The 70,799-nt window shown below is 39.8% G+C and overlaps 6 protein-coding genes across 14 annotated transcripts in view; 4 read left to right on the top strand and 2 right to left on the bottom strand.

The window, feature by feature from the left end:
* Positions 1-99, top strand: part of dnase1 (deoxyribonuclease I) — a 5,641-nt gene extending 5,542 nt beyond the window's left edge. The window contains exon 9 of the mRNA XM_058654674.1: positions 10-99. Within this exon, the coding sequence (XP_058510657.1) occupies positions 10-57 (48 nt within the window). The 3' untranslated portion in view covers positions 58-99. The remainder of the gene's footprint in view (positions 1-9) is intronic.
* A 43-nt stretch (positions 100-142) lies between these two features.
* On the bottom strand, positions 143-4,091 carry eci1 (enoyl-CoA delta isomerase 1). The gene is made up of 7 exons (XM_058654673.1): positions 3,970-4,091; positions 2,991-3,116; positions 2,752-2,879; positions 2,509-2,655; positions 1,970-2,091; positions 1,712-1,890; positions 143-1,332 (listed from the first exon to the last, which is right to left on the bottom strand). The coding sequence occupies exons 1-7, from the start codon at positions 4,010-4,012 to the stop codon at positions 1,166-1,168; spliced, it is 912 nt and encodes a 303-aa protein (XP_058510656.1). The 5' UTR covers positions 4,013-4,091; the 3' UTR covers positions 143-1,165.
* Positions 4,092-5,136: 1,045 nt separating this feature from the next.
* Positions 5,137-10,665, top strand: LOC131475701 (uncharacterized). Its single transcript, XM_058653969.1, has 4 exons — positions 5,137-5,567; positions 7,037-7,212; positions 8,387-9,251; positions 9,889-10,665. Exons 1-4 carry the CDS (start codon positions 5,432-5,434, stop codon positions 10,647-10,649), a joined length of 1,938 nt encoding a protein of 645 aa, XP_058509952.1. The 5' UTR covers positions 5,137-5,431; the 3' UTR covers positions 10,650-10,665.
* Positions 10,666-13,453: 2,788 nt separating this feature from the next.
* Positions 13,454-19,247, top strand: LOC131474842 (NACHT, LRR and PYD domains-containing protein 3-like). Its single transcript, XM_058652534.1, has 8 exons — positions 13,454-13,847; positions 14,008-15,853; positions 15,939-16,109; positions 16,566-16,739; positions 16,845-17,018; positions 17,091-17,264; positions 17,942-17,985; positions 18,665-19,247. Exons 1-8 carry the CDS (start codon positions 13,547-13,549, stop codon positions 19,228-19,230), a joined length of 3,450 nt encoding a protein of 1,149 aa, XP_058508517.1. The 5' UTR covers positions 13,454-13,546; the 3' UTR covers positions 19,231-19,247.
* Positions 19,248-39,572: 20,325 nt separating this feature from the next.
* On the bottom strand, positions 39,573-57,206 carry LOC131475152 (histone acetyltransferase KAT7-like). Of its 9 annotated transcripts, none has more exons than XM_058653039.1 (15): positions 54,849-55,136; positions 54,577-54,721; positions 50,094-50,312; positions 47,930-48,211; positions 47,693-47,775; positions 47,093-47,179; positions 45,966-46,064; positions 45,623-45,886; positions 44,766-44,957; positions 43,901-43,990; positions 43,333-43,473; positions 42,817-42,910; positions 42,145-42,291; positions 40,178-40,284; positions 39,573-39,756 (listed from the first exon to the last, which is right to left on the bottom strand). In XM_058653039.1, exons 1-15 carry the CDS (start codon positions 54,873-54,875, stop codon positions 39,658-39,660), a joined length of 2,076 nt encoding a protein of 691 aa, XP_058509022.1. In that variant the 5' UTR covers positions 54,876-55,136; the 3' UTR covers positions 39,573-39,657. The 9 variants fall into 9 exon arrangements, with proteins under 9 accessions (XP_058509022.1, XP_058509025.1, XP_058509028.1 ...); XM_058653042.1 differs by having other exon boundaries at positions 45,776-45,886; positions 54,849-55,133; XM_058653045.1 differs by lacking the exon at positions 54,849-55,136 and adding an exon at positions 56,886-57,206 and having other exon boundaries at positions 39,574-39,756; positions 45,776-45,886.
* Positions 57,207-57,288: 82 nt separating this feature from the next.
* Positions 57,289-69,607, top strand: aldh16a1 (aldehyde dehydrogenase 16 family, member A1). The gene is made up of 17 exons (XM_058653035.1): positions 57,289-57,520; positions 60,044-60,143; positions 60,759-60,885; positions 60,999-61,156; positions 61,246-61,323; positions 62,102-62,289; positions 62,406-62,564; positions 62,647-62,805; positions 62,921-63,077; positions 64,500-64,575; positions 64,725-64,830; positions 65,289-65,419; positions 65,601-65,771; positions 67,479-67,683; positions 67,782-67,967; positions 68,997-69,122; positions 69,257-69,607. The coding sequence occupies exons 1-17, from the start codon at positions 57,431-57,433 to the stop codon at positions 69,422-69,424; spliced, it is 2,385 nt and encodes a 794-aa protein (XP_058509018.1). The 5' UTR covers positions 57,289-57,430; the 3' UTR covers positions 69,425-69,607.
* The last annotated feature ends 1,192 nt before the right edge of the window (positions 69,608-70,799 follow it).

Here is a 70,799-nt window from a genome sequence, read left to right as displayed (position 1 = left end):
CTCACTCAGGCACTGGCTGTCAGTGACCATTTCCCCGTGGAGGTGAGGCTGCTTTGACAGGACTGCTGCGGTCCGACTAACTACAAAACAAACAAATCTTGCTTTTTGGACAAAAAGTGTGATTAAAATAACGTGAAGGAAATGATCTGACAGAAGTTTTTAATCACAGCATTGAACCCATCAACCAGATTAATGTATTCACGACAAGCAGACGGGCTGAAAAAAGTGAACGTAGACAACAAGTGTAGAGATGCCAAAGGCTTTTTGACAAGGATTTTTAAAAAGGTACAGAAAAGTCAGGCACTTTAAACAGTGAAGACACACAAAGAATAATTGTTTAAAGACTCTCCCCAAACAATGACTATTAACGCACAGCTTAAATGTGACACTCTGGAGTCGGCTGGTACGAGCTGCTTACACAAATTCAGCATCTACGACACGAGAAGCAGCCACAGACTGAAGAAGATTGGATTTTCTTCACTTGAATTATTCTTAAGATATAGTTCAGATGTTAAGCTTTTTCTGACAGGAAACTGGACTTTGAGTCACTTCGTAAACCAAAGTCTATGAAGAAACCTGCATTTTTAGCTTGCAGGACACTTGCTGGTCTATTACTGCCTGCCTTGAATGTTAAATCTGTGTTACTTTATTCAAATGAAGGCTGTTTAACATATGCTTAAGAAGAACCTAGTACACTCCCACTCCAAAAAAACACCTTATTGTGTTGTAGTGCTGTAACTGTTGTGCTGCAGTGAAATACATACACAGAACAGTGAAAAGTTGAAAACCATTTACTGTCATTAAAGGTAAACACACAGTCTGACAGCACCAACGGTAAAGAGATAAAGATACATAACTGCTACACACTCAATTTACAAAATGATTTACCGTCTTCGTAGTTACTGGAGTATGAAATTAAACTGGGGGGATTTCTTAGGTTCATTTTTTAACATAGCTACTTCATTTAGACAGTAGAATACTATCATTAGCACTAATCTATTCTGTGAATGTCTTAACTTCACCAGGTAAGGTAAATGTGTGTGGGACACATGCTCCTTTGTTATGAAGATGAACTGATGAACTAAAGGCAGAGGTGGTTAAGTCTCCCTAGCGACAGTCTACCGTGTGCATGTGAGGCTGTACTGTATATGCTGCCCTCTCTCTTCTAGCCTTTTCTCTTCTTCAGCATCTCCAGATACATGGCCAGCGACTTCTGAATGGAGTCTTTGGTGATGAAGCTGACAAAGTGACGGATGTCAGTCTCTCTGCTGGACGTCAGCTTGTCGATAGTCGGTTTCCTCATCATGGTCTTGGTGAGTTGTCTGGCGTGGTCTGTGGAGTGAACACATCGGCTGTTAACTCACTCTGCGTTTCTCGAAATCAAGGAAAGATCCACGAGAGTCTGTGTGAGATGCTTCAAATTCTACAAAAGGACCAAGTCCTTCTCACGGGGAATTTACAGCAAAATCTGAGTTATGGCTCAATATGCATTCAAATCATACATTTTTATAGACACTGCAGGTACACATCGCATCAGACTTTTTCCATGTTGTTATGTAAAAACGCTGTAGTTAATAAGACATATGACCATTATAAGAGTGATGGCTGGACTGTCCTTTACAATGATGTAATGAGACCAATATTTAATGTGCTCTGGTATGTTATGACGTACACTTCCTGGTTTTGTAGTACTGTATAAAGTGTAACATACCTGGAATGGCTAACCACTTGGTCATAGTCTGTGTGGCTGTGGAGAGAACTTGGTCTTCAGGTACCAGCTGGTCCACCAGTCCTATCCTGAGGGCCTCTGAAGGGTTGTAAAGTAGTCCAATCTGCAGTGCCATCTCTGAGCACCGATGGCCCACTGTATTTACCATAGTGTCCTTAAACCTGCAGGCAGCAGCAGTCACGATCAACTCTTGACCAGCATCACTGCCACAATAATTGGACATGTCACGTGATTCCTTACCAAAAAGGAGCTACAATGCCGAGCTGAGTCTCATTAAGGCCAATGCTGAAACGAGGGTTGTCTGCCATAATTCTGTAGTCAGCTGTCATGGCGATGAGACAGCCTCCTGCTGGGCTGGAACCCTGTGAAGGGAGTGACAAAGAAAGCTATAAGCTGGGTTTTTGTTTAAAAATGCATACATACTGCAAAGTTTATTTTTGTTTTAATACTCCTGGGTTGCACCTTGCATCTTAATGGTCATGTGAAATACGTTTTTAAACGTATTAGTAAGGAGGGAGATGCAGATGACTGCTGAAAGCAGTGCTTTCAAATGAAAACATAATAGTATGGTGTATTGACAACGCGATGTTTTTAAGAAAATCCATTTGCCAGTTACACTAACGTGCATTAGGATATTGAGACGATGAAAAACTGACAAGATAGCAAAGATAATTAAAGTTGTGTTGGGGGATGTGGCATCGTGACGTCTGTCAGCCATCAGTCACCTGCCCAACACTACTGTATGTGACACAGGACGAGAGGTTTTGTTTTACACTTACATTGACTGCAGCTATAATGGCCATGTTGGAGCCATAGAGTTTCAGCCACATCTCCTGAACAGCTCTCCAGAACTCTCCACAGCGCTCTGGACTTTTCCCATACATCTCCATGATGTCCAGCCCAGCGGAGAACACCTTAGGCTGGCTCTGAAATAAGGCCACACATTCACACTTCAATTGGTATTTTCCCTACAACCCCTTGGAAGAGGCTCTGCTGCCACACTCAAGGTGATATCACTGTACCGAGGTGATGATGAGGCCTCGGCAACTCTTGTCCATCTCCAGCTTCTCCACGCCGATACAGAATTCAGTGAGGAAATCTAAACTCAGGCTGTTGACAGGAGGACTCTGCATGTGCATTATCGCCACACCTGTATTAGAAATTAGAAAGCAGGGAATGCTGTGACACAGTGTGTGATGCATGGTCCAGGATAGTGCGAATATCATTCAATATATACATGTGTGTGTAGGATTAGCTTTACCAGTGCTTTGGTTAAACTCCACTTTGATCCTGGGTGTGGTGGAGCTTTTCCTCTGCTGAGTGACGAGGACAGGAGAGCCACGCACTCTGACATGACTGCTGCAGGAGGACAACTGAGAGAATAGACCTGCACACACACACACACACACACACACACACACACAAACACACACACAGTCAGTGTCTGTGAAGAAATCTGCAAGCATCCACTTTAAAAAGAAATCTCTCTGATCATTCAGCATTCAGTGATAAATGCTGTCATAATCAGAAAACAATCCCTAAAATTAACTAAAACAATGATGAGGAAGTGTTCAGTATCTCCAGCGACATTTAACAAATTTTACTTACCAGAATAGATTGAAGCTGCAACAATGAATCCGTTAGTAATTGCTTATTTAATAATCAATGTATTATTTAATGGGCTACTTTAGGGATCAGCATCTTAAATGGGAATATTTTCTGGTTTCTAGGGTTAGTTAATTTAGAAATTGATGAATAATTGAGTAATTGTTTCAGCTCTTACTGGTTTCTATTAAAAATAAACCACAAAGACAGAAATTCTTTCTTTGTGGGCAAAACATTTTGAGGCTTAAACTTTTTTTTTAAAACTAAGTTATTTAACACATGCATAGAGATTAGCATTATACTTATGCAAACATTATGAAGTCTTCATAAAGTTTAAAAAAACCTAATAAAAACAATAACTAGTGCAAGACAATACAGCAAAATGTCTAAATATTAGGTGTTTACTCCACATATCATGTCAGCTATGACCGTACACGGTCACTTAAGGACCCTGCAGTGTTTTCCAGGCGACCTTTGGTCCAGTTAGTGCAGAGCTCAGCTAGCACCGTTAGCACTGCTAGCTCCGCAGCTGTGACGTCACACTGAGCTGGCACAGTCACTTCTCAAACACACAGAAAATCTGTGCGCACGACTTTATCTTCCTGTGCGGACGCTCCTACACGTACGAGACGTACCTGTCACCGCGTGTTTGTTTCTCAGCGCAGCTCTCAGGGACATCTTGAACAGCTGTTTAGCTTCCGACCGCGTCTGCGAGCTCTTCTTCGTGGGGCTTTCGGGCTGAGGCTGGACGCAATAACGGCGTATTACTGCCCCCTACTGTTGGTTAGTTTTCTTCTTAGTTTTCTGTTTTGAGTTTGTTTTGTGGCGGTTGGCAACAGTAGTACAGTACATATATACATGTACATATATACATATACACACACACACACACACATATATATATATATATATATATATATATATAAAATGTTTCAGCAAAAATCTGGCTTGGAGCAATTAATTCATATATATATAGCAACAAAATAATTAGATGACAAAAGATACACACAGTTTTTTGTAATATGCCTTTTTAATATCTAGCACCCAGTGAGAGAGGGAGAGGGAGAGCGAGTGTGTGTGTGTGTGTGTGTGTGAGAGAGAGAGAGAGAGAGAGACAGAGACAGCGAGAGAGAGAGAGAGACAGACAGACAGAGAGAGACAGAGAGAGAGACCCCTACATGCAGGTTTGTAAGTCAAAGCAAGTGTTTCTCTGAAACAGAGATCTTCATCCGTCCCCTGAATCAGTAAGTGTATGATTTTATCTTTAGTCTTGAAGAGCATGATTTTTCTTTCTCTCTGTGTGTACATGCATGTTTTGTATAATCTAATTATTTTGTTGTTTTAATTCTTAAAATGTTACGTTCACTTTTAAATTGCTACCTTTTTACATAGAAGTGATGGTGTCAGTGACATAAAAATGATATAAATGTTTAAAGGGTTGGTTTCATCCATTTTTTCCCCCACTTTATTCCCAAATGAAGAATAAACTTAAAATCACTGTGATGCTGCTGTGTTTTCAGATCTTTTACTCAGTAAGTAGGCGTGGGGCAGTGTAGGGCTTTTAGTTTCTTTGAAGGAAGTGACTTTGACGCCGACATTTTGTCAATTTTATTTATTTTTATAAAAATAAAAAAAATATCTGTTGTTGTGGGAATAAGACATGTATCTCAGATCTACTTACTGATGATGGAATAACACATTTATCTCTGGAAATTAGAAAATTAAAAATTGTGGCCCTTTAAATTAACTTAGCTGTGTTGACAGTGAATATGTCCTTTCTACTGACAGTAAGAAGAGCAGAGTGGTCAGATGTGATTTAACTCTCTCAAAGATCAGTCCCTCTGTGTGTTTATGTGTTTGGTTCAGCGTGTATTTCATGTTTTCTCCTGTTCTCAAGTGCTGTTTTCTTGTGTTCATGACTAGATAGCACCGGTCCACGCTGACCGTCCCCGTCAGTGTTAACTGTGATCGAGCTTCATAGGAAATCCATCCGTGTGCGTCACCTCTGCTCCCCGTAACCCAGGACACACACACACCTCTCCCCCGCCGCTTTCTACTGCCTCATGCTTTCCATGTCCAGCCCCACCCTGTGCCACCATGGATCTTGTGGAGTTGGCAGACATGGGCCGTGGCTGTGAAGATAAAAACTGTGGCCTCTCATCAGACTTCCCAGAACACTGCTCCAACCAGGACTGCCAGTGGGAGGAACCTATGTTTGGATTGATTGAGCTAGGTAGATAAAACCTCAAAGACTACAATACTAGTGCATGATGATTAAAAATTGTATGGAACCTAAAGGCGCTTTTTCTATTTGTGTGCTTGCCTTGGCACGGCACGGCACGGGTAAATTGCGTTTCCAGTAGCATAAAAAGAATCAAGCCGAACTGTAGATCAGTTAAAAAGACTTAACAATACGGAAAACTTGTGTTAATCTCCAACATTTAGCAAGGAAATGTCTAAAATCTCCATATTTAACAGAGCAGTCTGGTGTATTTAGTGACAGCCCTGCTGAAAGCCGGTGATCGTGAACCAAATCACAACCTGTTCAGTTGTATTTCAGTTCAGTGACTGTGTCATGAAGTGATTCTAATGATTCAGTTACACCGAGAACAACTGCTTTGCTCGTCACTGGTTTGTGTGTTTGTGTTGCGTATAAAACAACGTCACTGCAGTAGAAGCTACAACCGTATACTGGAAAAATGCCATATTGTAGCCTTCAGTTATCAGTGTTTAGTATTTAAAACATGGTGGCCTCCATAGAGACGGCCCACTCCTTGTGTACAGTATGGCAATGAAAACAACAATTCATATATTCAGATGCCAAATGCCAAAAATAATTACACACAAGACCTCTAATGTAACAAAAACAAACCAAAAAACTAGATTTATCTGAAAGAATAGACACAATTTAAAAACTCCCCTTTTATATTTAATATTAAACAGATAATTAAACAATAAGAAAATGAGAAGGATACTAACTTGTGCATGATTTGCTTTCCAAGATAGCATATACCATGATAAGCTACAGTAGCATGTACAGTATAACATGTATAACACAAGCCTGATGCTACAAAGGTAAAGGTACTAAAACGTGGCCTCTTAAAATGTCATTGATTATGTTTTAGGTAGTTTGTTAAGCACTTAATTGTCCAGTGTGTAGAATTTATAGATGATCTATTGAGAGAAATGAAATACAATAACCGAAATTATGTTTCCATTACAAAAACTGTGTTGCCATTATCTTAGTTGTTTTTATCTTAGTATTTCTTCTCTACATGCTCAGATATCTGGCTGCTAGCAGCTTCATATTTACTGTATTTGATCATTTGATCGCAAAAAACAACCCATCTTCTCAGAATTTTGAATTTTTAGTTTGATACATTAGATCAAACTCTCTAGTCCAGTGTTTCTCAACCCTGGTCCTGGAGACGCACTGCTCTGCTGCTTTACAAGTTTCCTTTCTCTAACACACCTGATTCAAATAAAGGGGTTGTTATCAGGTGTATGCAGAGCTTGATGATGAGCTGATCATTTTAATCAAGTGTGTTACAGAAAGGAAACTTGTAAATCAGCCTTATAATAAAAAGGAAACAATTTTACAAGCTACCTGTGCCATTAATCGTGAATGCATGCAATACTGTTAGTGAGATAACATCATCACTTTTCCATTGTAAATAAATCACTTTTCTTTTTCTTTTCTAGTGTGTGTGACTGTGATTTATATTCCACTGATGCTCTTTGGCCTCCTTGGAAATATACTCACAATTCTGGTGGTTTGGCTGCGTCCACACATGAGAAGCTCCACCTACCTGTACCTGAGCAGCATGGCGGTCAGTGATCTGTTAATACTCCTGCTGCTGCCTCTGGATCTATATAAGGTACACTCACATATAATGCATTCAAATATGAGTTGATTTTAAAAGGCCGACCTTTAAGGCTGACCTGGAGATTGAGATTGGTGACTGTTTAACTCTTGGGTACTTTACTATAGACTGTTCCAAAAATACAAAATGTGTTATACAATTACAGTTGGTTGGTTGGTCTGTTTGTTGATTGGTTTGTTAATTGGTTGGTGTGTTGGTTGGTTTGTTAGTTGGTGTGTTCATTGGTTGGTTGATTAGTTAGTTGTTGTGTTTGTTGGTTGGTTGCTGTGTTGGTTAGTAGTATGTTGATGTGTTGGATGGTTAGTTGATTGGTTGGTTGGTGTGTTGAATGATTAGTTTGTTAGTTGGTGTATTGGTAGGTGTGCTGATTGGTTGCTTTGTTGGTTGGTGTGCTGATTGGTTGATTTGTTAGTTGGTGTGTTGAATGATTGGTTTGTTAGTTGGTGTATTGGTTGGTGTGCTGATTGGTTGTTTTGTTGGTTGGTGTGCTGATTGGTTGATTTGTTGGTTGGTTGTTGTGCTGATTGGTTGGTTTGTTAGTTGGTGTGTTGGTTGGTTGTTTGATTGGATGGTGTGTTGAATGGTTGGTTTGGTAGTTGGTAGTTGGTGTATTGGTTGGGTGATGTGTTGGTTGGTTGGTTGGTTGGTTGGGTGATGTGTTGGTTGGTTGGTTTGGTAGTTGGTGTGTTGGTTGATTGGTTAGTTGATTAGTTGGTGTGTTGGTTGGTTGGATGGTTGGTTGGTTGGTTGGATGATTGATGGCATGTTGGTTGCTTAGGGGATTGGTTTGTGTGTTAGTTAGTGTGTTGGTTGGTCGCTGTGTTGGTTAGATAATATGTTGCTGTGTTGGTTAGTTAGTTGATTGGTTTGTTGGTTGGTTTATTGGTTTGTTAGTTGGTGTGTTGGTTGGTTGATTGGTTGGTTGCTGTGTTTGGTTGGGTGATGTGTTCATTGGTTGGATGGTATGTTGGTTAGTTTGTAGGTTGGGTGGATGGTGTGTTGGTTGGTTGATTCGTTAGTTCATTGGTTGGTGTGTTGATTGGTTAGTTGGTTGAGTGGTGTGTTGATTGGTTTGTTGGTTGGTTGATGTGTTGGTTGTTTGGTTGATTTATGTTTCCATGTGTCAGAATCAAGTACAAAAGTAAAATCATTGTTCCATCTCTCTCAGCTCTGGAGGCCCAGACCCTGGCTGTTGGGAGACATTGCCTGTAAACTGACCATGTTCCTCTCTGAGTGCTGCACCTTCTGTACCATTCTCCACATCACCTTCCTCTCCCTTGAAAGGTACGTGGCCGTCTGCTGGCCAATCGCAGCCAAGACTTTGGTGACGCGGCGCCGAACCAGGGCTCTCATTGGCTGCCTCTGGCTGGGTGCGGCTGTTAGTGCAGCACCAGTGTTGATCATGGTTGGAGTGGAGGAAGTTGGGGGAGAGGAAGTAGGGTTTGGAGGATCGAGGGAGGATGCAGGGTGGACAGGCAGGGAAGGAGAAAAGGGTGCATTTGTAATAGGTGGAGGGGAAAGAGGAAATGGACACTTGAGATTGATGGGTGGAGGACCGGAGGGTATACAGTGGGAAGAGAAAGAGACAATAGGATTGGGTGAGAGAGAGAAGTTGTTCAAAGAAGAAGGGGAGAGAAAGCTGGAAATTCTAGAAACAGATGAGAGGAAACAAGGAGATGGAGGAGAAAGGGAAGATGGGAACCAGGTAGATAAAAGAGGAGGTGAAGAAGAAGGGGGGAAGATGGAAGATGACAGAATGCAGCAAAATAAAATGAAAGAAGACGAGGGAGGAGGAAAGGAGGAGGAGGAGGATGTTGTTGCGGGAGGAGAGTGGGACATGAGAGAGTGTCGCTGCACGCACTATGCCGTCTCATCTGGCCTGTTGTCAGCCATGATGATTCTCTCCAACCTGTACTTCCTGGTACCGCTCTGCATCCTGGGACTGGTCTACAGCCTCATCGGACGAACACTGTGGCTCCGCCCACAAAGCAGCCGCAAAGACCAGAGTCACCGGCACACTGTTAAAATGCTTGGTGAGAGCACACACACACACACACTGCTGATGTTAAAGTGTATTCATTTCTGGTAGCTTTATCATATTGCTTGTTTTATATAGTTACATATTTGAGTGATTTTCATTTGTAATGTTTTCATATGCTTAGACAAGCTGAAAGAGACAACTTTGGGTCTTTAAATGTGTCATAATAATGTTAAAACAGTGTAATGGTGATACAAAAATGACACCATCTGCATATAAATTGGTTTCCCCAGTTATCTCTCACTTATTGTATAATTAATGGCACAAAGGACTGCCATCATTCCATATCTAAGCATGTGTTTTTATGCAGGGGTGCTACTGCCATGTCCTTACACCATTAACCAAACAGTTGTCTGTCTCTTCTTTAAATAAATCGCTAGCTTTCAGATCCCTGGTTGTAACCTCCTTCCTGAGTGATTTGATCATGTGCGGCGCATCCAGGATGCATTCTAATGTCAGATGTGAACAGACTTATTCAACTCAGTTTCCTGTGATGGGATCACTGAGGACAGATGTTAATACCAGGTCTGAATGGGGCCTTAGTTTAAGAGGGATTAAAAGGATTATAAAGTAGCTAATGTATTACTCCTTCTGCTTCCCATGTTCCTCTCGTGTCTCTTCACCTCCTTCAGGAGTGATTGTCTTGGCGTTTGTCCTGTGCTGGCTGCCCTTCCATGTTGGTCGGACCATATTCTCTCTTTCTCTGGGCACTGGCACCGAAAGACAGGAAACTTACATGGACACAAACTCACAATCAGACTTGAACACACTTCCTGATAGTCCTGCAAGCTCAGACACACACCCGCAGAGTCTCTCCCAGACTGGACAAATGACCACACACGCTCACGCAGAGAAAGGTCACGTATCGTGTGACAGGACCAGAGTCAAAGTCGACGCACACACCGACGTAGAAGTGGACACCAAAGCGCACACTGACACAGAAGCATATCCTGACAACATGAGCGCACGCGAACACTTACATTCACTTGTTATATCACACACCAGAGTGCACCACAAAAACGCAGCGAGTGCACATCCCTCAGACCCTGACATGGAAACACACACACATGCAAACTGTCAACTGCACAACGGCACAAACACTACGACACATGACACACAAAAAGGGTGCGTCAACTCACAGAACGACACCGACCCATACAATAACACACACGACGACACACAATTGTATTTTTTATACTATCTGTCTCAGTATTTCAATCTGGTGTCCTCAGTCCTCTACTACCTCAGCGCCGCCGTCAACCCTCTACTCTACAACCTGATGTCCGCCAGATATAGACACGCTGTGCACAGCCTCGTACACACACACTGTCACACGCAGTCCCACCGAATACGCAAAACACTCCACGCACAAAGCTCGACGACCGCTTTGTGAGGGTGAATGCGTAGATGTCGACACACAGCATGCAAAAGAAGAATTTGTAGAATTTTGTACTTGATACTGCAAAGACGATGACCACAGAATACCAACATGTTCAACCAGAACATGTGCATTTCCCAAGAAAATGCAGTGAAGACTACTGAGGACTGTTGTTTATTAGCCTTTTCTAATTACTAACTTCATTGTTCATTGACTGGTTCTGGTGATTAATAACACATGAGGAAAAGTTATGTGTTTAAATTAAAAAGCAACCACCGTACCAACAAGAATGTAGTCACTACTTGATATGATGTTACTGAACCAACATCAAATATCAGAGGTTTTCTCGTGGTTTGTTAGCGTGTGGTCCTGCGCTGTGTTTTCAAAGAAAGGTAACTTTCACTGTGCTTGCTTTCTAAGCTTTTGCTTCAAAAACTCCCAGGTGTCAAACCATGCAGTTGTATTTGGCCCACGAGATAACTATTTCCGATTAATCGGTTTGAGGCTTTTTTCATGATTAAAACAAGATTTCTGTTTTTTTTTCCAGCTTTTTAAATGTGACTATTTTCTGGTTTCCTTGCTCCACATCACAAAGAAATCATTAAAAGTGAATCATTTTGGTTTGTGGACAAAAACAAGACATTTGGGTACATCATCATTTCCAGGTTTGAAAGACACTGTTTTCTGACATATTATGGACCAAACCATTACTCGATTAATGGAGAAAATAATCGACAGATTATTGATAAAAATGGCAAGACAGATGGAAATGTACAATGGAAAATCATGTGTACTGAATATTTTGTTGCTTGACCTCATGTGGCCCTCGACTTGGACACAGTTTTTCATTTCGGCCCCCTCTGTAATTGAGTTTGACACCGCTGCTAACTGCTTTGTCCATTCAGGCTGCTGTAGAAACACGGCGGCGCTCATTGGTGTCCTCCCTAAAGCAAGACCCTTGCCTAAAGTTAATATGAAAAAGCCTATTCTTAGCCTAACAAAACACATGTACAAACAAACTTATGAATTGTTTATTCAACGCCTACCTCATAAATCTTACACACTGCACCTTTAACAGCAGTTAAAGGGGCCTTTAACGGAAGGTTAACTTTTATTTTTAACCTTTTAATTTTTCAAAATTCAGTTCAATTAAATGCAGATGAGAATATCAGAGAGATTGAGTTATGTAGCAGTTTATTAGGAAGTTTTTAATTACAGTGACTTACTTAAATCTCCGTGTTGTGGTCCGTAAAAAAGAGGAAGCTCAGCCATATGTACAAACATATTTATGTATGTGTATTTATAAACACACAGCTTTTATTTATAAACACACGTCTTTGTGCACACGCCCACCAGGCACAGGGATATCGCTTTGATTCATGGCGTTTCATACAGGCTGATGTGTTTGGACATAACAAATATTGCATTACAGGTTCTGCCATGTCAGATACTGATATAGATGCCTCTAGTTGAGGTTCACCTCTCTGAAGTGGAGGTTATATTTTCACCCATGTTCTGTCTGTCAACAGGAAACACTTGAGAGCAGATTTCCCCGAAGGTGACTGGCCTCGGGCTGTGACACAATTTGATTTGTTGTTGTTAATCCAAGCCATTTCTGAGCTGAGATCATTTCTGAGATCAGTCAAGATCAAGCGTTTTTCTTTTTTTTATGTTGGTGGCGTTGATTTTTTTTTATTCTGAAAAAGACTTGTAAATCATTGATGTCAAAGTGAATGTTTAAAATAAAAAAATATATCTATATCTGCTCTGTTTAGAGTGCTATCATAAATCTATCCTCCATTTACAGTGTCACATTTTGATTGACTGACAGTACGGCTCATATTGTAGTTATAGTTTACTGTGCACGATGCACATGTCATGTGTGTTCTATTTGTTCCATTTATTTATTTGGCTTCAGGCTTTTTTCACCACGTGTTTATATCAAATGTAGCAACGCTTTATGTTTAACACTGGACTATACTACGACTACATATTACTGTATGTTGGAGCATTACAGCATTTTATTCTTGCAGCACCTTTCAAAAAAATTACAAAACATTAATGAACGGGGGGAAAAAAGCAAATAAACAGCTAAAAACCTTCATTGGAGATAATCTTTAATGCCTGAATAATTCATGGACTTTTGGCTCTGTATAAAACCATAATCATACAAAAATGTGTGGCTATGATCCAAAAGATTTCAACCACAAAAGGTGATTAACAAGGTTTTCATTGCCTGTGTGTGAAATGTGATGTTACAAATGCACCAGAAACAAAACGGGGTTGGATGAAGGAGAAGAAAACAACACAATGAAGGTCTTTAACATCAGTCTCTCCTTCAAACTCAACAGTGAGTGAATGATTTCAAACCACTCATACAATCAAATGAGAGAAAAATAAAAGGTATTATTCAGTTGGTATTAGGGGTATTATTCACCCCTAGATGTCCCCAAATCTTCAACACGCGTTCTATAGGGAAGTGTCTGAAATGCTGTATGTTTGATCCAGTGGTGAGTTTTGTTCCTTATACCAAACCTCCGGTGTTGTGTTGTGAAATAACATTCTCCATTTGTAAGATCGAGAGTCCGTCAAGAGGGTAAGTGATGTTTCACTTTTACATATAAAAAAAATAATCTTAAAACATATAAAGACTAATACAGCATGTTGTGGTTAATATTAGGGTAACTCTTGCCAGCAGATCAGTGCAGGCAAACAGGAAGTAAAGGAACACCCGTCATTTTCATTTTACAGAGGAAATGTGGAAATGAGCATGATTTGACACACTACTGTCAGAGAAGCAGTCGTCGTCTGAGCAGGTCAGTGATTTTGCTGGCCAGAAACTGTTTGATTAATCTATAATCTTCAAAAAACACTTTCTTTTAGGTAAAACAATTGCCACTTTCTAAATCCCAATGACTGCACTTAAGGAGACGCTGTGGTTAACACTGGAGGATTTGAGGGACGATGAATTCAAGCAGTTCAAGTGGCTGATCCACCAGGTGGATATTGTGCACACAATCATCCCACACCATGATCCCTGCCCGGCCATTCCTGTGGCCAGGCTGGAGAAGGCCGACAGGCAGGACACCGTTGCTCAGATGGTGCAGTTCTATGACCTTCATGGAGCTCTGGAGGTCACCAGAGGGCTTTTGATCAAGATCAACAGAAATGATCTTGTGCAGCAACTATCAAGCATCACTTCAAAATCAAGAGGTCAGGACACTTTGAGTAAAATCTCTTCACTCCTGTAACATCCCTTTAATATATATATCACTATCTTGAACAGATGTGGTCGTTAGTACACATCTGTTTACATGCCTGTAAATGAATAACATTAGCCACTGTCTCCTCTGTCTCTTGTGTTTGACATCAGCACCAAAACCTCCACAGCTGATCACATCACACCAACAAACTCTCCAGTCTAATCTTCAGAACCGCTTCATGTGTGTTCAGGAGGGAATGTCAGGTACGCAGGACAAAAAGCTTCTCGTTGACATCTACACAGAACTCTACATCACAGATGGCGGCAACTTGCAAAACCACCGAGTACACGAGGTCAGGCAGATTGAGATGGCATCAAGAAAGACAGCCGCAACAGAGACATCAGTCAAACCCAAGGATATCTTCAAACACCCGTCTGGAAAACACATACCCATACGGACAGTGCTGACCACTGGGAATGCAGGGATTGGGAAAACATTTCTTGTCCAAAAGTTCATCCTTGACTGGGCTGAAGGACGAAGCAATCAGGATGTGCATCTCATATTCCCCTTCACCTTCCGCCAGCTGAATTTGCTGAAGGGAAAACGGTTGTGCCTCTCCAAATTCATCCACAAATGTATCTGGGAAACCAAAGATATCAAAGAGGACACACTGAATTACATTTTCGCCCAGTTACAGAGGTCAGGAAACACCAACTATGACAAGAGTAAATTCAAACTCCTCTTCGTGTTGGATGGACTCGATGAGAACCGTCTTCAGCTCGACTTCACCGCCAAAGAGAAAACAGTAATTGATGTGACAAAGTCAATAAAGATAGAAGGACTGCTGGTGAACCTCATCAGAGGGACTCTGCTCCCATCCTCTCGTCTTTGGATAACAACACGACCTGCCGCAGCCAACCAGATCTCCATGGAGTTTGTTGACATGGTGTCAGAGGTGAGAGGGTTCACCGACCAACAGAAGGAGGACTATTTCACCAAGAGATTCAGCCACGATGAGCATGCGAGAAGAGTGATCTCCCACATTAAGGCATCACAAAGTCTCCATATCATGTGCCACATTCCAGTCTTCTGCTGGATCACCGCTACGGTGCTGGAGGACGTGTTGAAAAGCAGTGGGGAAGTGGAGCTGCCCAAGACTTTGACCGGGATGTACACCGAATTCCTGGCTTTTCAAATGAGACAGACCAAAGAGAAGTACGGCACAAAGAAGAGCATTCTCTACATCCAGTCACTTGCAAAACTGGCTTTTAACCAGCTGGAGAAAGGAAATATAATCTTCTATGAGCAAGACCTAAATGAAAGTGGAATTGATCTCAGTGAAGCCTCTGTGTACTCTGGAGTGTTCACGCAGATCTTCAGAAGGGAGTGCTGGAAGAAGAAGGACAAGAGCAGAATGTTCAGCTTCATCCATCTGAGCATTCAGGAGTTTCTGGCAGCTTTTTATGTGTGGTTATCGCTCATTAACAACGGCAAGAATGTGATGGCTGAATCCCAGTCTACTTCCAAAAGTCCGTGGATGTTTTTCAACAAAACATCTCCAACAGAGGTCCAGAGAACTGCAATTGACAGGGCCTTGGAGAGTCCAGGGGGACACCTGGATTTGTTCCTCCGTTTCCTGTTGGGCCTCTCACTGCAGACAAATCAAGATCTTCTGACAGACCTGCTTCACCAGAAAAACACGAGTCCAAGCAGTAATCAAGAGACAATCCAGTACATCAAAAAGAAGATCAAGAATCCATCTGCAGACAGAAGCTTCAACCTGATTTACTGTCTGTATGAGCTCAATGATCATTCTCTCGTGGAGGAGATTCAAGAGTACTTGAACTCTGGAAACCTCGCAAAAAGATTTCTTTCTCCTGCTCAGTGGTCAGCTCTGGTCTTCATCCTTCTGTCTTCAGACAAAAAGCCGGCTGTGTTTGACCTGAAGAAATACTGTGCCTCAGAGCAGGGTCTTCTGAGGCTGCTGCCAGCCTTTCAAGAATCCACGACATACCTGTAGGTACATGTATAACATTAAGAGTATCAAATGTGTTTTTAGTTGTTTGAAATAGATCATTCTTCCTCCATTAATCTTCATCAGGCTGAGTGGCTGTAATCTGTCAGAGAGCTTCAAAGCTGTAGCTTCAGTTCTGACCTCTGAGGAGTCTAATCTGAGAGAGCTGGACCTGAGCAGCAACAATCCTCTTGACACCGGAGTTGCAGTGCTCTTTGCTGGACTGGAGAGCCCACACTGCAGAGTCCAGTCACTCAGGTCAGCTCTATTTCATCGTGATCGTGAAAAAAATATGCATGTGGCAGTACATTAAGGTTAAAGCCATCATTTGTTCTGTAATCATTTATTCTAGAACATGCTCATATCCAATGGTCATTTGGAGGAAAGCAAAACAAGCCTTCAAGCAGTTTTACTCATGACACACCTGACCTTCCATAATCCTTTATCGTACCCATTTGTTAGTCTATTTTAGCTGCTAAATTTACTGCCACCACATCTGCTGTCCTGTATTAGAGTTGCTGCCAGTTGATTCCGCCCCATCACAATCTCAGCAACACCTGCAGGCTCCAACAGGGAGTTGGAATATTTGTTCATCAATACTGAGTATCTCTATGTAATCATGGGGGGAGTGAGATGAGAGCCTTGACACCAAATCCAAACTAAAATATGCTGCAATAAACATTTCAATCTATTTGTTTTTGTCACATTTTTCAGGTTGAGTGACTGTAACCTCACAGAGACAAGCTGTAAAACTCTGGCCTCAGTTCTCAGCTCCAGATGCTCTACTCTGCGAGAGCTGGACCTGGGGAACAACAACTTGCAGGACGGAGGAGTGAAGCTGCTCTGCGCTGGACTAGAGAGTCTGCACTGTTCACTGGAGTCTCTCAGGTTAGAATCCAATGCTACGAGTACATGAAAAGACCTTTTTCATGTTCCACTGCACCTTCCAAAAATTTCAGATGCAGAGTTGAATGTGTTTTCATGTTCTTTAAGGCTGCATTTGTGTAAGCTGTCATGGGTGAGCTGTGAAGCTCTGGCCTCAGTTCTCAGCTCACAGTCATCTTGTCTGAAACTGCTGGACCCGAGTAACAACGACCTGCTGGATTCTGGAGTAAAAGCTCTCTCTGCCGGACTGGGATGTCCACAGTGTAGACTGGAAACTCTCAGGTTAGAAAGTCCTGAATGTTTTGTTTTTTTAAGTGGGCAGAAACAACAACCTGGTGTGGCCTCTGTGTGTAGGTTGTCAGGCTGTCTGGTGACACAGGAAGGCTGTGTCTCTCTGGCCTCAGCTCTGCGCTCTAACCCCTCCTCTCTGAGAGAACTGGACCTGAGCTACAATCATCTAGGAGATTCTGGAGTGATGAGCCTGTCTGCTGGAGTGGAGGACCCACAGTGGAGACTGGACACTCTGAAGTATGGAGAGACAGAATTCACACATTGTTCCTGGTTAAAGGGATAATTCAGGTTTTTGAAGTGTGTTCTTTCTCATGAACCAAAGTCAATAGAGAAAATCAGCAATTTTACATCACGACATTCGCAAGCTGTGTCTCATTCACTCATTCATCTTCTACCGCTTTATCCTCCACCCATCCAATCCCAGCTAACATAGGACGGGGTCACACCCTGAACAGGACACCAGTCCATCACATCACAAAGCTTTTTATACTATACTACATCTAGTCCAAACTCGGGGGGGATCAAACCTACAACCTTACGGTTTGCTGGACAACCTGCTCTACCATCAACGCACAGTTACCCCCTTTTTAACTTTGATGAATGTGATCCTTTTTTTTGGATTTTCCTACGCGACTCAGACGTCCCAGGTGAGGCAGTAGTGGACCAGCAGCTCCTGTGTCTCTGGACTCTGGTGCAGGAGAGGGAGCAGTTTGCAAATAACATAGAAGTGTGTCCTGCTGGCAGCTTTGTTTTTAATGACAATTAGAGTCAGTGTCCTAAGCTAATACAACCACACTTCAATTAAAATGCCTGAACTATCCCTTTAAAGACTCTTCTTTAAAGCTGTAAAATGATTTATGGGAAATCTCTCAAATCAAATGTTATAAATTGCTTAACTCCTCGTCTTTTCCAAGGGTCGACCCTAGAGTGCGCTGGTTGAAATCCGGTCTTAAGAAATGTAAGTATGTACTGACATGATCAGAATTCTTGGGAATAAATGGGAACGAAAATTTGGTTATATAAGAAAACGGGTTGAGAAGAAAAAACAGTATTTCTGAAAAATGTTGTTGTGTTGAAAACCAACCTGTTATCTACTGTTAACCATGAGAGTCGACGATGCATACTGACAGTGTTTGTTCTTATGGAACAGTGTAATACTAACCTGGCAGTTTGTCATTTCTTTAGTTGACCTTTAGATGCAGATGACCATACAGGTGCACAATAATCCAGGTGACATAAAATTAAAGATTTAGCCACCTGCCCCACGATGTATGCAGGGGCATAAGACATTTCCTCACCATGGAGATACCGCAACCCATTTTCTTCACTATAGCATCAATATGTTCTGCTCATGAGAGCTGACTATCTATTATTGTGCCCAGTAATTTTACCTTATTACCTGTTCTATAGGTTCCCCAACCAAGTTCAGACTAATCCGTGGTGCAGATGACAGTTTATGACTCGATCCCAAGATAATTGATTTGGTTTTCAACATGTTCAGTACTAACTTATTTTGTTTTATCCGATCAAAAACCCTTTTCAACTCAGCTGATAAAACATTGTTTCTGCAGCATAATACAATGTGGAATCGTCGGCATACATTCATAACATGACCCGTGTCTTGTGGTTTCCATCAGATGCCTGTGAACTCACGCTCGACCTGGACACAGCACACCGAGACCTCGTCCTGTCTGACGATCACAAGGGAGTGACGAGGAGGAGAGACGAACAGCCGTACCCAGATCACCCCGACAGGTTCTCTGGCTGGTGTGAGCTGCTGTGCAGAGAAGGTCTGACTGGTCGCTGTTACTGGGAGGTGGAGTGGAAGGGACGGGTTTGGATTGCAGTGTCGTACAGAGGGATCGGCCGGAGTGGGAAAGGCATCGACTGCTGTTTCGGGTGGAATGAGAAGTCCTGGTGTCTAGAGTGCACTGATGACCAGTACTATAGTTGGCATAATAAAATAATAACAAACGTACGGTTTCATCCCCTCAGCACTTCCAGGATAGCAGTGTATCTGGACTGGCCTGCTGGCATGCTGTCCTTCTACAGAGTTTCCTCTGAAGCACTCACCCACCTCCACACCTTCTATTCCACATTCACAGAACCCCTGTACCCAGGCTTCTGGGTCGGGTTGAACTGCTCGGTGACTCTGTGTCAGATGGAGGACGAAGAGATTGGCGCCTGCTTGAACAAACAATAAAATAATGCCTGCTACATTCAGACCATTGTCCAGTACATTCACACAATGCTGATGAAGCCTGTCAACTGTCTCTCAGTGTTTTGCTTTCATGTCTAAATTAAAATTAGAATTAGTTTTAATTCACTTACACCAATCCCTGTTAGTGAATTACATACATACACACATAAACCGGGCACAGGAGCGCCGGGCGAGGCCCAGCCCTGGACCTGTCCCAGGATGTGAACCGGCAACCCTCCGTTTACAAGACTATTTCTCTTTCACTTGGTCAGTGCGGCACCCAGAATGCACTGACAGACGGAGGCTCAGAAGCATAACAGCGAGTGACTGCAGCTAATGCAGCTACAATAGGGACCATAGGGTCATCCGTGCTGAGAGCTCTGCAGACTCACCTGAGGAGTGAGGACAGTGATGTCGCTGCTCGACGCTTAAAAACGGCAAGAAACTCAGACAAAAGGTTTCCTCCAAATCCTCATCCTGGTTCAAACAGCCTCTGTTCGTGTCTGACTGTACTTACTGTGAAAGTTTAAATTTAATTTTTTCACTCCTGCATGGCTTGGATTTGGTTATGTTGCCATTTAAAAATGATAATTGTGACAATGAAAATAAAATGATTATATAAAAACTTTTACTGTTAAAAAAAAAAAGGTCTGAAAGGAGAATCAGCCCCAAGAAATCTAAACATTATCAAATGTGGCCCCTGGTTTGGACACCCCTGGCTTATGGTGTAGTGGTACATCACTGTCAGTGGTGGAGAGGGACATTCTGATTAAATTAAACATAATTTCACTTTGCCAGTTCACTTGAGTTCTGTCAGTGAGTGCAGTGGTAATAATACTGGACTGTATGTGCAGTCAGTGTCAGTTCTGGAGATTTCAAAGGACGTACCACTAGATGGCGCTCTGGCCCAAACATTTGAAGGATGCTCCTGTGTTGTTTTTTATAGAAAGAACCTTTTTGGTTATTCAAATCCAAACAATTGTATTCACGTGGAAACATCTGAGATCTGATTGAACAATGAAATATTGTGTTTTTCTTTCATGTTACTTTACAATCAAATCAGCTACAGTTTACATTGAATGGTAACAATATACAGTATGTTAAAGTTAAAGTTAATGTCCATTCCCACTTTAGACTGGAATCCCCAGGTCACCTTTTGTTACACACCCACATATTGAGTTTTTAAACCCGTGTCCTGGATCATGATCAGTCAGATTATCTAATATGGGGGGGGGGGGGGTTATGTATAAAACAACATCATATCTCCCGTCACCTTCTCATCACTCACTCACCGGTGTTTCCTTGTCTTTCTCTCCTGCTTGTTGATACAGCTGTGTGTGTATGTGTGCATTTGAAATTGAAACGATAAAGCCAATCAATCCATTTCCACGTTAGCCAATAATTCTCAGATAAATGATCACTCCCATCCACCTCCACAGTCTTTGCCCCGGGTAAAGTTAATCAATCACATTCTCGTTCATATTAATTATAATATATGTTTGTGAAGACCAAACATTGTATAAACCGTAGGAAGTGGAATTTTAAGAGCTGTTTGAAGGTTAAGACTTGGTGTAGAATTAGATTTAGGTTAAATCCCAATTCCCCCCCTGACTCTCACAAAATTGTAACAATGTGTCAAGTATAACATTTATTGAAAGAAACATCAATATTAGAACAAACGTTTCACTTTTCCTTCAATAATTGGCTGCATGTACAAATAACCCTTTTGCTTTAGCAATATAAATAACCTCAATATTGCTTCCTGAGAAAGCAATTATCAAATATTAAAAACTATAACAGCGTCATTTAAAAAAAAAAAAAAAAAAAAAAAACACATTTGGATTCTCTTGGCTTTTGGTAGTCGGAAATCATCGTTCTCTTCGGCTGACGTTGGCTTGTCGTTAGTTTCCGAAACATTGCACGGTTTTCTTTTGTCAGAAACTTCTCCATCCTCCAAACCTTGTCACGACACCAGTAGTTTTGTTGTGGTACGTCACTAAAAATGAGTCTGGGGTTACCTAAGGCAAGACCTAAAGCTCCACCTGCTAAACTTTAGTTAGGACTAAAGAAACAAAAAACTGAACTCATGCCCCCCCAGGGGGACTGGCCCCACAGTTTGAGAAAGGCTGGGTTAGAGTAAGGGTCTAGGGAATGCATTATATCTATGAGTGTCCTCACTTCGAATGCTGAGCAAACGTGTGTGTGTGAAGATTACTGTTACTTACCGAAGATACCACAGTGGGCAGGTGTAGCAGTTAATCATTTTTACATTTTTAAACTGAAATTCAGAATCCAAAACTCAAGTGTTCAGCTCTTCTTCTTCAGACAGAGAGGTTGATTAGTTAACTCAGCTCAGCTGAGCTTAATCAACTCAACTGGTGCTGCTCCTGCTGAAGCTCTGCCCCGCCCCTTCTCTCTCCTGCAGCTGACTGACCACGCCCACCTCCACAGTGTAAAATACATTTTTACAATAATTTGAACCAATTTTGTCTTTTTTTTCATCTGTGAAGATTCTCTGCCTCTCACGTTATATCTGTTTAATTGTTGCTGCTCTTATTATTAGAACACAGAGCATTTAGGCTGATTTTTTTCTTTTATTAAAGCGTATATACAGAGGCTATAAGAATGTGAAATATACAGTGTCTTATATCCCTTTTTTATCCAGCACTACCTATAGGCAATCTGATGACATGATTTTTTATTTATTTATTTTAATTTTCACCAACTATATAAACACACCCGAGCAAAACAGGTTTGAATTTGGAAATACGTCACAATTCAACATTGGCTGGGCTCATTTTTATGAACAAAAATAAAATAAAAGTGTTCTGTGTTGTGACTTCTGCACAAGTATCACAAGTATCACTACTCGACGACACAAAACAAGCAAGGAATTAAAGAAAGGTAAATAAAAGGACTATAGTGTATGCACATTATGTACATGAATGAAGGCTAGATCATTGTGCACGTTGTAGGTAGATGCAATAAATAAATATAGTGTATTGTCAATTATCAGACTGAGTAAAGAATATAACTATTGCAGAGGATTATGCACTGGTGCACAGGCAGTAGGCACAAGATGGTGGAGGTGGTGGAAGTTAAGGTAGTTACAGTGCTACATACAGAGTTGTATTTTTGCCACTGTCAGGCAAAACTGCTTCTGGCCTCGGCTACACACTTATTGGAATGTGGCCTTGACTCAGTGAGCATATTTCTAAAATGTCAAAGTTTTAACTCGTTTTAACCGGAAAGGATTTTGAAAATTACACAAAGGGAAGCTTCAGCAGGAAAAATGTGCATAATTATACTTAATAAAATACTTTATTCCTTTTCTCTTGTGCCGGGAACAACAGCAGCGAGTGCAGTTAGTGAAAGCAAAGCAACGCTCCACTCGAGGAATTGGTCCCGAGCCGTGAAACGATGAAGTAATTAGTCACATGCATCTTTCCTTCTGACACTAATTCAATAGACGTTTGCAGGTTTGCATGCATTTTTGTTCCCATACAGTAACGGCTGTAAATTCCATACATCAGTATATTACATGTAAGCTTACACACCCAGACACGGATTCACTGAGTCAGAATCTGACACACACACATGTTTACACGCTTACACACTGCACATGCGTGTGCATGGCCAGAGCCCCCCCCCCCAGCAAGGCAGAGGTCTCTGCAGTGAATGATGGAGAGATCTCATTATAAACCGAGCAGAAGCATCCACTCGTGTTTACTGCCAGTATTTATTACTATTACCTGGAACGGTGCCGTGCTACAGGAGGCATCTCAGCCAGAACATATGGAGCAAATTAAGGCGCTTGTAGGATTCGGCGCTTCTGGGCTGAGTCTGGGTCTGGGATGACACGTTTGAGAAAAGTGCATGCATATATTGTCACATGCATACATATACACACACACTCGTAGGTCTCTTGAGGGAGCAATTGTTGTTTTTTCATCTGTTTTCTTTTGTATTTCCAGCCCTTTTAGCACAGTGAGGTGACAAGTGTGGTACAAAACGGTAAATGTATTTCTATATTATATAAACGGGCCCAGCAGAGACTATACTTCCTGAGGAAGCTGAAACAAACCTCTCTCCCACCCAGCATCCTCACGACCTTCTACAGAGGTGTAGTTGAGAGCGTCCTGACATACTGCATCTCCACATGGTACTCCAGCTGCAGTATGTCAGACAAAAAAGCCCTGCAGAGGATCATCAGGGGGGCGGAGAGGGTCATCGGAGTTTCCCTCCCCTCTATCGAAGAACTATTCCAGTCCCGCTGCAAGAAGAGGGCACTGACCATCGTCAATGACCTCTTACACCCTCTCAACAAACTCTTTGAACTGCTGCCATCAGGCAAACGCTTCCGGAGCATAAAAGGCAGAACCAACAGACTGATCAACAGCTTTATTCCACAAGCTGTCAGAATGCTGAATTGCTGATATGAATCTGGACGACAATCATTATTGCACCTTAATCTGCTCTGCTCTATTTCTCTCCAGCCTTGTTTTCTTCTTTTTACATAGCATTTCACTTGGCACTTTAACTGTACTGCGATGTTTACATTGATCTCAACACTGACAATTGCTGCTTAACGTCTTAGGGAAGTGTGAATGTGCGTGTGCCGGGGGAGGGGGGGGGGGTGTAAATGTGTATTTAAATATTTAAATCTTTGGATCCCTGGGAAATGCTCTCTCTTTTTGTTGCACTACTTGTTGTATGTACAGCTTAATGACAATAAAAGTGATTTGATTTGATTTGATTTGATTTGATTTGATATACTGACCCTGAACTGCTTTATTGTATTTCCTATTACATTTCCAAGGTCTGCTCTTACAGGTGTCTCGCCATTCACTCGGTTCATGTTGAGAGCTTGTGCAGTCGTTTTTTAAGAAGACTCAGAGTGTATGTTTGCTGGAGAGCTTGGTCAGATATGGAACGTCAGCATGGTTAAAGGTAACCTGACTGTACGACTAAAAACTGAGCTCTCCAGGTTGGTACGCGAAGACGAAGTACCTGTCCCTTCAGACAATCTACGAGTTCTCAGAGGCTTGTGACGGACCCATCTCATGTCCACCACACCAAGCTTTAACCATCCGGCACACGTAATCTCAACTGTTTTAAAAACTAATATGTGCCAATTTCCAGAATCAAACTTTCATATAAGACTGCTTGAGGTCATAGAGGTCACTGTGCAATAGACTCATGGTATTTTTGTTATCATTATTTTAGTATTTAGTAAGGGGTTTCTGCAATATGTGTATATGCAGTGTTGTAATGTAACAAAGTACACGTATCTGTACGCAACTTTTACTTTTACAGACAAGACAGAGAGTTGATATTATGGTATTATATATTTATATAGAGCTTGATGAGCAGCTTTACACTACAGTTTTCACCCATTCACATGCTGCAACATGGGGTTAAGTGTCTTTGTTCAAGGACACATATAGACCAGCAGAGCCAGGAATTGAACCCACAACCTACACTTTTTTTTAAACTTTTACTTCTAAAACTTAAGTACATTTTATATCAGAAAATGACATTTGATACTTAAGTACAGTAAATGTCATATACTTTAAGCTAAATAAAAAAGTGACTTCAACGTCTACCAAAGTCATTGTCTGGTAAGATTTTACTCCCTTTAATCCCTTTAAGGTCATTTATACAAGACTGTGTAGATGCACTGTTCAATTGTTAAGTGTTATATTTTGTCATTCGAGTCCAAGACAGATTTCCGCATGGGAACAATAAAAGTATCCTGTATGGTTTAGACTTTATGGATTACAGAACAGTATATGGTTTTAACTAAAAACCATATAGTGTATAATACTGTATAATAACTAAAATGTTTAGGCACGAGCCTTTCACTTTACATATGTATACTACTACATACACAGCTCTATTATGTCGAACTAACCTGTATGTCTTATTGACAAGAGGAAGAATCATGTACCCAGGTGAGTAAGTTAATGTACAGCATGAATGAGGACACACATGCAGCTGTATATGAGGCTGTACATCCTGAATCTGACAAAGAAGACAACTGTGATGAGCAGGTGAAAAAATGGCTTTATCTGCTGCGTCTTGTTATTTCCAGATCCTATGGGACATGATCATGTGCTTTAAAAACCAGTGTGTGTCTCTATTATTAGTTACAAGGAATAATCAAACTCTGTCTGAGCTCAGTGCCTTTTTTAAAACATGTTTTACGGTTCATTTAAATACTCTGAGAGACTTTTATGACATGTTGTTTTTTCTTAAATTGAAATAATCCATTTGAACTGGTGCATTTTTTTTTTTTTTAGGATCTGCGAGCTTTAATAGAAAAGTTAAATAAAGTTTAACCAGAACCATACATGTCATCTGTATCATTGTCATGTGTATGAACTGGTTGCACCGGTCGGTTAAATCCCTGCAGGTTTCCACGTCAGCTGTGATATTTTTACCATAGAAAAATGCATCTTTTATTGTACTAAGAATAAAACAGTCAAATCAGGCAGACACACACTAGAAGAGAGAGTGGAGGGCATCACTGCTCCCTTGTGATGAGGGGGAGCAGAAAGCCTGTTGTTGTCTGACGCTGACAACAAAGAACAGCACTTAATCAGCATGCAATGAGTTTCTAGATGATTTATTTCTTTGAATTGTCTGCATGCCATTATTGTGATTTGTCATTGTCGCCATGATTATGGTGATTCTGCATTCACTGGATCTTCTGCTCCTATACTGTGTCTTAAGGGCAGTGGAGAAAGACTTTCAAGTATTTAGGCCTTAAATGGATTTGAGAAGTTTTGCAGTTTGTCTGCACTTCCCACTCTCCGTGATTCCTCTGCTCACCCCGAGAGAGCGGCAGAGGTGACAGTCAGACTAATGTCTCTTATTTTGTTTGCTAAAAACTGCTCCCTCGGTGTTTAACTTGGTTTTAGTCCAAACAAAGCTTCGCTGTAGTCCACAGAATGTTGGCAGGAGTTACGGTGAAATGAAGAGGAGATGAGGGCCAGGAGGTGGAGGCATCTTTATATTCAGATTCTGTGTTAGGGCCACAAAGATATTCATCGATGTCGTGCATTGTATTCATGCAGAAAAAAGTCATCTATAGAGTAACGTTGTAATATTACGAGAATAAAATCGTAATATTATGAGAATAAAGTTGTAATTTACAAGTATAAAGTCGTAATATTACAAGATTCTTTTTTATCATTATTTAAAGTATTATTATTATTAAATAGCAACAGAATGCCGATGTAACCAGCGACAGCCTACAGTTGACCACTAGCAGCTGTTTCCTCCTCCAGTCCACAAAAGAGATGATTTCCTCCAAGTCTGTTTGATTCTTTCTTCCAAAGTTTCTTTTTACAATCTTTTCAAGTCATCAAGTCTTGATGCTAAAAACAAAGTGGTGCTGATGTGACAAAAAGATTCCGTATTTCTTTATTTGTGAAGCCCCAATCAAAATGTAACTTTATTCTCGAAAGATTACGACTTAATCTCTCATATTATGACCAAAAACACTTCAGTTTGGCCCTAATATTAATACTACTTTATGCACATGCAGTTTTTACAGTTGTTTTGGAGGATTTTGAAGATGAAGATGAAGATATTTCTTGAAATGAAGCCGTGTTTACGTAAAACATTTTAAAAATGACAAAGAAAAAGATAGTTTCCATATGAATAAGGAGTCAGTCATACAAGTGTCCTCTTATCCTTAATCTGACATTTGATCAATGTGACAATTATGTGAGCCACTCAATCATCATGGTACAATGGCCGAACATAACTGAGGTAATGGTGTGGTGACTTTGATGTGAGGACCATGCAGTTGTCCTGTGGTGTGTCCAGGCAGGAGGTCTCTGGCATTCAGGACAGTGCAGGTGTTTGGCTAAAGGACAGATAGAAGAAAATAATCACAATACGCCACCATCGCCATCATCTCCCCCTGGAGTGTCTTACTCACTCTAGTTCACACAGAAAGAGTCTGTTGTCATCAAATGTTTTGCAATAAAAAACTTTACTTTGAAACAGGAACTTGATGTGTTGTGTTTGTAAACAATGAAACTGTCTCGCAGTTTATTTTAGTGGCTTTGAGTGGCTGTGATGGATGAAGAGTTAAGACGTACAGGGACGCAGACGCTCTGCTCGCGTATCCAACGTGGCCCCAGATCTCCCCGGACCTCTAGTGCCGTAACGGCTGGAAAAGCTGCACCAGTGAAAAATACAAATGCTCCATCCAAAATGTGTCATTTATGAATGATTTATGATAATAAGGTGACCTGGGCTTTAAGATGCTGTTACCTCAAATACACAACAACACTATCTAGCTTTTTTTCCCCCTCCAGTAGCTATTTATGCTAAGCTAGGCTAACTGGCTGCTGGTGGTCATATTTATCTGTTTCATATTTATTCAAAGACTTGAAGCTTTGTATGAGAATAGATTGTGGGCGTTTGCCTCGATTTCCATAGGATATTTACACTTTTTGCAAAAACGACTGGTTTTTTGTTACTATTCCTAATGGAAACACAAAAAAATACGTAAAAATTCGTACTGCACTGAACCGAACTGGTCCACTCAATGGAAACATGGCTTAATTCTACTGATTTTGATGGACTTATCTGGCAGAATGGTTGTTTATGTGCAGGATTTACAATATTTACAGTATATTCTGTTCACTGAAATTAGAAAATGGAGCCCTTTAATAATATTACACTGGGAGCAGTTCCTCTTCTGTGGATGTCGCTCTTTTCACGTTTTTGTACCACAGTCGTTTCTCATACATATCATATACATATAAACTTCCCTCTAGGTGCCACTAAATCCTAAATCCTGGTCTTTTTTATTATATATCTTTCATAAGAGCACAAAGTTCTATAAGCGACTCTATAAGCTTTTCTTCTCAATAGGTGGTGATTGCAGCCATCGATAAACAACAGGAGCTGCTAATAAAACACGGCGAGGACATGGATGCATAAATGACTGATGAGTAAACCATTTGTTTGGTAATAAATGTCACGGCAGGAAGCTGATTGAAGGTTATTCATGCTGGACTGGAATAAGCACGTATGGATTAACTAAACACTGGGACAAGACTGAATTTACAGATAATGTATAGTAACATAATAGAAGACGCGCATGTTCGTACGTCACAAACAAAACATTTATGACCCGTAGCTAAAAACTCCATTGGTCTTGACGTAGAGACGGACGTGTTATGGGCTGTGGATTTTACATTCTGTTGTAATTTGACATTATCTTGTCCACAAAGTTTGATCCACTATCGTGACGATTCACTTTGGTTTCCTTGTGTTTGTTTTCCAGTCACTTTATTGAGTTGTTTTTTGTAATAGTTCACAGTAACTCTTATCTTTTTTTCTCTGATATTAATTTCATGCCTTTGCCACTGACTTTCCTGTGATTTCAGATCCGTTCACCTGTTGTTCCACGCCCCCTTCTCCTCACCTGCAGCTCGTCAGTTCTCCAGTGCTACCTTCTGTGTCTAAATAAAGTTCTCCACCTTTCTCCACTTCATTCGTCTGCCTAATCTGAGCCGTGTCCTGTTATTTCATAATGGGTTGGATGTTGTGTGATAATAATTGTTATTAAGTGTCCTGGTCTCTATTTCTCCTTTATTTTCTTCTCTCCTTTCCATTCTTCTTTTCACCCACTTCTCCTTCACTAACTCCCTTCCCTTCCCTCTTCTTTCTCTCCTCTCCGGTTCTGTCAGAGATTTCTATTTCTGTTTAAAGGATGTTTTTTCTCTCCAACAATGTTGCCAAATGCACATTCCTGTTTGGTTTCTCTGTAATAATTGTGCCTTGAGATCATTTCTCTTTCGATTGTTTTAAATCGAGTGGGATGGTCACTGCAGTTGCAGTTCAGGCCACACCTGTAGACCAGATGTTGCCGAAGCACCGTGTTTCACAGATGTCAAGTGAAACTAAAACAAACAGAAACATTCGATTGGCCACAAATCTGGAGAACCCCCCACTACAAAGCCAATGTGTGTTGAGCAAGGCAGTGGATTGTATTGCCATCAAAGGCTGTTGCTGCAGTGACCGTTCAAAGCGTAAATTCATCACACCACTGTGCATGGTTACCAGCCCGCGCTGTCAAAGCATGAACACAAACAGAGCGCCTGGAAATCAAATAACACCTGGGGAAGGTGACACGAGCCAGAGGGATGACACAAGACATGAGCGCGGTCTGGTTGTGCTCACAGTGCAGGTTCACCTGGAGCACAAAACGTGGTGCTGACAGTTTTATTTGGTGATGGTTTGGCATTATTCAAACTGTAAAATAAAGCATGTGCTGTCTTGGCCGGTGGCAATTTTTTTATACTCCTCTTTTATTTGTTGACCTAGCAAAACACACACACACACACACACACTTGTTTTTATAGCTTAGTGAGGACACATCATGCAGGGGTGTCAAACTCATTTTAGTTCAGGTGTCACATACCATGCAATTTGATCTTAAAACCAGTGAAATAATAGCATAATAACCTTTAAACAACAAGATCTCCAAATGTTTCCCTTTGTTTTACATGTAATCAAGTAACATATGAACAACCTGACATTTCTTGAGAAAAATAAGTGCAATTTCAACAATATTATGAAATTGTAACAAATTCATCCCGTGGGCCAGTTTGGACCCTTGGGTGGGCTGATTCTGGCCCGTGGGCCATTTTCAATATTTGGTCCCCATAAAGACATAAAAATGTACACACACACACACACACACACACAGTCTGGTTCTCATCACTTCAGAGGACATTACGTTGACTTACATTCATTATGTGGACATTTACTCTTTAACCTTTACCATAACTAATACTGGTCTAATCCTAACATCATCCTTACAATACGTCATGGTTTCACTTTATATAATAATTTATGTTATAGGGACTTGCTTTTTGTGCCCGTAAGGTCCCCACAACATGAGGAATATCTGGAACACACACACACACACAGCTTTTCTTTATAAGACACTGCACTGCTGTGTTATCCATAAACCTGAACCTGAACCTAACCCCCAAATCTAATCCCTAAACTCAGAAATTCCTCAGAAATTAGATTCGGCCTCATTTGAACCAGGTATTACTGGTCCTGACAGGGTCAGTGTTTAAGCCAGAAAAAGGTCCTGAAAGGGTAACGAAATAAGGTGGTGTGCCATACCTCAGCTCATCTGATGTGTGTGTGTGTGGGCTGAAGACAAAGCACTGGTGCAGTAACAGAAACAAACATCCTTCAGTCCCCATTTTTTAGGTAAAATAGATTTTTTTTTACCGTCATAAATCAATCAAAAACAACAACAAATATCTTGACTGCAGAATTGATTCACTTTAATAGTGGAGGCTGGAGGATGAGGGGAGGGGCTGAGCACGAGCCGCTTTAAAAGAGTAAACATCAGGACAAACGCGCACAGAAAAGAAGAAGAAGAAGAAGAAGAAGAGGAACGCGCGCGTTGGTTTGCGTTGACTTGATTTGGCCGCTTAATGCGTCGAGCCCGAGGAGGTTTTTCTTGACCACCTGCGGACGCGTTTATTGATTTATTTACTTTATTGTGTTTTATTATATTTTATTTATCTGCTGGCATTGCTTTTTGACTTCGTGCACAGATGGAGTCGCTGAAGTTTGCGCTCGTGCTGCTGGTGGTCGTGTTCCTGCAGGTTTTGTGCGCGTTAGGGAATCCACTGTCCAGCCAAAACGAGGACGGAGAGATCTGGGCTGTGGACAACTGGCAGGTATATTATTAAAAAAGATGATAATATTTTATATTTCAGGGAAATAAATTAATGCATTTATTTGATTAATTTTGTATAAAATGTATAATTATATTGCAAAGGAGCCTTGAGAGATAAAGGCATATTTTTTAACTTTATGTTGGGTCCATACGTTTTTTTTTTTTGTGCTTTAAAGTGTTAAAGACCAGAGTGAACCCACGACCAGGACATAAAAGTTCTGGTCTTGACTTGGCCTCACTCTGCCTCAGGTTTGTTCTTGGTCTCGGTTCAAGTCTGATCTTGGTCCTGACTAGGACGCTATACGTTTGTCTGTCTTTCACATGACTTTCCACTAACATTAGAACTCCAAATCCTCCTCTAAACTCACATGAGACTCCTCCTTCTGTTCCAGCAGCGAATCCTGTGAGGAAATAATTAGGTTTAGGTATAAGCAGAGGAGGGAGTTTAGTTAATTAGTTAGTTAGTTGTACATGCTTGTGTTTGATATGGCACTTAGATTTCAGCACCATGGAGAGCTACACACTCACACACACACACTCACACCTCTTTGTGACTGGAGTTGCCAATACAGAATTGACCATGACTTATTTTTGTAATTACTTAATATAAGGAAGCAGTCATGTTTTAGATAAGTCAGTGAAGGAGGGAGAAACACATGACAAACAGCTCCACAGAACATATGGATCCATTAAATATGGATTTTTTTAGAATTAAATGTGTTTTTATGTCAGTTTACCATACCTGTTTAATTTGCCATTCCATTTATTGTTTGTTTTTTTGGAACTCTTAATTTGGTTTTATAGTTTTTTTTTTTTATAATAAAGGATTTATATTTCTATTATTTTGCAATATGAACTCCAGAGACTCATACTACTTCTACTACTACTAACAATAGTAATGATAGGTTTCATCATTTCTCTTGTCACACATCTGCACCATCCAAAAATCAGTCGTCTATAGTCAGAACTTAAAAAAATGTGTTTAGTAAACTGGAGACGTAAAAAACTGTTGAGTGAAGCTTTTTCCGCTGTCAGAAAAACCACTTACAGAAGCCTGTGTGTGTGTGTGTGTGTGTGTGTGTACAGGGTTACCCTCTAGAGAGAGGACTAACCATTCGCCTGGCAGATCTCCTCAAACGGTCCAAATCGCAGCAGTTCCACGGCCTGATGGGAAGAAGCTCAGGTAAACAAACCTCCTATTGTACTTTGTGGTATTGTTTTTGGATCTCCATGAGTAATACTGATGTTCTGAATGGCTTGGTTTCCCTGTTATAACATGTTCTGTTCATGTTCTTTCAGGTTCATATCATCCCCTGAGGCTGGGGAGGAAAAGTGAGTATAATTACTCAGCCTCAGAAATCTATTAGTGTTGTTTGTGTTTTTCTTACTCTTCCTACTTTTTAGATTATCACCCAATTTAATCTCTCTTGAAAACCCTGACGTTTGTTTTCCTCTCTATATATCGCCGTCCCCGCCTTTATCAGGAAATAAAGGGGAGATGTTTGTTGGACTCATGGGCAGAAGAAGTTTAGGTGGAGGTAATAAGAATAATAATTAAAAAAAATGGAATTAGCCTACTTTATTCAGCAAATGCTTATCTTTTAAAATGTATTTGATCTAGTTGTATGATTTCATGTCTCAGTTGTTATGGTCTTTATTCATTTTGTGCTCACATCTTTAGTCGGAGGTGCTTTATAATCCAAATATTCAATGCTTGAGAAATTGTTTATGTCATTCTGATATTCTGCCCCGTAATCCTTTTTTTTTTGCCAGACACAGAAGAGGAGTGGAAATCAGACTTCTATTAAAGATGAAAATGGAAATAAAATCAAAATGTCCAAATGCAGTCCCGCGTGTTGACCAACCGGACGTACAGTACAGAGTTTCTCACTCTGACCAGGACTAATGTTCTAAAATCAAATTTATTAAAAAGCTGCTGAAAAGCACTGGGATCGTCACCTCCTACACCAACTCTACTGATCTGTAATCTATATTGTTATTGATAAAGTTTGGTCATGTATAAATGTTTTAAGGGCATTTGTTTATTTCATGCTCAAACATTAAAGCTGATGACATTAGCTGAGTGTGTCTTTATTCTGTTCTCCAATGAGTGGATGATGAATAAAGTTGTTGTTTTTTCACTGTTAATGAAGAGAGTCATGCATCTATAATCATACTGTTGTAGTATTATGTAAAGAGAGTAATTACAGTTCTTTTCTAAAGCACATTTTAAACACGGATCAATGAATGAATTAAAGTTTAAACTAAAGAAAACACAAATAAAAACATGGCAGTGACTACAATAAACAATAAAGTGTTTCCCAAAAGAAACTGACTGTTTAGTCTTGATTTAAAAACAGAGAAAAAATTACTATAGCCTTAAAATGGATGCTAAAATAAAAGGTGAGTTGTGTAGAGTCCTAAATATAATGGACTACTTTTCCCAGATATTTAAGGATGTAGAATTTGTGGAATAACAAACACTAACTGTAGCAGCAGAAGTGGAGTTATGTTAAAACTCAGCCACTCTTCCTATGCCTGGCAAAGATAATCACACACTGTGCCTCTGAATGTGTGATCAGATTAAAGAACGTACTCAGGATGGATTTGGTGCATTCAGACCTGAGTTCAGCGCTGAGCACGTCTGATCACATTACTCATGGATGGATGTTAACGTCAGCTCTGAACTGGGTCAACGTCCAATCGACGATATACACGGATCGTCGCTCGCGAGCTCATTAACGTCCAGTCAGTTAGTGTTAGGGGGAAAGTTTTTTAAGGTAATGTTAGCTATTAAAATTAACACGAGAACAATGGATCAATAGACCTAATCAAGTCTATTGTCTATCAAGTGTATGACAGCAAAATTACAACTGAATGTGGACTCTTTTCTCACAAGATGGATTCAGGAAGTGCTGTACTTGAATCTTGAATATATAAACTTTAGACATTTAATACGATGCCCAATGTCAAGGAATGTTCAGCTCTGTGCTACATATTTTAAATAAAGGAAAAGACTAAAGACTGTTGGGAAATTCTGAAGACAGTCACTGTAAAGATTACTAGAAATAGGCAAGCTGACTTATTGCAATCTAGTTGAGTGTTGGGTGTTCACATAGTTAATGAATTCTCTTTCTGTTGCCTTGGATTGCTTTGCAACACAAGCAGTTATTAACGATACTGGAATAACAACCTTTCTAGAGTCTAGAGGAGTTGAAGAAGTCAAGTTCTCTCTCAGATGACTGGGTTTACATTTATGCTGAAATGTTAATGTTAACAAAAAGTAACATTAACATGTTAGTATTTGATTATGGTCATGCTGGACACATCATGTGGTCATTTATTCAAATGGTGGAACTTTCAGACTCACTTATAACTCAATAGCAGCTATTTTCACACATTTGAGTCCACTTCAGCCGTAGATAAGACATCACACGTCATCAACGACACTAGTCTTTCTTGCCGAGTGGAGCTGGACAGATCTTGAGGAGGCTCGACAGCTTGTATCTTGTTTGCTACTTGTTCATACTCCCTTTGTTAATTACAGAGACTTGTCAACCTGCTCTCGTGCTGTTGCCGAGGGAAACGCCTAATAAACAGACAACACACGAGGCAGAGATCACCATTTGCATTTATTGAAGGGGAGGTAATGGGGAGAAGCACGTACAAAAACCACAAGTGAGCTACACATCAATGCCACGCTGCTTTTGTGTGCGTGTGGTTAAAATAGGTGGCTGTATTGTAACAGCTGGCTGGTCGCTGTGGCAGGTGATGGAATGCCTCTCGTTTAACAGTGACACTGTTCAATTGTGTTAATGACCGGCGAGACGCTCCGAAGCTGCTAATCTATAGCTGCCACTGGCACAGAGACCACAGCGAGACCACAGGACGAAAAAGAAATGAGAGAAACAAACAAACAGAGACACCGTGACGAAACATGTTTTCTTCAAAGAAAAAAAGAAGACGTTGTTATGTTTATGTCATATTCAAGACATTGCACCTTTTTTTTTTGACAAAACAATGCAACGATGGTTATTTGTATGTAAGATTCTGTATATTGACTCCACTTGTGATGGATTTCTTTATAGTAATATAGAATTATAATATTACCAATAATAATAATAAAAACACACCTGTCCTCTTTAATACAGAGGCACTAATTTACAGTAGATTTTTTTGTTTTACTTTCAAAATTCCTTAATAATGTAAGTGCACTTTTCTGTAAATGCACTTTAGACTTAGACGCTTACAACAATGATTTCAGTCAGTAGCATATTTGACAGAGGTTTATTGAGCACAGGCGCTAAAAGGATAAATGCTGTTGTATGAAATGCATAAACTCTTTGTTATGATTTTAAAGTCTGTCAGTCAGTGACGCGACTTGTGAACTCCCTCGTGTAAAAACCCAAATTAAACCACAAGTACAGGATTAGAGAAAATATTAGCGGATAAAACACAGTCAACATTGGAAAACGTCACTAAAACAAACAAGAAAATAAGACACAGAAATACAGCACAAAAACAAATGTAACAGCAGTCTGTGTGTGAAAGAAAACAATCCCTCCACGTTTGAAATCGTGACACAAAAACTACAAATCATAAAAAAAAAAGGCTGATTCACTCTGACACTGTTGTCCTCACACCTCCAATTTCACAGCCAACTGCTGTCTCAGCTTATGCACAGTGTTTAAAGGAATAGTTTGACATTCGTAGACATACACACATTCACTTTGTTTTGCTGAGCTAGTGTACATAAGGAGGCTGACATTGTATAGCTGCTTAGCTTTGCTTAGTTCAGCATGAACACTGAAAACAGGGGGGGAAATAGCTAGCCTAGCTTTGTCCACTTAACCAACAAGCACCTGTAAAAGTCACTAAAGCTGTTTTCCGATAATTAACTATGATAATTAACTCTATAATTAACTGAGTTAACATGTTGTCAGCAGACTAAGTTTCTTTCAGTCTATTTTCAGCTAAGACAATCTAAGCTAAGCTAACTGGTTGCTAGGTAAAGCTTTTTTTCTTCCCCCCATTCAGACATGCACATTTCCCAAAATGTTAGCAAACCCTAAAAGCTGATAAGGAACAACATGTTGATCCATATCACTGAATATCGATACAGTTAAAAAATAATAATTATTGCACAGTGGGCATATAGAACAAAAAATAATATAAATGCTGCTGATTATGCTCTTAACGCAGAGGCCTCAAACTCACGGGCCACATGTGGCCCTACACTTAATAGTTGTTTAAGTAATAGATTAATTTTGCATCACAAATTTAAAAAAATTTAATCATGAACTTAATATTGTTCCATGTCAACACAGACACTTTTATTTCAAAATTCTGTGTAAAATATCTATCATATCTAAGCTCATAATGCCCACCCCTAAATTAATAGTTAGCTTTTTAAAACAATAAAATAAAGTTTTTTGGGTCAGTTTTTGACGCCCAGTCACTGAACCACTTCCAGACGTACATTTTAACCAGGACTGATGTGGTCACAACAATTCAGGAGTTCTGAAAAATGTGATTCATCTGGAGAAAAAGAATAATAATAATAGCTCCACAGGCCTCTACTGGTCAGACTAGATGCTCGGTGACCCCAAGGCCATTTAAGTTTGAGACCCCTGCTCTAACACAAGTAGGCAGCAAATGCGTTGTAATCAAACAATGACAATGTGCAGACGTGACACTTTTAAATTGATTTAAATGTGTCACGTCCACTGATAGCAGGATATAAATGTCTGAAATGAAAATGACTTGTGTCATTGTATTCGTTTGTGGCAGGTCCTGTACCTTTCTATGAGATTCTGAACACATTCAAATCTACATACAACGTTTTAAATAAATATTTATATTCACAAGAAAACCGGTCAAATCGAGTAGACATTCCACTACCAGACTTTGTCTGTTACTCTACGTTCTACGCAGTTAACATAGCTTCTTTTCTTTTTTTTAAGAAAATAAATATGGTGTCTTTTTTTAAAATTCTAATGGAAAAAAAACAACATTTCGCTGGCCAAACACAAGTTACATATTTTCACACAAAATATAAAAAAAGGGGAAGAAAAGAACACGGTAAAAATGGGGCCGTTTTAGCTTTCATACAGTGGTAAAAACCTTAGAGGTAGAAAAGTGTAAAATATCATTGAGAACTCGAACAAAGTCAACACAAAGACCGAAAACACTGTGCTCGCACACTCGGCCGAGATTCCTCATGTACCTTTGCTTTTCACAAAAGTGTGGACATTTCAACACTGAGACAGAACATAACCAATGTGTGTGTGTGTGTGTGTGAGAGTGTGTGAGGCACAGGAGAACACAACACTGGGAACACAACACAGTCCAAACATGGCCAATGGCAGCTATAGCTTCCTGGTTAACTGACTACTACTGAAATAGGTTAAATACGATGTAGTCACAGAGAGTGTTTGTTACATGGGAGAGAAACGGAATCACAGAGTTCAAACAGCCACTGCTTGGTCTGTATATTTGTCTTTTTCTTTTCTTTTATAGTAAAGTAAAAAGTCAAATCAGAGGCACATGACTTGACCTGACACCCTCTTTTCTCTTTGCACAATTGAATTAATTATACTTTCACTGGGTGCTTTATGAGGATAAGAGAAATAGTTTGACGTTAAGTTCATCAAGTATGAGCAATACTGATGAAACGTTTCTTTATTTTAGATTTATGCGTAAAAAAGGTCCAGTGTGTAAGGATTAATGACATCTAATGGTGAGACTACAGATTGCAACAAACAGAGGAAACTATGGTGGCCTTCACATACCAAAAATAACATTCTTTGTCGTGTGTAGTATACTTCCACTTCACAGACCACAGTTCAACATCAGGCGTTCCGCCGATGTTTGTTATGATGTTTTAACGACGTCCTAGCGTGTTTTAAATAGCATGATACCTTGCTTTTTTTTTCTTTTTTTTTTTTAAAGGATGAGAGGATGTTGTCTCCACCCATGAGCTCTTCCTCAGTCTAACCAGGTGAGTTTTGTGCCTAAATCTAATGACATTCATAAACAGGAAATTGCTGTCATCAAATGAAATTGACTCATTTCAGCCCAAAGTGCCACAAGTTGATATGAGGAAGACAATCTTATATATATATTTTATTCACAGGGATAACTGAACAATGTCTTTTTTTTAATTTAGTCCATGTGACCAGGACGATAAACGATAAACTGTTCTTGTTTCTTCCAAACTTGATACAGAGTGAGCGCAGGTCTTGTTGTCTTTAATCACAGCCAGCTGGTCTGCGTCTGCCACAGTGTGTGGCATGAGTCCGTCAGCTGCCATCATCATGTGTGTGTGTTGCTGCTGCTGCACAGGTTCAATACCTGGATGACTGCAGATTGAATTAGCGAGTGTGTCTGGTGATCTGTGCTAATCGAGTGTCTGAGAGGAGGCGCGCCAACGACGCACAATTACTCTCACTTTTCAGAAAACAAATAGGGCCGAGGAGGGGTCGACACACTGACGTCACTGACTCCTACTGTGGCCCATCGTTTCATATTTTATTCACACTGTCTGTTGATTTTTACTTTTGTTGTGGCGTGAAACTGGAAACTAAAGAAATTAAACATCAATTCACTAATATAATAACTCTTTTCCTTAATGACACTGTTCATGACAGTGACATTGTGTGGCCATTTGAGTACAGTGATATAATATGGTCATGTTCAAGACACTAGTTTGAGATTTGTAAACCCTAGAGATGAAATACTCAGACCAGTATGTTCAAAATCACCGTTCTTCACTATAATGCTCAGTTTGACTATGTTGACATACATTTATGGACTGAGTTGCTGCCATGTGATTCGATATATTAGTGTTTACAAGCACTTGAACAGTGGCCAGTGAGTCTATATACGTACTGGGTTAATATAAATGTGTTTATTTAAGACTGAATACTTTGGGGTTTCACAGGGGACAAATATCTCTATTATTTTCCAGTTTCAGGTCTAAACAAAGTTGGATCATTGTTCAATAATTATAACGAATGTGCTCGAACAACTTGACATTACAAAACAGTAGTGACAAGGCAAAAGGTGACGTATTTAGAGCCTTTACAGAAGCCACTATTATGTATAAGCAGACTAAACAGGACATCCTGTCTGGTCTGCAGAGGCCAACCGTAAGTAATTTCCCCAAAGGGCTTAGGACATAGAAAAGGGTGAAGGGAGGAGTCGTCCTCCATTTGATGTCACTTATTCTTACACCCTGGACTTTGAAGTGAGTATTGTAAATAAATAGCAGTGGCAAATCTACAGGTGCGACTACATCCTTTTTATATTGCTTAAATCAAAGTATCAAAGTAAATCAAAGTCATAACTTTTATGTTCCAGGTAGCTTGACTTGTATTGTTGTTGTTGTTGTTGTTTTTTTATATGTGTCATGGTTTTCTGGCATGAAGCTTTGTAGACAGATCTTTTGCACATTTGTTTTCCAGTTTAAATTCATCTAATTTTGACATGAAGTCATTTCTCCCAAAGCCATGACAGTGACTGCTTGAACCCGGAGTAATGTCTGATTTCATAAGTAGACGATATGCCGGAGCTGCTGAAAACAGTACGTGTGTGTGTGTGTGTGTGTGAGCATGCCAGTGTACGGGGGGGGGGGGGGGGGGGTCTGACTGTGTTGGAGTGTGTTTTAAGGTTTTGCAGTGTGAAAGGAAGCTTCTCTACGTCCCTTTAGGCGGTGTCCATTTTAAGGCTGTGGGATCAATTGTCTTGCTGTTGCCCCGTTTGGTCTCCTTGGCCTTCCAGTCATCGATAAGGTCCTACAGGAAGAAAAACAAAAACACATCTTAGCTGCTTATTATAATGAAGACGTATGTAACCCATCTGAAATGTTATTACCATTACCTTTTATTAAGAATGATGAACATTTTTAGATCAGATGCCCTCCCTGATCTCCATTTATCTGAGCTTGGGACGGCACTAGGAGGACACTGGATGTGTTTTATTTAGTGTCCAATTAACCCAATCATTGGGGAGCAATAGGGATCGAGTACAACAGGCCTTGAACTGTTTCAATAAATTATATAATATACACTGGAAAAAGAAAATGGTTGGACAAACTTAACTTTCACTGATTATACTGAAATGAATGAAGTTAACTTGTCAACTATAGTTTGAACAAACTTTATTCATTTAGTTATTACATGTAGTGATGGCAGAAAGACACACTTTGTCTCTTACCTGTCTCTTTAACACCAAGTGCTTCCCTTTCCAGTATTTGAGCATTTGGAGGGACTGCAGCGTGCTGACAATATCCACAGGGTTCACTGCCGTCTCCTGACTGATCTCTTTGAACACAAGAGTCAGACCACAGTTCAGAGGATCAGGTTTTTCTTATTATTTTATTGTTATTTTAAGACGCTACAACCATGCCAACTGCACTTTAAGGCTACACCGAGACATAAGCCCCTTTTCTACCTGTGGTCCCCACTCGCCTCGTCTCGGCACAGCACGGTTTAAGTTTAAGAGGTGGTTACTCTAGGTGATTGACATCACAGCAAAAAAGAAAAATTGCACATTGTGAAAAGTGAATTTCTCTTCTATTCTTCATTGTTGTTGTTGCTGCTCTGTCACGTCCACGTACTCTCCCTTCACTGCCCGTATTGTTCATGTGCATATTGCGATCTTGTAAACACAACAGGCAGGGACATGGATACATTTAAAAACAATATCATCTCTAGCTTTAAGCTCACGAAAACAAGCCGACCCATCGAGCCAGTCCATCCTTAAAATTGTGCAGGTATTTCACTTTTGGCCAATATTGCTGCTCCAGAGGCTGGAGATTACTCTCATTAGACAACAAGAGATTAAAACAATAACTATTAATCACAAAGATGTTCATACCTTAGATTTACTATCACAATAACACAGCAGCGGTTTGACCTCTTAATTGTTTTACATGTTTTTTGATGTTGTGAAATGTGAAACAGTAGTAGTTCCTGTGCACCATCATTTTAGATTTAACAATAGAAGACGACAGAAGACAGATAAAGAACTTCTTCATGAAGCTGAATATTTACAATATTATTCAAATGTTTTTAAAAAGAAAATCAGGAAGTGTTTAAGTTAAAAAGTATTCGATGTTATGAGGCTGGAGTTTAATTATGAACATATTCACTTTTTTACACTCTGTCTGAGGCACATCTATTTTGTTAAAACTAATCTAAATGTCACTGAGAAATGACTAAACCCACTCTGTGAGATGTCATGTGCACGGCAGAGAACGACAGAGCCACAGCAGCTGAATCGTGGCGGAACACGGAGAACATTTCGAGTGCACACTGGGATGACTTTTCAGAGTCTTTCCTATCATTGTGTGAGCTGAAAACATATTCCAGTGAGCAGACATTTTAAAATTAAGCATGGAAATTATACTATTTGCTGTTTAGCAAATAGTAATAGCCCTTAGTATTTTTTTAATATCACAAAAAGTTTTTTGAATTGTATCAGTAACTCATATAAAAGTTCCATCCCTTTCTGAGATCCTCTCAAAAAATGTAAAGGTTCTATAATAATAGATATAAATAGAACAAAAAATAATTTTAGCAGCTAAAAACAGACACACGGCATTAAATAAAATATTTTTGTAAGCATATCAGGACTTTGTTTCACAGAGCCGCCAAAACATATGTACACTACTTGTTTTTGTCTTCATTGCAGTGGCAATTTTTTTTTTAGGTACTGGCACAAACAACTAAACAAATCTGAAGTGCTGATGTGAGTGTGGTGTTCGCTGCTCTGTGTTTTTTTGGGATTGGCCTAGTTTTGCATGACTTTTAACGGTGTGAACATCTGCCTTTGTTTATCAGCTGAACACTGACTCGGTGTGGCTTCAGTGCTCCTGGATCCATCCATTCACAAAGGGGGACAGCGACACATCTGAAGGCATGCACACACATAAGCATGCACGCATGCATGCGTACACACACACACACAGGATTCAGCCCCACTACTCACTAATGTTCATTATCATCTAGTGGCTTAAATAGCATTACAAACTTAAAAAGAAGAAAGAATGAAAAGAACACCAACAAAATCATGGAATAAAATTAAATTGAAGGCATCAAGGCACTGCAGTTCTAGCTCTTTACTGGGTTTAATGAAATGTTCCCATCTCTTTCCACGGCTGCATCGTGTGTTTTCCTCACCTTTGATGGAGATCTCCTTGCCTTGAAAATTGTTCAGGTAGCGCAGCAGCACTTCCTTCCAGTAACTGCGGTAGCTGATGAGGCCCAAGTCAGACAGAGGACGCTCAGGTGACCCCACCTTCTCCTCCACCTTGGACAGCAGGTAACCTGGAAGCACAATCCAATCAGAGCTTTATTCAAATCAGGACAAACAGGAGTCTACAAAGCAGAGGGAAGGAAGAAGGGAAAGGGAACTGTAATGGATGATTAAATCCAGAAATCAAGGAAGGAAGTTAGCAGTTAGTTATCATTGATTGGACAAAGTTTGAATGGAAGTCTATAGGAAAAAGTGTGTGCTTATCACTTGATTTATATAATGCCAGTAAACCTTTTCCTGAGGAGTTAATGGACTCAATCACTAGCCCGGTTTTAAAAATTGACATGACACTTGTCAAATCACTGACCACGAGGCTTCAAAACAGGAGCTTGTTTTGTAAGCGGAGGACTATGTCCACTTTGTTATATATGGTCTATGCATAAAACTCCAAAGAAGAAGAAGAGGAGCTTTTAAGTACCATCTTACTTGAAGAAATATAAACTGGTAAAAGAACAACAAATCAATGGCAGCAATATATTTTTGAATAAAACAAATAAACACACACAAGATCACACATTGGGGGTGTGTGTACTCACTGAAGTCTATGAGCATTTTGCCATAGCCCTGCCTCATGTACTGTGGCATAGTGAGGATACAGGAGACGTTGTAGTTCAGGAAAGAGTTCTTCTCCTGCAGAGAGAGAAAATAAATCCAGAAACACAATCATTTGCTTGATACAGGTTGATTTTCAGCATTAGGGCTGTCACTTTTTTATCCTATACTGTGTTCAAAATAGCCAGCCTAGAGGCCCATTACACTGACCGTCTGGAGTAATTACTGTGCGGTCCAGCAGAGGACGACATGAGGGCAGCTATATTGTTCTAAGAACCAGGGATTTGCTTTGAAAATGGAGGACAAAAAACAAACTAACCTGTCCTTAATGGACAAACACGACACCAAAGCTTCTGAAAAGTAACGTGCAGAAGCAATTTTGGGATCTTCTCCATATATGAGAAAGTAGGGAAATCTGCAGAGTCACTTGCATGACATGTCATGTAATGTTCATTCAAACTAGGAATTTTTTAGGTTCTGCAATGTAGCGCCACATTTACCTTCGAGAAGTATCCGACTAAGTGGCAGCCTGTGTTGTCAGCTTCAGTCATGACGTAGAAGAGGAAAGGTTCAACATCGTAATAGAGGGTCTTGTGGTCCAGGAAGAGTTTGGCCAGCAAACACAGGTTCTGGCAGTAAATCTGCGAGGAAAGACATCAGTGACATTATTACTTTGACAACGTTGTCCGACAGCTCACGGTTAAACTCACACAGTTGCCGTAGTTTTGTCCCATTAAAAGTCAAGTGTGTGAGTTGTCGTGACATCTACAGGTGAGACTGCAGAGTGTAAAGCAGATTGTCACATGAAATACAAAAGAAAACAGACAGGGACACAATATATACATGACAAGAGGACTCGTGTAAGAACCTCTCATAACCATAGTCACTGAGTTCCTTCCTGAGTTTCCAGTAGGGTTTAGAATTAATTTTAAGGGTTTCCTTGACTTAAACTGGTCATTCTGGACTCGTGAATGTGCCGCCACAGAATAAATACAGAGAAAATGTGTCTCTGATGATTCCTGGACCTTTTGGAAGAAGGTCAGAGTGACTTATGCAGATCTGTCATACCTTATTCTTCTTTCCATCCACCTCAAACACAGAGATGTTCCCTTTTCTGTAGATCTCGTCACCTGGAGGATGCTTCCACACACACTTCGCCTTTATGCAACAAACCAGGAGGGGGGAAAACAAAGCACAGTCAGTCTTCGTCCATCCATCACTCACATTATTGGAACACTATGAGAGGGTCAAAGTTATGAAGTTTATCTAAATAGAGTCTGTGTGGACTAAAAAGAAAACAATGAATCACCTTAGGCACACAGATAGAGAGGTTATTGTTTAAATTGAGGCTATAGCCAAGAATCATTTCAGGTCCTTTTTCACTTTAATGCTTCGCCATCACTGACTGATAGCCCTCATTTTCTTCAGGTTTATTATAGATTAACTGTCACTGCTGAACCTTAACAGGAAAAATCTGTATTTAGAAGTTTTAAGCACTTTTTTTAAATACCAACTGAAAACTATGTTAGCGTAAAAGCGATGATTTGATTCATTACTTTGCCCTATTGTAATTAAACAGAGGGGTTTGCTACCTGACATAAATTTACATATTGATCTGCATTAAAAAAAAACTTCACGATTAAGTGCATTTGAAACTCAACAATTGTATTTTTTAACATCTGCATTAAATTAAATTGGATTGAATTCCAATTTGATTCCCGCACTGCCTCACAAGCTGTGAACACAACACACATAATATCCTCTTTTATATTAATCCGGCAAAGTTGCCAGCAAACAGTTACTGATTTATAGCGCTTTTCCACTCGCACTAAAACAGATGCCTCCTGTGGCCAAAGGTTGGGAGACAATTCTATACAAGAAGACAAATACTGATTCTGCAACTTCTTCCAACTTCTCCAAAATGTTGCCTCACCATGTGCCTACGCAGAATGGTCTGGCTCTTCATGTACTTAAGGCAGAACTCGCACATGTAGAGCCTCCCCAGGCGGGCGTACTCCTCAGGATATGGAGAGTGGTACCAGGTGTCCAGCTCATAGCGGCCAAACAGGATCGTCTTTATCATGTTGCTGCCCTCCGACACCTGACCAGACAGACGGAGTTTATCCTGTATGAGCCAGGATAGGGGGGTGGGCAGGGTGTTGGGGACACAAGGTGAAAAGACATAAAGAAGAAAAAGAAGAGAGGGCAGGCAAACAGGTGGAGGGGAACAAGGGGAGGGAGAAGAAAAGATCTCAATTATGCGGAGAAAATGATCAGTTGAGCCAAAGATCACACTTGAAAAACCTCAGTGGAGGAAAATGATCATTAAAAAGGGAAAAATAAAACAATGGATGTTCAGAATGAGAAACAAACAGAAAAAAGGCTTAATTTTTTTGTATAAAAACAAAACTCGGCCATACTTAAATGGCACCGTACAAGCTTGAGTTGAATAGCTAATTTACATGTATCTAAGAAGACAGTGAAATAGAAAAAAAAAGATCACTCACAAATTGCCTTATGCTTCATGTTTTTGAGATAAGTTTTATTTTAACTAATTATTTACTTGTTTAAATATTTATTTATGAAATGAAAAACAACAGGTTGAAACTCCGCTTAAATGGTTTGCTTTGTAAAACTGTCGGCTGCACTGCACACGTCATTTGTGCATAGGCTAAAACAAGCATTTATGTGAAGCATGGCGGAATATAGCAATGTTTTCTCATCGGAGAGGGCTCACAAACACACACGCAGAAAGAAAACAGAACAACAGGAAGTGATTGTCCAAACTACCAAAGATATGTCAGACTCCTCCTTTGGCTGCAGGGGAAAAGGTTTTTTTTCAGACTGAAACTGAGAAAAGGAGAAGGCAGAAAAGAGGGGACAAAACAGAAGAGGGGGGAGAAAAGAGTAAAGGGGGAGATGATGATGAGTTTTCTCTCTTACAAGGTCGTCCGATGCACGTGCCTGCGCTTTCCTGAACAGCTCAAGGTCGTAGTCACTGGTGATGTTCTCCAGCAGTGGCTCCCGGCTCGTCCCATGGCTTTGACGGTGCTCCTGAACGTAAAAGAAAGACTCTCAGAATATATGGATTTTAGACATGTTGCCTACATATTTCCATTCCTCACCCACATACCATGTGCTTGTCCTTCTGTTCCTTATTGAGGCTAGAGTTCTTCTTCCTCCTCAGCTCAGTTACCTTCTCCTTGTAGCGCAGTTGACGATCTGATGGAGCCTGTGATGGTGTTTGAAGACACAATATCTCATCGAGCTGTTTTGATTATTATCATAATGTGAAATCTGTAAATGTGAAGAATGACAGCTTTCGGAGTCCCACAGGGATCTATACTCGGACCATTTTCATTCATATGTTGACACAGTGTGCTACTGTATACGGGTCTTTACACTTTAGACATTATATGACATTGCACTTAATGAGGTCATTAGCAAAGAGCATGGCAGGCCCATATTTGCTATATAAATGACAGTCCATACGCAAATAGTATAAAATTAAAAGTCCAGCCAATACGACCCAACCCAATTTAAACCTTAATATAACTTCAAAATATTTCCCTAAACCCACAGATTACAGATTAGGTACCTAGAAACTTGTATTAGTCTAAGTCTGTCCTTGATTAAACAACAAAGTCCGATTACTTCATATTAATACATTTACAGTATATAATCCATTCATCCAACCATCCATCTTCTACCGCTTTATTCTCCACATGAGGGTCACGCTGTGCCAATCTCATATGACATAGGGCGATAGACTTTTTGCACTGTGGGAGGAAGCCGGAGAATCCGGAGAACATAGAACATGCAAACTCCATGAAGAAAGACCCTTGTTCCGACTGGATCATGAACCTGGGTCTTCTTGATGCGAAGACAAGAGTGCTAACCACTTCACCACTACTAAATTAAGCAGCTTTCAAAGCTTTTGTATCTAAAGATACGTAATGCTCATCACTCCCATATAAATCTTGTCCTTGCAACCCATCCTTACCTTAATTATAGGGCTAGCAACTGACAACTGATTGTGATTATGTGGCATTACATATCTTGGATATGTACAATTCTATTTTGGGCATATTACTCACGTTATCGTGGGTATATATATTTTATAACATACATGTATGTCACTGTGAATACCTTTTTTAAGATCTTGCCAAGAAAAACAACAAAGTACCCATTTGTGTGTTTCAGGTGTGTGTGTGTATGCGTCACTGTCTGAAGCACTTGTGTGTCTGTGTTGCGCATTACCTGGCTTCTTGTGGAATGTCTGTTCTCGTCCTGGCGGTGTGACAGCGTCCTTTCCTCAGCCTGTTTGTCGCGCGTTGACGCCTTGCCCTGAAAAAAACATCAACACTGTCTCGTCTACCACTATTCACAAACCGAGCCTGCAGCAGAAACATCACAGCAACCGCCCCCACATCCCTGAAGTGTTTACAGCTTTACTATTTCAATCCGAGTCTGTTGGGTTCCTTTGGTTTCATCCACTGGACACTAAGGATGGGTATCAAGAAGGGGTCTTAAACTGATACCAGCTCATCATCGGTCTATGCCAAGGTATTGGACAAACAATACCGCTATAGATATCAATGTTGCATTGATTACACAAATATCAATACATATACGTATCAATAGGCAGTATGAATATTGATAAAATCTGACCAATGGCCACCCCTACTGGACAGTGTGCTCAGTGGAAAGTTCCCACAAAAGCTTAACAATAGTTTGGACTGAAGAAAAATATTGTGTCCTTTTTACTCCACTGTAGCATTAAGAGAAAGTTAAAGATAACAGACAACATTAAATAGTCACATAGTTTATTTTTCTGTGTGTGTGTGTCTGTGTGTGTACCTTGCACTCATCAACAGACAAGTTGTGGTAGAGAGGACATCCAGATATAGAGAAATGTCTCTCATGTCTCCCTGTTAGATGACCTGAGTGAGAAATACAGAAGGAAAATGTGAATGGGGAGAAAGAGAGTTACACACAGAGAAAAACAGAAAGCTCAGAGTCCGTCTACAGGAGCAGGAAATCTTATTCAACAGAAAATGTCGTGCTGTCATGCTGTGTTTTTTTTTTTGCCCCCACCCAGTGAGTTGCAGCCAGGTGTGGGACACTTCATGTTGAAGTTGTAGCTTTCATGAAAGCGCCGTCGTTTGGGCCGGTGGGAGAGGTCGTGGGCGGCGGCCTCTTTGAGTGACAGCTCTTTCGCCAATCTCTCGTCCTCCTCCTGTGACACTACAATATCATTGCTGGAAGACACAAGGTCGTTGCTTGGGCTGGAAACCTCAATGTCGGACTCCGAGGATGGGGCGTTGCCTGTTGGAGTGCGGGGAGGAGTCTCGTCCCGGTCCTCCCCCTGTTTTAGGTCTGTTGGGCCAATAAAAAAAGACTGTAAGATTGTAGCCATCTTTACATCTTACAAACATTTTGTGAGGCCGAATCTACAACTCTGTGATCTGATTACTTAAATGTATGCTAGGGATTGTTTTTCTTCTTCTAATAATAATTTGCTACAGGCTGGATTATGCTGCCCTCCACAGTTCAAAGGTCTTTATGCGGTCTCTCAATCAAAACAATAACATAAGCCCTTATTGACGACATCAAGAAGCAACATGGGATCATGAGAATCCTTGTCTTGCTTGGTTCACCTGTGCATTGACAGGTAGAGCTCAGGCAGCAGAACGCACAACAAATGGTAGTGAGTAAAAGTAATCCATTAGTGACAAATGCACAGACTAAAAACCCACTGGCTAAATAGTAGTACCCAATATTTCCTCCCTTGCTTTCATGTTTAATACGACCCTTGACCCAAACATTACAGCAGAAACATTTAAAGACAAAATTAAATGAAACAGTCCATCATCTTGCATACAGATATGGATTTCATGTGTTGGACATGTTTCTGCTAATGTGATGTTGGTGACCCAACATTCGCCTCCTCATTTTTAGATATTTTATTGCAGAAATGTTTCACTTTCATCTTTAAACAACATGTCAAGCTAGTCTGGGACACATTTGTCCACATAACTTTTGTAGTGTAAACACTGATAAGTGTGTAACCCTGGGTAAATGTGGGCGGTAATAAAATCCAAACACAAGCGGTGGACACTGGAGGTGCGTGACAGATACACGAGTAACAATGTCACTCCATTTATATTCAGCTCTGCAAAGATACATGTTAATGGTAAGTGGCGACATGGTGGTAAAAAATAATCAAGCCTATCTGTTGTAACAAGTCTATCCTGAGGGAAATCTCTGTACGGTGTGTGCGGCCACATACAAATGCACTTAACACCCTCCAACAGTGGCTGCCAGCAGAGAAATTCAATAGTAAAGACTGATGCTACTGCAGCATAGGACTGGTGTTATAGCTCAGGGAGACTGATATAGCAAACCTTTGCTTCTTTCAAACTGTGTGACATCCTAAAACCTACAAATCTGAGGTCAGACTAACTTTGATTTTGATTAATTTACTTTTTGGTAAATAATAATAGAGCAACATGGGACTGATGATAGAGAAGGACTTCCTGTGACTGTGACTAATGTCGTCAATGGTTTTTTTATAGCCTTCGTCATCATGTGTCACGTGCCAAGGAATTTCTTTGCCTCCTTTTAACATATAAAGGAGTTCCACAGGGGTCTTTTTAGGGTCTATTACCTTTTCTTTGTAAACAATGCTAGTATATGTTGTTTCTAAATAGCTTAAGGGAAAAATAATATTGTAAACTTTTCTAATTTCAAAAGCTTTGTATTTCTTTTGCATTAGTATTGACATAGTACAAATATAGTATCAATGACTGTTATAAATCATTATTTACTATGTATCAGGACATCAAATATAATATATTTTCACAATTTGACTCACAGTTAAGGTAACAAACTCTAATAATGTAACCAAGAACAAGCCTCAGATGTTTTCTGACACTTTATAATGAGGAACACACTGTGATCACAGACAGCCCTGAGGACAACAATGAATGAATGAATGAAAGTACACACAGAAACCCTTCCTCCATCTCCTCATTCCTTTCAATATAATTTAATTTTCATCGTAATTCCTTCTTTTCAACTCTCTGCTCTACTCCTCTACTCTTTGCCCTCCTCTCTCTGCTTCCTTCATTCTAGGTTTACTCTTCCCTTCTCCTTACGTCCTAAATCACTTCCTTTCTCAGTGAATGAATATAACATCAAGTCTCTATGCAAATGTCAATCTCATTGTAAAACATACAAACTAGTCTGCAGCGCTCACCATTACCCTCAGTGTCTGAGCCAGATGACCTACTCTGACGCAGTGGGTATCTTTTGGCTGTGGTGTTTGTCGCCCCCTGTTGGCTGCGTGTGATCCTGCGCCCAGAGGAGAAGACCGATGCTGCCACTGCTGCCGCTGCCGCAGATGCTGCTGCTGCTGCTTCTGCTGCTGAATCAGGACCTTCATCAGGAGCCACAGCTGTTGGAGAACTGCAGTTATCTGAGACGAAAGGAGAGGAGAGGAGAGAGGAGATTATCGATTGTCATATTGAAATATCAATATTTTAGTTATTTGAGGTAAATGTGTGGTTTATTATTAACAGGAATACAATGGAAAGTAACTATACTATTGGTATCTAGTATAAATGACACACAGCTGGTAGGAACGCAGTATGTGATGTGTGTGGGAAGTCAGTGAAGCACTGTGGCAACACCACAAACCTCGTTAAACACCTCATAACCAACCATAACACTGTCTGGTTATGATGAGGCAATCTGAAGAGGAGGAGAGAAAAGTAAAAAAAAAAAGTAAGCCGAGTTAATGGGTAAACTGTAAATATGCTGTTGTCCCTCAACAAAAACTTGTGAATGAGGGAAAATTTGGTTGGAAAGGTTTCCAGGGGAGCATGATTAACATGCTACTAAATCCAAAAGTGAATGTGTAATATAATTTGGGTTAAAATGTTCAGGCAAGCATTTTAAGATATACTTTGTGCAAAGTATTGGCATCAGATCAGATTTTACTTGTTATCGGATCGGAAGAATCAGCGTTATCGCACATCATTAGTTATCATAGCATGCTTTAGGAATGAAAGTACCTATCTCATGTAAAGCTTCTCCTAAACTACCTTCATCATACAGCACTTATAAACAATAAACAAATATTCTAACCCTAGAAGCATTTTCCCATTAGTTTGAAATGCTCTGCAGTGGAACATTGTGAATGGTTTGTATTTATTCAGCGCCTTGCTTTCCTTGATGACCACCCATTTCAGTATTTTACAGTTCTTTTTCAATCACATATCAATCATAACCATTCACACCCACTGCTGACAGAGTCGTAAGGAGAAACCTGGGGAACAGTGTTTTGCCCAAGGACACATTTATGGACTAACAGAGCCTGGGATCTAACCTCTGACCTTCCAGATGGATGGCTGAACTACAGCCCCCCTGTGGATGTAGGGTTAAGCAATGTGTCAAAAAGATCAATAAACAATAACAATAAAAAAAAAAAATCAGTAGAACCTGATAATTATTTGAAAGGAAATTTGCCTCAAAGGGAAAGGTGAAAAAAACAAAACAAGTTGATTGTAGTTTTAAACATTAAAAGGAAACAATCTGTGCATTGAATGTAGAGCTCAAATTATTAATCCAAGCAGTTTCTTTTTGTCATTTGACAAAAAATACAGGCAATTATTATGATAATCAAAGACATTTTCAAGTAATGGTGGCAAACATTTCTTTGTCCCAGCTTCTGGGTTTACAGAAGATAAATAACAAAAAGTATATCTTCCAAACTTATGCAAAAACAAGCAACAATTTGGTGTCACCAAGCAATTAATCAATACCATAACCAGATAAAACCATCATAACAGTAACTGTTAGTTGTAGCTAAGGCTGAACAAATTCACTAGCCCCAACACCTTGCTCATCAGCTGAGGAAATATGTGTCTTATTTGTTGACAGACAAATGAAAACGACAGTAAATATGCAAAAATGACAAATGGATTACAAATCAATTTCCAATCACAACACCTATCAAAATATAATTATTGCAGCACTAATCAAATGTAGAAACATATCTGAAAAGCTAGATAAGAGGGGGTTTCTTCAGCCGTCATAAACCTGAACAGTATTCTGTGTATTCTGAGCAACCCTAAGCAAAAATGGTAAGAAAAGAAAGATGTTACTTGTCGTGAAGGGCCTCAATGATCCTGAAGAGTCTAATGCTGCCACAGAAAAGAGGATTGAACCTCTGAATCCACCTTTTTTCCTCTGTGCTGTGTCTCTGTAAGGACTTGGCCGATGCGGCCAACTTCCCTCAGCAACAAGACAAGGAGGAAACAGTGTCAGCCTTTCTTTCTCTGTAGTAAATCCCCTCTGGCACAGCAGAAAGAGGTCACACAGGGGGTGTTTGTGTCTCTGTGGTGGGGGGAGGTCGGGCTGTCTGAACCCATTCATGCTTCATCACTGACCACACATAATGGCTGGTGCTACACTGATGAGGTGAGGGGCGGTTTGGAGTTTCTGTGGAAACATCTTTACTCACACAAACTAAACTACACTTAACAACAGTTGGTAAGACAAAAAAAATCATGTGAGGATAAATTATGTATGATTAAAAAGAAGAAAGTTCAATACAGGTCAAGAGCAGAACAACTAAACTGCTATGTAATAAATAGGTTTGATTAAAGCAGTGGCAGGAAAATGGTACTTCTAAATTTCTAAACGTTTATAGCAAAATAAGCAGTGGAAGAGCCAATGAACTGCTGTCTGAATGCACTGGAGTTGCATTAATGGTAAAATAAACTAGTGCAATTATGCAACGTGTGAAAGGTTAATGGCTCTAATGGATTTTGTTTCTTTTTTGCAGTGAAACTGAACATTTTATTTTCATAAACAGGTTTTAGGAAGTCTGAAAACATTGTACCTCATAAGTGAAACCGCTGGTAAAATAAACTAGTGTAATTATCTTAAGTAGTTTTGGGCAGTTTTTCCTCCCCCTCATTCAGGGTTAAGGACAGGAAACGTTGCAGCCTCTTGAGTTTAACTGTGATTTATAAATATGGACAAAACAATTACAATTTTAAATACCGCTTCTCACGTCAACTATGACAGATGTGAAATGTTAATATTTCTACTGCTATAACCTAATGTATTTATTATTTTCTATCCCTGTGATTCCAGAACTGTGGGCCACACATCAGGTACTGTAGGTGGGATGTGAGAAGTTATATTTAAAATGTATGGATACTTTAGAGAGCAGTTTGTTTGGTAAACTTCACATGTTATTTTCTGCCTGTTTATTAAATAAATCCTGGAAATACATGAACCCATGGTCTTCTATAGTTTGTTAATGAGAGCTGGGATTTAAAGTTTTGGTGGGATGCATGTGATTTTCACAATTTAAAATTATATTATTATCCTGTAATAAAAAAAAAATTAATAATACACATTTATAAGGGTTGCAACTTCGGAATCCCTTTTGATTCTGAGCTCCCTGATGATGCTCTGGTGATGGTGAAGTGGTGCAGTCCGTAAATTCTTCCCTTTTAACGATGCTTTTATCTCCTCTTGACTTTACTGTAAAGCACTTTACTCTTTATTTTTTCTTCAACAAACAAAACTTCTGCCACCAGGCTTTAAACATGGACACAGAGAAGTGACCATATAATATCAATCACAGCTGCCTGTCACAGGCTACCTAAATTTTGGCTGAAACAATTACACCATTAATCGATTACCAAATTAATTGTGAACTATTTTGATCGTTAATTAATCTGTTTGCATGTTTTTTTAAATAATTAAAACAAGTTTTCTGACTTTTCAGCTTCTTAAATGTGAATATTCTCTGGTTTCTTTGCTCAGTATAACAAATAAATTTTTGGTTTGTGGACAAAACAAGACATTCAAGAACATCATCATTTTCAGTTTGAGAAACACTGATGAACATTTTTCAACCTTTTCTGACATTTTATGAACCAAACGATTATTCGATTAATCGAGAAAATAATTGACAAATTCATGGATTATGAAAATTATTGTTAGTTGCAGTACTAATTTGAATTAATTTAAGATAAGATAGTCAGCTCCACAATGGTAAATGAATGAAGTAAGTAAATAATAAACATGCATTTTCACATCTGTGAATGTACAATATCAACAATAAGGTTTTAGCTATAAAAAATTGAAAATACAATATGCATAATAGATACCAGAATATATATACAGTATGAGCTTGATTTTTAAAAGTATAAACAGGATGTTATGTGAAATTACAATGTCATATTGCATGTAGGATGAATTTCAAGATTATACTACTTGTTTTTTGGGCTCCTGCCTAAATATATGACCTTTTAATACATTGAAGATCTGAGATCACAAGATCTTCCAGCTTGTCATTAAAGGTGAACTCAACACAGTATCTTTTAAATCTCTCTCTAAAAAAAACAAACACTTTTATCACCATATTATAAATGTATTTGTGTTTATTTATATTGTTGTTTCAGCCAGATTCTAATTTTACTTCTTAAATAATTGTGACACCAGCATTCTTCAATTGTTTATACATTCATTTATTTCATTAAGTCCCTCATATTTCTTTTTAAAATATAATTTTCTATTATTCTTTAATTTGTGTAATATTGAGTGTGTGCACTCAATATAAGAGAAGTGACCATTGAGTGTGTGCACTCAATATACTCATAAAAGTCGTTTATACGACTTTTAAAGTGATTTTTGATTCAACAACTGCTCGTGTTTACCTTGTGAGCTCTGACTGAGGCGCAGTGACGCGCGGGTCAGGCGCGTACTGCTGCGTCTGTGCGCGTTCTCGGGAACTTCGGCGTGTTCGAGGTCGGCGGAAAAATCCGAGTCCTCGGTTCCGTCTGAGCTGCTGCCTGCGGTCCTCTGGAAACAACAACCACAAACAGTTTTGGTGTCACTTTACAATATGAATATGAATTATAAAAAATAATATTCTCTTAAATTAAAAGGTGAAACGTGTGTATTTCGTGGTGTTTATCTGTGTTTTTACCAGCGGATAATTCAACAAAGATCCCATACTGAGGGAGGAACACAACCCGTTCACATCTCCTGCTCTGCACCCACACCTATCAACATGAGCGTGTCAGTGAAACCCGACATCACCACTGCTCGGATAAAACCGGCCGCTTTATCATTAATTCCTGGGTGCAACTCCCGCGTCAGTCCCCCATACTCCTGAGTCAACTATCTGTTAATTCCAAGAGAGCCAAAACAAGTCAGTCAAACCAAATGAACCCATGAAATGTCCCAATGATAGGGTTATCCAAATGATGGCCGGAAAGAGAGGGGTTGACGCTGCCAGCAGAGGATTTGAGGGGGGGCTCACCCCACTACACCCACTACAGAGACCAAAATCCAGTGAGGTGGGGGTGGGGTAAGGAGAGCAGGAGCCAACATATCATTTACATGTCACTGAAGCCACTATAAAGCTGCCTATTGTGTCATATGATGTTTTTTTTCCTCCTTTTTTGTAATAACACCTCTGGTATATAAAACAGCCTCCATACTGCAACAAGATACACACAGAAAATCATATACAAACACATGATAACCCTTTATTTCATTATTCATTTACTGACATTTAACACTGCCAAAATACGTTTACACTCAATATTTTGTTTTATTAACGTGTGGTGATTCAACAACCAATAGAATCACCTTCTTGTTAAAAAGAAGGGAAAATATTTGGCAGAAAGTCATTTGAGTTTCATCAATGCTAGTTCCTAGAGAAAAAAAAAAACCTCACTTTCTGTTTTCTAAACAATATTTTTTATTTTATTTTATTTATAAGGTTTCACGTGGGCTTGCTGACAGTGGCACCGAAGCCACCACTAGAGGGGGACTGTGAGGAGACGTAAATACCACAATATTCTACTACTTGCAATAAGGAAGTGCAGTGTATATCTATATACATATATATGACACTGTCACTTTAAAGACTCATCTTAAACGATACTCACGACAAACTATGACTGTAAACATTTCAGTTAATGTAGGCTCGTTTATTTATTGATTTGTTTGTATGTATGCTTGTATACCTCGACAAGGACTGCATAGATGTAAATTAGCTTCCCTATAATCAGGTCTGTTTACATCTTGTACTTCGTGCTGATGTTCATCAACATACACAGACTCCCTGTCAAAAAAATGAATAAATATTGATTGTTGCGGTAGTTGTCAAAAAATATATAACATAGAAAATATACTAAAGAAAACTTAATACAATAAACATTTAATACAGTGGGAAAAGTACACAAGGACATTGTGAGCAAAACATATTTGTGTGCATGGGACTAATGTGTGCAAAATAAAATTAATAAAAATCCATTTCGATACTCATAACAAGCATAAACAATATTTTCAGAGAACAGAATAAAAAAAAGGAGAATGAAATTTAATTTTCACGCAGCATGTGCGCTCATTGAAGTGAGCGCATTTGACAACTTCACAAGAAGCCGAACACACTATTTGCATACGACCAATGAAATTAAAAGGAGGGCGGGGCTTGTAAAAGACGAACCAATGAACGCAACATTTTCCAGATCTGGACCAATAACAGCGTTGTTTTGGTTCGGACGCTTCGCTTCATTCTCGCGTCGAACAAGAACAGCAAGTTCCTTCCTTTTCGGCTCTCCTCTCATAGCTGCCGTTACTGGCGTTACTCAGGCTCAACGTCTGTCACTCGCCTCATAGAAATCTAACCTCATGTCGCGTAGCCCACACACTCAAATGCCCCGCCCCCTTTGTACCACGAAGAAGCGAAGAGCTTGTGAACTGCTCCATCTTACAACTCACTAATAAACATGAGTTAGCTTATCTTTTAGCAAACACACAGTGGCAGCTCTTTCTACCTGCGATCGTGAAAACAAACGCAATTATAAAACCCGTTGGTGGCATCTTGTAGAGTCACATTTTAGGCTCACGTGCATATACACGTATTCCCACACACAACTTAGTGTTGCCTCCACATCGGCTAACATTAGCTATGACGTTATGTTTTTGCGTGCCCGAGTTGCAGTTACCTTACCTTTCTCCGGGGCATTTTAAGGACGAGGCGTGTATTATTACTCCGTGCTTAGTGAGCAATCGACCTCGGGTGGAATAAACAACAAGAAAAATAAATCCACAGATTTGACAGGAGCCAACTCAGCTTAAAAAGGCACATCAATTTCTCCGCACTTCCTAGTACGGAGGGCGCAGGACCGTTTATGTTGTCGGGTGCGTTCAGAAAATGCCTCCGGGTGAAACAGAGTGTTGGACTAGCGTCAGGTATTTACAATTTTGATAATTCATCGCGCTCAAACGAAATGTGACAAGGTTAGCGATTTTCCACAGTAATACAATAACTTGTTTGCAAAAAAATTACATTATTAAGTTGAACATTTAACAACCGTACGCGGCACCAGCAGTGAGGAGGAGGGAATATGTCACAGAGGGAGGGAACTTTCAGCCTTAGCACGTTGCGTTTGACGTTGCATCCTCTTTCCAGCCTTCTTGTCTGTCCTGCAAGCGTTAGTTTGGGGGTGGTAAAGCGAATAGAGAGATTAGCCTTCTCGCTAATTTGAAAGTATTATGGCTGGTAGCGCCACCAAGACGGTGTACGACATTTTCCAAAGTATGGAGTACGGACCAGCAGCTGTTTCCAGCACTGTCACGGCACAGGTAAAGTTACCACCGAGGAGTGGATGCTGCAACTACTGTTAGCATAAAGCTATGTTATTTAATTTAGTTATTACAAACACAATGTGGTTTTCCTGCTCACTCGCTCACTCAATCACTCTCTAGACTTATTAGCCTGAAGTCGTCAGACATTATGTCCTGCCCATGTGAAGTCCATTAACTGTCACTGTAACTCACAAGGCAAACATGTGACTTACTGTATAGTGAAGTTAGCTGTGATATATGAAGCGTGACGCAGAGCCAGATGATGAAGATGTATGTTACTACTAATTGATAATTTTGCTTTGTATTTAACCTTTAAAAAAAAAAAAAAAAAAAAAAAACAGGGAGGAAAACATTGAGATTAATAACCAAATTGTCCAACACAGGCAGCAGCACAAATTAAACATAAACTAATTATGCCTCTATGTATGTATTTGTTAAAACAACACATCTAATGGTGGCTGAAGATATTTTGCACAGTACTGTACTTTAGACAAGGGAGTTGCTATCTTCAGCTAACAAGTCAATACAGCAGCCCTAGTGGCTTTTGTGTCTAAAAGCAGAGGGTTACTACACAAATGTCATGACCTTTGTAGTTTCCTGAACCTCTTGGAAAAGGGAGGAGTGAGCGGAGGAGTCTTCTGTTTGCTATGATCTCACCATTAATTTTCACAAATTATTACACACTTGACCTTTAACTTATTCTGCTAATTCCACATTCAAAATCTCCCCTCTACCTTTGCAGGTGGTTTAGATATCCGTTGGTTCATGTGATTTGAGACTTAGTAAAATGTTTATATTCCACTATAGTCACTATAACTGCCACATAACAGTGTAACCACATCTGTTTTGTTTGTTTTTATCAAATAGCAGGCGGTTTCAACAAATGAAATCAGTTTTTTATTATCAAATAAAGCATAATACTAATACCTTTATAATTTTTTTCTCCTACATTGGAGAACACTCGCTTCACATCGAGGTCTTTAATGACATGTAGAGTGGGTTACATTCCTTGCCATTTGGAGCCTGTTAGTTAGTATTTAATTTGTCCCCACACACACGTTGTTTGTGATGTGGACATTAACCAGGCAGTGAGGGTACAGTGAAAGACACTGTTGATTTATATTGAAAGAAATTTGAGATTAGATAAGGACTTTATTGTTATTATATGAACAAGCACACAAAGAAATAGCAGTCTCCCCTGAGTACAAATATAGTTAAATAAAAAAATAAATATATACTTTAATATACAAAATGAATAATGTAAGTAATGCAATGAGAGTACAACTAATAAAACAATCACAAGAAATAGTGAAGTTGTTCACTTCACTGAGCTTTTTTTTGTCTCTTTTGCAAATCATCTAAAAATGAAACTTGAATTAAATTGACATGTGACATTCAAATAAATTAATGACCAAATTTAAATTTTTTTTAGTGAAATATATTTTATTTCAGGGTAAATCTGAGCAGCTTTAGATGGTTCTGGTTGTCTGTTGAACTAAAGGTGAACTTGGTGTTGAGACGAGAGAAGATCAGCGCTGTACTTTAGTCTTGTGTCTGTAAATGGTTAACACACACACACATACGCACACACATACACACACAAACTTGTTTTTATAAGTTAGTGAGGACACCTGATATACATAATAATAATTATCTAGCCCCTTACCATAACCTTAACCATCACATCTAAGTGCCTAACCTTAACCCTTACCCTAACCTAAACCTAAATGTCCCCACATGTACCTCACAAAGATATAAATACTAGTACACACATGCACACACACACACACACACACACAGGCTTCCATAAGTCACTGTCCTGCAGAGGTGGTGGCGTCCTCTCAGCCAGTAGTATTTAAGCATATACAGTATTAGGTTTGGACATTATTGCTCATTTGTAGCATAAGAGCTGCCTCAGCTAAAAGGAACCCTCATTATCTCCATTTCTGATATTAATAAACACAGCTGAGCTGCACATACAACAGGGTTTTAATAGTTTAATTTTAAGTCTTTAAGAATTCTTAATTCTTGATGTTAAAAAAAGGTACCTAAAATAATTGCATTGTTTGTTTATTTTCACTTACATTACTCAGATTGATGCTTTTGTGAGCACTGTGTGTGGTTTGAGCAGGTTCTAGTATTAGGTTGTACTTTTTGTATGTCCTACAAATGATTGTTTTTCTCTTTCTACCTGTCATCAGAAACCTAAAGACCTATTTCTAATAATAGGAGAAGCAAGAGGTGGTTATAATGTATTCAGCTTTCTTCTCATCTTTCTTGTCCCTTAGGGCCGCATTTTCATATGATTTTATGTCAAGTTTCATTTAAACATTTGTCAAGATTTAAAACATACCCCGACACAATATAAAGAGAAATATTTCTAATGCAAGGTTCAGAACTTCAGAAGATAGATAAATTGGTATAGAAAACAGAAAAATCAACCTGGCTTATATTGAAATACAGTAGTGTCCTTCACGTTCACAGTTAATAAATTGTATCCTTTGTTAATCGTGTTGTCAGGCCTGGCTCGATCATCATTCTCGTTCCCTGGGTTTGTTCATCGATGGCAAGTTTGTCCGACCAGCTGACAGACAGAGTTGCTCCCTGACAGACTCTAAAGGTAAGAGCAGGCAGCGGTGGATTAGTGGTACAGTGGGTTGTCTTTCAAACGAAAGGTCATGAGCTCAGTCACCGACTTGGCTTTGTGATGTGTCCCTGGCAATGACACTTAACACCATGTTGAATGTCGCTTGTACGTCCTTTATATTGATTATATTTTTTCTTTTTTTATATTCAGATCATTTCTGAACGTCCTTAAATATGTCTGAAAAGAACACTAATAATAAAATCCTTTTGGAATGAAGTAGGGCTGCAGCTAACGATTCTTTTCATAATCGATTCATTTGATGATTATTTTCTCTGTGAATCGAGTACTTGTTTGGTCCATAAAATGTCATAAAATGTTGATCAGTGTTTCTCAAACCTGAAAATGACAATGTTCTCAAATGTCTTGTTTTGCCCACAAACCAAAATTATTCACTTTTAATGATTTTTTGCTATATGGAGCAAATAAACCAGAAAATATTCACATTTAAGAAGCTGAAATATCAGAAAACTTTAACTATTTAAAAAAAAACCAAAAAAAAACATGAATAATCAATTATCAAAATAGTTGACTATTAATTTCATAATCAGTCTGACCACATGTCTCATATTTTCCTGCTCTGCCCTCCAGGTGCTAATGTGTGCACCACTGTTTGCGCTGTTGAGGACGATGTTTCCCTATGCGCCTCCTCAGCTGTTAATGGCTACAAGGCCTGGAGTGGGATGACGTGCCACAGCAGAGCTAAAGTGCTGCTCAGGTGGGATGAAGTCAGAGCTGACTGCACAGATTAAGAGATTTTACCGGGGTTTTTGCTTGTTTGAGTCAGTTTGCCAGCTGTCCGCTCCGCTCTGACTCCGTCTTTAATAACAGGTTGGTGAGCTCTCTCGGCCAGCACACCAAGTGTGTGTTGGAGCTGTGTGAGCTGTGTGAGGCCTCCTGCTCGCCCTCCGCCCTCGTCAGACTGCTGCAGTACTACAGCAGCTGGGCTCAACTCAGGGACACTCTCATCACCAACTGGACACCACTGGGTGAAGGAGCAAGGCCTTTCATTAATGCTTTTAAATTAAATGTTTTTCTTTTTTGATCTAATAATGATTGTTCCTCCTTTTTTTTCCAGGTGTGGTGGCAGTTGTCGTCTCCGATGACTGCTCTCTCTATTCTCTTATGCTCAAAGTGCTACCAGCACTGGCCATGGGTAAGGAATACAGCTGCAGAAGTGGCTTTGTTGGCCAATAATTGGTGCACCTATAAGTCATTTGACTCTGGGTTTTCATCACTCTGTGGACTTACACATGAAAAAATAGAAAGAGGACAAGTGAAATACTCCTTATTCTGACAGCTATCCAGAGTGCTTGCACAGTGACATGGTTTTCTCGTTTCCATTATTTTTTTTCAAAACTGGTAAAAGACGTAATCTTGCCCAATGACAGAGTCATATGTCTCAAATTTCAATATGAGCATCTGCATCAATGGTACCTACACACTTATGCAGATCACCCGCACTAATGTTCATGTTAAATGAAAATGAAATTAAATAAAAGGCATTGAGGCAAGTTACCCCAAAATGGAGAATCTGAAAAAATGTTAAATGAAGGTTCAAGTGATTCAACAACTCACAAATTTTAGTTTTTATTGCATTTTGGAAATTCGACTTCCTTTAAGAAAGAAGCCAACATTACGACTCAATTTAAAACTTGTCACTGCCTTTTATTTGCATATGTGCATCTCTTCTTTCATCCTGGTCACTGACTCAGTGCACGTCTCTCTTCACAGTTTGTGCTTAGTGAGAGTTAAGATTTGTTTTGTTTTTGACAGCAGCTTCAAACATTAACAAAATTGTGTCACTGATTCATGTCAAAATATTTTGTATGTCTGACTTTTAAATTTATTTAACCTTTAGTTATACAAGTAATCTCATTGAGACCGGGTTTCATTATACAAATCCACGTGTCTGTCATTCTGCCTCTTCCCAGGTAACTCTGTAATCGTTGTCCCTGGTCGCAGCACCGCTGCTCCAGCGCTTCTTTTGGCTCAGCTTTTTGTGGGTGCAGGACTTCCTGCTGGGGCCCTTAATGTTCTAACAGGAAGTGACATAATGTTGGGTGCCACAGTGGCCCAGGACCCACGCATCAGCTACATCACCTACTGTGGCAACAAACAGGTGTGTGTTTGTGTGAGTGAGAAGTTGGTGTTGTGTTTGTCTAATAGGGTTGTGTTTAATTCATTGTTTACTGATGTTTAATGTGAATAAACAGCGACATTTATCCTCTTGTTCAGGACGGAGTAAAACTGTGCAAGGCCACAGCAGGGATGGGCGTTCCCATTTCTGTCTCCCCCTGCATTGGTGCCACATGTCCCTTCATCATTTTTGAGTCCGCTGACATCGACAGCGCTGTGGACGGAGTGATAGAGGCTGCTTTCAAAAAGAAGAAAGAGGTGATTGACGTGAAGCACGTCCTCATTTCCTCACACCAGCTCTACAGTCACTGTAACCACCTTCTTCCGCTCTCCGCCGCAGGTTCACTGGGTGTTGTGTGTGCAAGAGAGTGCGTTAGACAGCGTTGTGGCTCGTCTAAGTCTGCGTATGTCAGGCATGAAGTGTGTCGGCCTGTCCAGTGAAGCAGACAGAGTCCTGGTGGATGCTGCAGTACAGGAGGCTCAGCAGCAGGGGGTGAAGGTTAGTCAAGGAAATGGGAGAAAAGCTTTGCAGTTGCTTTTCTGTTCCAGTTTCAAGCAAAAAAACCCACCTGTGGAAATAGGAACACCAATATTTTTCTCCCTTTTTGCTTCAGTTGGTTCAGTCCTGCACTGCCGCTCCCTCAGGTGCTCTGTACCCTCCCACAGTGCTCTGTGGCGCCGCCCCCTCCTCTTCATTTGTGGTCAACCCTTGTCCAGGACCGCTGCTGCCTCTCATGACCTTCAGAAGCAACACTGAAGCAGTGACTCTGGGTAAGGACGTTGCCATGGATACAGGATACAGATAATGTGAAGTACAGACGTTTTCAGTTGAATTTACTGAACTAACTGATTACACAGGATAATGGTGATAGAAAAACCTTATTAAAACCGCTTTTTTAGGTACATCTGTCGAACTGCTCATCAACACAAATCACAGTCACTGTCATGGGAGCAACTCAAATTGAGGCATGAAGTTCAAACTGAGCATCAGAATAGTGATGAAAGGTGATTTAAGTGACTTTGAATGTAGTTATTATTTCAGGAACTGCTATTGTACTGGGGTTTTTACCCACAACCATCTCCAGAGTTCATAGAGAATGGTCCAAAAACAAGAAAAATATCCAGTTAACAGTTCTCGTCTGGAAAAATACCTGGTTAGAAATGACAGAAGTCAACAGTAACTCAAATAAACGCTCGTTACAACCATGGTGTGCAGAACACCATCTCTGAATGTACACCACACCAGTCCTTGAAGCAGATGGGCTACAACAGCAGAAGACCATATTAGGTGCCACTTCTGGCACTTCATTGATTCATAAAGTGGCCTGTAAGTGTATCCTGAAACTCTATCGGCCTCACTTTCACTTATGTCTGCCGTTTCTTCTTTTGTGAGTCAATGTATGAGACAAAGGAACTGTTATTCTGTATACAAAACACTCCACAGAGTAGCACTCACCCGATATCTACACAAAAGGAACTTACTCTGACGCAACACAAGAGCAGATTTAATAACAACCGAGTTTAACCAAATTGCTGTACACAATGAAGTCATAAAAAAATCTGTGAAATGGAAAACATAAAATCATAAAAACAACATTAAAATTTAAATGATGCAGCATAATAAAAGCACATAAAAACAAACAATCGGGTTCAGCTTAACCTGAATTAAACGGCAAGGATAAAAGGTTTTTAAAGAAGATTTAAAGATCTCAATAGCCAGGGCAGGGAATTCCAAAGCCATGGAGCTGCCACTGCGAAGACTCGGCCTCCTCTGGTCTTTAGTTTAGTTTTAGAGACTTCCACTAGCAGCTGGTTTGCCGACCTCAGCGCTCTGACTGGAGTTTGCATGTGCAGCAGTCTGCCAGATACAGCGACGCCAGCACGGTTAATGATTTAAAAACAAACAACAGTATTTTAAAATCAATCCTAAAACGTGCTGGTAGCCAGTGGAGTGAGGCCATTATTGGCGTTATATGATCGCATTTACGTTACACAACAGTCAGAAGAGTCGCTGCAGATGATGCATCAACAGCTGGTCAGTGCCAGAACATACCTGTGTTCTTACTGGAGTCTTGCTACTGATGTTTTCACAACAGGAACTGCTAGAAACATGAAGATTTTCCATACATTTTTGTCAACTGGTTAATTGAAAAACTGGTTTCAGTGAAAATGATGCACTTTTTGTTTTCACAGGGAATCACAGTCCTCATGGCCTGGCAGCCTCCATTTGGACCGAAGACCTCACTCTGGCTCTGGAGACGGCAAAGAGGTACAAACATTCACACAAGTTATTTTGTACTTTGTTTTCCAGTCGCATCTTTCATTGATTCTGATGTTCTGATGATAACATCTTCAAAAAAAAGTGTCTCCTAAGTCTAATTCTCCAACTGTTGTTTATTTCTTCTTCTTCTCCCCCAGTCTGTCAGTTGGCTCAGTATGGGTAAACTCCCACTCTGTGTCAGACCCTTGTCTCCCTGTCTCTGGTCACAAAGACAGTGGCACCTGCACTGACGGAGGACAGGAGGTGGGTTTCAGTAGTTCCTCTCACTATGACGGGAATCACATCCGTATCAAGCCCTAAAAATTACAGAAATATAATAACTGTGGACACAGAGCTGTGCTCAACACTTGCTCATTGTGAAGACTTTTAAGACTTACTGTATATTTTGCTCCATCTTAATCTAATGTCACTGGGAGCAATGAGAGCAAATTATCTTATCGGGAATAAATCTGCCTCCTTTGAAAAGTCTGCAGCTGATGTATTTTAACGTTGGTGATAATGGTGTTACTGAGAGAGCTCAATATTTTCTCAGGCGCTACTTGGTATAATAAATAAATAAAACAATAACTCATTGTGTCCTTTTAACACTAAATTTTAAATGATTTAATTAAAAATATAATGTATTGATCTAATGAGTTGTATATTTTACTTGTTTGATAATCTTTCATAGTCATACTAACTCCACTCTGCTTTCTTACCAGGGTTTGTACCAGTTCCTACGTCCGTCTTGTTGTTCCTGTCCTCTTCCTAGCTCCTCCCCCGTCTCTTTGGACTACACCAAGTTTGGAACAGCAGCATCTCCAGCTATTATTGTTCCTGATGAGTCTGCCAGGTGGGTTTTGTAAAGCTGTCTTTACTTTTAAGACTAATTCACAAGGTTTCACAAGATGCCAAGACTGTACACACTGAGATATTATTATTAATACAGTAATGCAGGGAAGGTTAAGGAGACGATATCCACCGCCTCAGTTGCACAGCACTTATTTGTTGCTTCCTCCCTCCTGTCCCTTCAGTTCTCCTAAGTCATACCTGCAGTTTGTGGGAGGGAAGGCATGTAAAGCTGAATCTGGCTGCAGTGTGGCTGTGCAGCCACCAGGAGGTGGCAGCGTGTTGGCCTATTGTCCAGATGGAGGACGGAAAGATGTTCGAAACGCTGTGGAAGCAGCAAGCAAAGTGCAACCTGGGTGAGAGCTTTGGCACACAATAATCTCTCTCGCTCTCTCCCCCTCTCTCTCTCTCTCTCACACACACACAAAGTCACATCACAACTAACCCGTAACCAACCGTAACATAAACCTTATTCAAAGCCCTTTAAAGTTGTGGGGACCAGACAAAATGCCCTCACAAAGATATAAATGCATGTATACAAATATATTAGCAAGTTCAAGGGTCAGGAGTCCAGCTTAAAATGTGCCTAATATGTAGAGTGATTTAATGAAACAGGGAAAATTAGCTCCAACTGCGTTAAGGGAAATCACTTTCCTCCAGAGACACAGCACTTCCTAGACTACCACCTCATCTTCTCACTGGTGTTGAGGTTCTGTAAATGAAATGTATAACTAAGTAAGTAACTGAACCAAGTAACAGATTGGTAGGCAGGCGGTACGAACACCTGCATCTTACAAGATCATTGCTGATTTATACATGTTTTACAAAGATGGCTTTAATTCCCTAACAATGAATGCTATATTTTTATTAAATCTCTTCAATTAAAGTGAAATGTATATTACAATCACGTTAATTAGATTCATTTAAATTCTATTGTTGTTGTGTACAAACGACAAAAAAAAAGAATTGTGTCAATGATAAAATCCCTCATTGTTTTTTACAATTAAAGATTACTTTAAAAATACATTGTCCATGAGACCATGAGTAAAGGTTCTTATTAATAATAATAATAATAATAATAATAATAATAATAATAATAATAATTTCATTGATGACAGATTTGCACGTTATCATCTATAGATTTATATACAATGAAACATTTTTGTGAAAGACCCCTGTTATTCATACAAAGCATACTTTCATTATAAATGCCATTATTTTACAAAAGCAAGACTGGAATTTTCTATACAACTGAACCTTAACCTTTATTGTTTTCGTCTGTTTCTGACCAAAGATGAATCAGTGTCTTCACTACATCAGGTTAAATGTGCAGCTTTTTAAATAAAGCCCTGACGTGTTAGTGACCACCGACAGAGAACGTGAGCTAAAATCCTGCTTTGGTTTCCATGTTGAGGCTTTTAGTTTGTTGTGCAACAGTTTGACCTAAACTGAAACACTCCCAAGTTAAAACGTAACTACGTTTAAACATAATCTTAAACCTGTCAATGATAAACAGTAATAAAACTATCAGAGGTAAATCTGGGCTCCATTAAAAATGTCCATAGATTTATTCAGACTTTCACATGAGGACACACATAACTGTGTTTATCACCAGTTGACGTTCAGCTTGACAAATCTGCTGAGTCATGTACCGTGTGTCAGTGAAATACATGAGACTTTGTTACTGTTGACACACACAGAATGTTGAAATAGCAGTTTATGTTTACTGTACTTTTACTGCAGGAAATTCATACTTTGAGCTTTTTAATCATGGAATGTAAACACACAGACACACACAGCTCTAAAAGTGTGTATCTTTTCACAAATTAAGTGACAAACTGGACAAAAACAAGGAAAATCACACCAGAACTCCTTTAAACTCCTTTATCATGTGACCCACTGACTCATTCTGCTTTTTACTAACTCTTGTTTTAAAGTTGTCTGTGCTGTTTTTGAGTCATTTCTGTCTTTTTTTTTTGTCACTGTCATTGTTTTCTTCTTTTTATTAAATGTTCAGTCCTTACACCTGGATTTGTTCAAAATATATCCTTTCCCTCTTTTAGCTGGATGAAGAAAAGCCCGTCTGCACGCGCTCAGTCTCTCTACTCTCTGGCCAAGAACCTGGAGTCAAAGAAGAAAGACATGGCTGCATCACTCAGCATCCAGGGCACTTTGTCAGCGGAGGAAGCTGAGAATGAGGTGGACATCAGCTCTGCCCGGCTCAGCGACTGGGCAGCTTACTGTGAAAAACTTCAAGGAGGATCTCTGGTCAGGACTTTTTATATTATACACATTTTGTGTTGGATTTTTGACATCAGAAAATGTAATAAGTACGACCCTGAGCAAGCGTTTCACCCCTCCTTTAGCCTATGCCGCAGTCTGGCTCTGCCCTCTCCATCCCTGAAGCCCTGGGAGTCGTGGGCCTGGTCCTCCCAGACAAGAACCCCCTCCTCTCCATGGTGACACTTCTTGGTGCAGCAATAGCCACCGGCAATGCCGTCATCATGGTTCCCAGTCAGAAGAATCCACTGCCTGCTTTGGCATTCATTCAGGCAAGTGTTAAGGTGTTTAGTGTTTTATGCAGCTGCTGCAACTATAGTGCAAACACATTGAATGCTCCAATTCCCATTCATTTAAGCCAAGAACTCAGAATCTGCAGTGTAAATAATAACAGTAATCTACTCATGATAGCACAATGCTCGGATTTGCTTCTGCAACATCCGGTTTATTAGGTTTATTTTTTTAACAAAAACTGGAGGAGAAAACTGTAATAAATCATGACATACAGTTAATGTAGCATCTTTTGTTAAGGAGGAGGCTTAGAAGCAGTTTGGGAAATCTTTGTCAAATCTGTGAGGAGGAGGAGGAGGAGACTGCAACCCTGATACACGTACAACATAAGTTCCAATTTTACATTTGTTACATCCTCTTCTTCTGCAGACGATTATTCAGGCCAAATGCAGATTCATCACATCTGGTTGTTGTATAAAACAGCGTCCAATCTCTGTATATTTTCTAACAGCAGTAGGTACCTGGAAACGCCAATAGTAAGATGGTTAAACAGTCCTTTAGATCGTTGAGTGAGCAGCACATTAGATTTGATTTACAAGCATGGAGTGCTAGAGAATTTTTTATTGTGATAATAAGGACATGCATAAAGCCGTAATATTTTAACCTGTTGTTTTAGAAGAGGAGATTTGCGGACTTGGAGGAAATCGCTGCTTTTGTGGAGGGGGAAATAGCTGCAACTGGTCGACTGCAGGGTTAAACCACAAAACCCCTCTGAATGGCTCGCTGATGCATCCTCCCAATAATCCAGCTATTTCCCCCCTTTCATCCAAGTCCGCCTGGTTCTTTCTGTGGAAAAGATGCATTTTCTTGCACATAGTTTTTAAAGTCCTGATACTTATGACAATGTGATGTTCTTGTAAATTAAGACTTTATTCTCGTAAATTAAAACTTTATTCTCGATGTGTGTGATTCTTTTTTTTTTTCTCAATGTGGCCCAAATACTCCATCGTAGTAAATGCCATTTCATCTTTATAATTCATCTTCCTCCTCCTCCTCCTCCTCCTCATCAGGTGCTCCAGGCGTCAGACCTGCCAGCAGGTTTGGTAAACATCATTTCAGGGAGCAGGGACCAGCTCACAGTGGCTCTGGCTAATCACAGTGTCTTAAAGGCCATCTGGTACTGGGGCAGTGCTGAGGTAAAAACTTAACACCGTCACATGCATCAGTGTCCACAGTTTGCTCAAAAGAGACCTGAATGCTCCCATATGGAGAATTAGTTCAAGTCCAAACTTGATCCTTGTCTCTCTCGATCCCTGTTTTCCTGCTGTAGGGCCGTCAGTACCTGCAGTACTCCTGCACCTGCCCTCTGAAAACCCTGCGCCTCTCCTGCCAAACGGATGACGGTGGGATGGATTGGACTCAGTCTCATCCCTCGCTCCTGGAGGACATGTGGAGAAGTGCGGTGCAGTGGAAGAGCGTGTGGATTCCCACTGCATAGAAAGATTAAAGGTGACAGGATTACGAAATGGAGAAAGAGATGATGAAGGAAGTGTCACAGACACTCACTTCTTCTTATTGTAACCTTTATAAAATGCAGGATCAGGTACTAACTGTGACTGTTAAATTCACAAGATGCCTTTGAAATGAAAAGTGAACAGACAACACAATGCTCTCAGTAGCTGTTTCTTAGTTACTGTTACTGTGCTTTTTACAACTCTCTGTGGCCGACTTACCGCAGATAGTTCTATTCATGTTTGAACAATAGACCCTTCATTATCCCACAGTTGAAGCTTCAGAGACTAACTTCCTCTAACATGCACTAACATGAGCACCATCCTGTCACAACTACCACACCAAAGAGCAGAGCAAACAGAGGCCGCGTGACATTGTTCTTATCTAGCAGTATCTTCACAACACACACACCAGGTTATGAATGAATGAAGGATCCTAATTTAGCAAACATTAAATATATGTAATGAAATCTGGATTGAATGAGCAATTTAAAAAGTCTTAAAGCACTTAAATACATACCAGTAACATCACTGCTTTACACGTGAAGGTTATTTTTCTTTTCTTGTTGACATGATAAAAAAAAAATATACATACAGTATATATATATATATATATATATATATATATATACAGTATATATATACAGTATATATATTTTATTTTTTTTCTGAACTGAACTTTAAAAAAGATCTTTGAAGAGTGAACTAATTTTCCCTTCCTTTCCATCATGAAACTAAGGCAATGTGAACTCAGGACCATGTTAACTTTCTATTTTCTCTGTAGAAAGCAGTAGCAGAAGGGTTTGAGAATTTGCTTTGTATCCATGTCTAATTATAAATAATGTTGTCCAGAGAAAACTATTGTGAATGTAACACTGTCTAAAGGCCGTAATAAAGGATGAGTCCATGAATTTACTCTCTTGTCATGTCTTACATTGTCTATATAAAATGTTGACATTTATGGCTCCTCGATGATATGCGCTTTCCTACATTTAATTTTGTCTAGTACTCTAGATGAATCATTCTTTGCAAAACTACCTTTAAACAAAATTAGGACAGTTAAAGCTATAAAGCTGCATTCCTGTTTTGTGTGTGTACACAGGTACTAAACAATTGTTATAAATAATGTTATAGGTGTTATAATGGAAACTAAATTAAAAAATTTAAGTGGATTACGGTCATACGTGGAACTGCTCAAGTTTATTTTAACTTTAAAAGCGTAGTCCCTGAAATTTGAATACAAACAGTGTCTGTTATGCAACAACAATGATTTCACACAATCTGATAAAGCCGATCACCTCCACACATTTCTAAATAGAATGACGTTCCTGCACTACACACGGGAGGTTATTTATTTTATGT

Source organism: Solea solea, chromosome 16 (assembly GCF_958295425.1).
Source record: "Solea solea chromosome 16, fSolSol10.1, whole genome shotgun sequence".
Classification (NCBI taxonomy): Eukaryota; Metazoa; Chordata; class Actinopteri; order Pleuronectiformes; family Soleidae; genus Solea; species Solea solea.
This window is presented reverse-complemented; position numbering and strand designations above follow the sequence as displayed.

Bases quoted from the DNA above. Each gene is read 5' to 3' on its own strand.
- LOC131474842 (XM_058652534.1), top strand. From the start codon at position 13,547: ATGACTGCACTTAAGGAGACGCTGTGGTTAACACTGGAGGATTTGAGG. The intron at 15,854-15,938 runs GTAGGTACATGT...AATCTTCATCAG, and splicing joins CAAGAATCCACGACATACCT to GCTGAGTGGCTGTAATCTGT. The intron at 17,019-17,090 runs GTTAGAAAGTCC...CTCTGTGTGTAG, and splicing joins TGTAGACTGGAAACTCTCAG to GTTGTCAGGCTGTCTGGTGA.
- LOC131475152 (XM_058653036.1), bottom strand. From the start codon at position 54,875: ATGGGATCTTTGTTGAATTATCCGCTG. The intron at 45,887-45,965 runs GTATGTGGGTGA...TTTTACGTTCAG, and splicing joins AACAGAAGGACAAGCACATG to GAGCACCGTCAAAGCCATGG. The intron at 42,292-42,816 runs GTGAGTACACAC...TTGTGCTTCCAG, and splicing joins CAAAATGCTCATAGACTTCA to GTTACCTGCTGTCCAAGGTG.
- LOC131475701 (XM_058653969.1), top strand. From the start codon at position 5,432: ATGGATCTTGTGGAGTTGGCAGACATGGGCCGTGGCTGTGAAGATAAA. The intron at 7,213-8,386 runs GTACACTCACAT...CATCTCTCTCAG, and splicing joins TGCCTCTGGATCTATATAAG to CTCTGGAGGCCCAGACCCTG. The intron at 9,252-9,888 runs GTGAGAGCACAC...CACCTCCTTCAG, and splicing joins GCACACTGTTAAAATGCTTG to GAGTGATTGTCTTGGCGTTT.
- aldh16a1 (XM_058653035.1), top strand. From the start codon at position 57,431: ATGGCTGGTAGCGCCACCAAGACGGTGTACGACATTTTCCAAAGTATG. The intron at 61,157-61,245 runs GTGAAGGAGCAA...TTTTTTTTCCAG, and splicing joins CACCAACTGGACACCACTGG to GTGTGGTGGCAGTTGTCGTC. The intron at 65,772-67,478 runs GTGAGAGCTTTG...TCCCTCTTTTAG, and splicing joins GCAAGCAAAGTGCAACCTGG to CTGGATGAAGAAAAGCCCGT.
- eci1 (XM_058654673.1), bottom strand. From the start codon at position 4,012: ATGTCCCTGAGAGCTGCGCTGAGAAACAAACACGCGGTGACAG. The intron at 3,117-3,969 runs GTACGTCTCGTA...GTGTGTGTGCAG, and splicing joins AAACAAACACGCGGTGACAG to GTCTATTCTCTCAGTTGTCC. The intron at 2,656-2,751 runs GTACAGTGATAT...GCCTTATTTCAG, and splicing joins GAGGCCTCATCATCACCTCG to AGCCAGCCTAAGGTGTTCTC.